Source organism: Mytilus edulis, chromosome 2 (assembly GCF_963676685.1).
Source record: "Mytilus edulis chromosome 2, xbMytEdul2.2, whole genome shotgun sequence".
Lineage (NCBI taxonomy): Eukaryota > Metazoa > Mollusca > Bivalvia > Mytilida > Mytilidae > Mytilus > Mytilus edulis.
In genome coordinates this window covers 44,041,241-44,106,024 of record NC_092345.1, presented here as the reverse complement: position 1 = coordinate 44,106,024, position 64,784 = coordinate 44,041,241, and the positions used below count along the sequence as shown (strand labels likewise).

At 30.7% G+C, this 64,784-nt stretch overlaps 1 protein-coding gene across 14 annotated transcripts; it reads right to left on the bottom strand.

Moving 5' to 3' along the window:
• Positions 1-4,965: 4,965 nt before the first annotated feature.
• LOC139512206 (formin-binding protein 1 homolog) lies at positions 4,966-50,148 on the bottom strand. Of its 14 annotated transcripts, none has more exons than XM_071299630.1 (17): positions 49,859-49,998; positions 34,779-34,894; positions 33,095-33,148; positions 29,730-29,877; positions 28,783-28,845; positions 28,458-28,562; positions 27,465-27,593; positions 26,555-26,701; positions 25,436-25,660; positions 22,549-22,563; positions 18,823-18,935; positions 17,829-17,961; positions 17,233-17,390; positions 16,496-16,543; positions 14,654-14,686; positions 10,876-10,988; positions 4,966-10,263 (listed from the first exon to the last, which is right to left on the bottom strand). In XM_071299630.1, exons 1-17 carry the CDS (start codon positions 49,880-49,882, stop codon positions 10,100-10,102), a joined length of 1,788 nt encoding a protein of 595 aa, XP_071155731.1. In that variant the 5' UTR covers positions 49,883-49,998; the 3' UTR covers positions 4,966-10,099. The 14 variants fall into 14 exon arrangements, 11 of the variants coding, with proteins under 11 accessions (XP_071155731.1, XP_071155730.1, XP_071155732.1 ...); XM_071299629.1 differs by lacking the exon at positions 14,654-14,686 and adding an exon at positions 13,352-13,384; XM_071299631.1 differs by lacking the exons at positions 14,654-14,686; positions 22,549-22,563 and adding exons at positions 13,352-13,384; positions 20,151-20,165.
• Between the last annotated feature and the right edge of the window lie 14,636 nt (positions 50,149-64,784).

Here is a 64,784-nt window from a genome sequence, read left to right as displayed (position 1 = left end):
AAGAATGTGGTGACTGATAATAAAATTATACTATATTGCTCATTTTCTGAAAAATTTAAGCATTGCATAACAGGATTGTTTTTCATTGATATTGAATACATTTCTATATTGTTAATTGCTACATGTATATTTATGTAAAAGAGATGGTAAAACAGAGCTTTTGTAACAATATTATATTTTTAACTCATGGCAGGTAAATGTTAGTCAATGTACAGGAACAACTTTGTGATGGGAATTAAGTCACTTTTGAAAGGGTAAGTTATATCTGAGGAAGAGGCCTTTTTAATTTTATTTTTTTTTATTTGGATTATATAAAAAGAAAAAATGGAAATAAAAAACAATTCAAACCATACCTGGTTTAAAATACAAATTACACATTTAAAGTTTAAGAAGGTTTGAAAGCTTGCTTGTTATTCATTTTACTGTAGCTGTCATAAACATGAAATCTGTAATTAGACAATTTTACATAAAAAAAAAGTACCTCTTTGGAGATTTTCTATACTCTTTGTGTTTTATTAAATTCCATGTGGTGAACCAACGCCTGTGTGAATCATTTCGTTAGAGTCCCTGAAGTGGATATGTGTTTTAGTTGAATACGTGTATGTATGTTTGTCTGTCTGTCTGTTAGTCTGTCTGTGAATGATTGTAGTATTGTCTTAAATAATGCTTGGTATTCATACAAGTGGATTTACTTTGTCTGGTTGACGATTACACCTGGAGAAATTTGCTTATAAACCTTAAATGTTTGCAAGTAAAGTAAAGTAACTTTGGAATTATACCAGATATATGCTTATAAAACCAAAGATATTTATGTATGTCATGTACTCTGCTGTCTTATATATTATATTGTGATTTAAATGTGATGATTTGTTACTGTTTGATTCAATCTCATTTTTTTTACCCATTATTATTAATAATCTGAAATAGTTTGTACTCATTGTAATGAAGGTCCTGTTTAAACTGCAGGATATTTCTGCTTGTATTATATGTCACTATTTTTTACAATTAAAAAAAATACAAATTCACTGTGTGTTTGAAGTTATTAATTTAAGTCATATCAAATTTTTGTTTTGTTTTTTTGTTTTATTAAATTTTACTCTTATGTGTGCGAGTTCCAGTTAAATATTTTTGTAATCATTTATCCTGTTAAAATATTTATTTGAAGATGTAAATATTTTCAAGCCCCACCTTTCCAAGGAAAATTCTTTCTTGTTTTTGCCTTATGCTACATAAGGATTACAAGTGGACAGGGTAAACTATTTGTATAAAACTTTTAATTTCAGAAAAAAGTAGAAAACCTGGATGCTTCATACCTTGGATGCAGATTCCCTGTTTGTTACAAAGTTCCTTCTATCATATATCCATTATCCTTGACCTCATTCTTGTCAAGCCTGTGACTGTTGTCGCAGAGAGGTCCACATAAGGATAGTGATCAGGTTGCCGTGTTAAATTACATCTTAAAGGATTAATATTTCAAACTTTAGAAGACCTGGATGCTTCATACTTTGTATATAGATGCCTTATGATATGCAGTTTCCATCTGTCATATGCACATTGTCCTTGACCTCATTTTCATGGTTCAAAGACTATTTGAAAAAAAAAGTTCAGATTTGTTGTAATATTAATTTTCTCTCTTATTATGTGTAATAGGATAACATTAGTTGGTATTTGTGTACCTATTAAGTCCTCATGCATGTGAACAGTTTTCACAGAACTCAACCTCATTTCATGGATCATTCAAGGTTAAGTTTTCTTGGTCAAGTCAATATCTTAGTACTTTGAGCAATAGGTCTACTCTATTTGATTGTAATGTCTAACTGGCAGATGTCATCTGACCTTGATCTCATTGTCAAGGTACAGTGGTTATAGTTATTATGTACATGTCAGTTTGGCAGGTTTTATTTAACCTGACCTCATTTTCTTGAAGTTTTTGTGTTTTGGTCTTTTTTATTAGATTTTAAGCAATATATCAACTATATTTGGTGTATAGAATGATTGTAAGGTGTATATGGTAGTTATCATCTGACCTTCACCTCATTTTCATGGTTCATAGGTCAATGTTCAGTTCTAGTTTACTTTGTTTCTAAGATGCTATAAGCAATAGGTCAACGTTATTTGATGCATGGAATGATTAATAAGTGTTCACATCTGTCTCGTCAGTGTTCATTTGACCTTGACCTCATTTTCATGGTCCATTGGTGTTAAGGTTATGTTGTTTGGTCTGTTTTCAAGGTACCTTAAGTAGTAGGACCTCTATTTGGTGTATGTCGGTCTGGCAAGTTCATCTGACCTTGACCACATAAATCAATGCTGATGTTAAGTTTATGTGATACTTGTAGTAAAATCTTAATGTTACAGACTTTCAACATCAATTAAATCACAATAATGCAGGCAACACACTTCAGCATTTGCGCTCTTGTTTAACCTATTGCTAAAAAGAAATTAGGGTATATAGTTTTTCTTTACCTTTCTATCTCTGTCCGCCAAACATCTCAGTCTCCTGATGCTTTATTTTCACTGTCTAAGATCAAGGTCATACTAAAAATAATTGTGCAGGGAAGGAGTTTCTTTATAATGACTAGAATTTTGCATTGGATTAGAACCAAACTTATTTATTCCTGCCAAGTTTGGTCTCATTTGCTTTAATAGTGGTCGTCCAGGGATGCAATTTTTAGAGTTTACAATTGATGAAATGATAAAACAGGACCAAGTTGCCTGATGATCTGGTAGACCAGGAGTACACATGATCATGGTTAATCTTAAATGTTGTTTATGTGATGTTTGCTAGTCAGGTTTGTGTGACTTATAAGTACTGGGTTTCAATTCACAAACACTGATATCATTGAAATGTTTACAAATTGGTAAAAAGATAAAAGCAGACCACCTAGGTGGATTGATTAAAAAAAAAATTGACAAACCAACAACAAAAACCAGTTGCTTCGCAGGGCGCAGCATTATACGACCGCAGAGGTTGAACCCTGAACGGTTGGGGCAAGTATGGACACAACATTCAAGCTGGATTCAGCTCTAAATTTGGATTGTGATTAAATAGTTGACACAGCATAGGTTTCTGACACAGAATGAATGTGGTCTAATGAACTTAAACAAAAAATTTTGCCTTTGAGCAATTCACTATGCTGTTGAATATTAATCCTCTCAAAAAAATGTTTGAAGAAATTTTCTTTTTATTTATGAAATCTGAAATGAAAAAAATTGACCCCCCAATTTTTTTTTCACATCCCCCTTTCCCTTATTTCAAAACTGATCTCAATTCAAATTTCTAATGAAGTTTGCAACAATAACTACTCATTTAAATACATCATAAAATATTAAAATGTAAAAAAAGTGCTTGTTATTACTGAATGGTAAAGATTGTTTTAATCTATCAGTTGGTAGTAAAAGTGAATATACATTGTATATTGTATAAAACAATGATTTAATTTGATTCAACTACTATTCTGGACAAAGAAAGATAACTCCAATTGAAATCAAATTGGAATTTCTTGCTATTGCACAATATTGTGCAATTAGATATTTCTTGCTATTGTGCAATACTGTGCAATTGAAAATATTTGCTATTGCACAATACTGTGCAATTGAAGATTTCTTGCTATTGCACAATACTGTGCAATTGAAGATTTCTTGCTATTGCTGAATACTGTGCAATTGAAAATTTCTTGCTATTGCACAATACTTAATATAATAATTTTGGATCCTGATTTGGACCAACTTGAAAACTGGGCCCATAATCAAAAATCTAAGTACATGTTTAGATTCAGCATATCAAAGAGGCCCAAGAATTCAATTTTTGTTTTAAAAATCAAACTTAGTTTAATTTTGGACCCTTTGGACTTTAATGTAGACCAATTTTAAAACCGGACCAACAGTTAAGAATCTACATACACAGTTAGATTTGGCATATCAAAGAACCCCAATTATTCAATTTTTGATGAAATCAAACAAAGTTTAATTTTGGACCCCGATTTAGACCAACTTGAAAACTGGGCCAATAATCAAAAATCTAAGTACATTTTTAGATTCAGCATATCAAAGAACCCCAAGGATTCAATTTTTGTTAAAATCAAACTAAGTTTAATTTTGGACCCTTTGGACCTTAATGTAGACCAATTTGAAAACGGGACCAAAAATTAAGAATCTATATACACAGTTAGATTCGGCATATCAAAGAACGCCAATTATTCAATTTTTGATGAAATCAAACAAAGTTTAATTTTGGACCCTTTGGGCCCTTTATTCCTAAACTGTTGGGACCAAAACTTCCAAAATCAATACCAACATTCCTTTTATGGTCATAAACCTTGTGTTTAAATTTCATACATTTCTATTTACTTATACTAAAGTTATGGTGCGAAAACCAAGAAAAATGCTTATTTGGGTCCCTTTTTGGCCCCTAATTCCTAAACTGTTGGGATCTCAACTCCCAAAATCAATACCAACCTTCCTTTTGTGGTCATAATCATTGTGTTTAAATTTCATTGATTTCTATTTACTTAAACTAAAGTTATTGTACGAAAACCAAGAATAATGCTTATTTGGGCCCTTTTTTGGCCCCTAATTCCTAAACTGTTGGAACCAAAACTCCCAAAATCAATCCCAACCTTTCTTTTGTGGTCATAAACTTTGTGTCAAAATTTCATAGATTTCTATTAACTTAAACTAAAGTTATAGTGCGAAAACCAAGAAAATGCTTATTTGGGCCCTTTTTGGCCCCTAATTCCTAAAATGTTGGGACCAAAACTCCCAAAATCAATCCCAACCTTCCTTTTGTGGTCATAAACCTTGTGTTAAAATTTCATAGATTTCTATTCAGTTTTACTAAAGTTAGAGTGCGAAAACTAAAAGTATTGGGACGACGACGACGACGCAGACGACGCCAACGTGATAGCAATATACGACGAAAAATTTTTCAAATTTTGCGGTCGTATAATAATTAAAAACAAATACACTTTTCATTCAGATTTATTTTTTGAGTTTTGAATTGCATTATCATTGTATAAACAAAACTGTTAAGTATATATATATAATAGAATAATAAAAATTTGGCACTACCCTTAGGGAGTCAATATGACAGCAGTCTAAGGATGTCCACATAAAATGCAGATTATATTTATATGTACAAATACAAACAATTAGAGAGAGCCATTGTAGATTACCATTGATTTGTCCGTTAAATATGTGGACCTTTAAAGATAAGGGAGCAACCATTTCACTTTAGGGCAAACAAAAAAGCTTGTGACCTCTGATTTTTTAGGCAAAAAAAATGTTTGCCCAAAATCTGTTTGTACTTCCTTTATTTTGTTTGTTTATGATTTTTATTTTTTCTACGTTTCTATAACCTTTATTCTTTTGAATATTTCCTCAGAATTTTGAACTCATTTGCAAATTTCCTTATCTCTCCAATAAATATCAAATGATTGCTTCCCATCTAGAATCAAAACAACTGTTTTGAGTCAAATTTAGACTCAATTAAACTCCACAAAATTATACTTTTACAAGATTTCACTAAAATATAGAAACATACAAGGATTCAATTATTACAAGTCAGATGATTATGTATGTGAAACTTTTATTCATTCAGACCCACAGAACATCTTGAATGACTGGAAGACATTTTTTCAGATCTTCATCAGTTTTATAAAATGATTCACTTCCCAGATACACTTTCATTGATACTTTCTTTTCTTTTTATAGTTGCCTCAGGATTAATAAAATATGCAAAATGTTACTTTAGCACTAGAATCAATCATTTTTAAATCCCATTCTATAAATAAAACAATACAAAAGTATATCAATCAAAACAATAAAGTAAGAAAAGTGATTCGAAAAAAATATTCTACTTTATTTAGTGTATATGTCTTCAGGATTACTTTAATATAATGTTTTACAATACAGGAATAAACCACATATTGTTAAGGAGTAACTCAATGTGGAACTTATTGTAATCTTTTCTGGGTAAAACCTTTAAAAAATACTTCCAGTCAGGGAACAAAACAAATGATAATCTTCAATGGAGACTGAAATTGTCTCAATTCTTGTGACTGATTTCAGTTAAAAACAGACTTTGGTTCAATGCCAATTGTTTTTTATGCTTTTAATGTGTGAAATTTCAAGTTTATTAAAAAATAAAAGGCCTAGAAAAGTGAAGGTCTGAATTAAAAATATTTGCAAACTGGGAACTAAAAATTCCATCAAAAATCAGCCACAAGAAAATAAATTCTGCGAAGCAATTAATTGTTCACAGACAAATCGATAGAAGTCGCAAGACAAGGTTTATGAGACTAAATATCATTATGTAATTCAAGAGACAGAAACTGATTGTTTAAGTTTAAGGGAAAATAAAGATAAAGTACAATAATGACTTCTATAAGAAGTATTTTCACCAAAAATGAATTCAGAAAGTTGCCATTTAAAGTTTTTTATTGCAGTCAAAAGTCGGATTTTCAAGCAAGATTTGTGAAATGAACTGTTACTGTAAATTAAGACAACTATAACATTGCATAAAATAACTCTATTATATTCTTATGTCCGATTTATGTATTGAGCACATAATTTTGAGCTACTGATACAAATTCTACTAGTTGTACTTAAAATGAAATAGCTTTTGAAATCATGTATCTATCGATTAATTGTGAAATCATTTACACTATAATGTCTTGCAATATTAACTTATATAAAAATTAACACTACAAAATGATAGAAAGTCTGAAATCAGTATAAACACATTACAAGTGTCAGAATACATTAATATAATTTCCATATTTTATGTGGTTTTAATCATGATATGAATGATTTAAGAATGACTTCATGAATCAAATGTATAGATCTCTGAATAGGGAAAAAAGGGGGAGGGGAATTACAAAACTCAACAGATCCAGCTCTGAGTATCCAACAAAGCAAAATAAATCACATCACAGAAGATAGCTCTAGTTAACAGATAAACAAAGATAAGCAAATACACTTATATATATCACTCAAGCTGAATATAACACAACTCCACAATTTATAGCATACCACACACATCCAAAATAACAGATAGCACATACTATATCATACAGCACACTACAAGTCTCTCATTAGCATACTTTATATATCTTATAGAACAGAGTTACAGTACATAATTTATATCTACAGAATAAGAACTATGAAGACTTGAATTTATTTTAATATCCCTTTGATTCATCTATTGGTTTTAGTGCAGAAATAAATTACGGGTAACATCAGTATTACATGATTACGCCCTACTGTAACCTAAGACTCCAAAAATAGACTTAAGAAATCAATATTAGTGTATTGGTTGATGTCCTCCTGTGAATAAAATAACCTTCCAATTCAAGAACTGTAGTGATCAACAGCCCCTGAAATAATCAATGAATGTATGAAGCCGATATGGATAATTTAAAAAAAAAATTGTAATTTCCAAAAAATTTCTTAAATTCAAGCAAATGAAAAGTTTGGTGCTTTTCCTTGTAGATTGTGGTGGTTTATTCCTTGAATGCCAACATCCTTTGATCTACGGACAATTTACCAGTAAAATTATGTTGGACATTTTATTTCTTCAAATATTAAGACCGGACAATAAGGAACAGCTCCATGCCATATCAAGTTTTTTTTTATACTACCATTCACTATTGAAGTTATAAAAGAAAAAGAAAAAAAATCAAATTAATGAGCTTTCAAACCATTAAAATGGGAAATACTGTCAGAAAATAGTATTATAATTATAATCGCGGACACAATAATAAAAATTCTGAATACTGAAATTTGAATCTTTTTGTCTGACATATATATCAAATATAGGTACCATATTTAGATACTGAATTTTAATGTCTGGTATAAATTACAACACAGATTCTAAAGAATTTGCTTGTGAAAGTCATGAAACTTTATTTATCTAGGGAAAAAATGTGTAAAAGCACCAAATACCATAAAAGAAACTTGCATATAAAAAGGTTGTATAATATTGAGTTGTTACGTTTATCTAATAATAAATTACACATAAAAACTGGGGGCAAACCATACATACAAAAAATGCTTCAGAACACATCAAAATACAGTTAACTTATATGTATATGTTGTATATATACATTGATAAAAGTACACAAAATCTACATATGTATTATGGAGATAGAAATGGTTTGATTCAACATATTACATTAATGGGTAAGATATGAAATAAATTAAAATACTTAGTACATGGTACATTTTACAATTCAAATAAAATAATCTGATGAATGAAAATATTACTATCTTTCGTAATCCCTAGAAAGTAATTTTTGTTTTTAAACATTTCATTCTTAAATAAAAATTAAGGAGGGATAAAAGTCTATTCTGTGCAAAATTCTCTTCTGAAGAAACTGTATAAATTGGAAGTTTATGATATTCAGAAATTTTTATTATTTCACAATAGAACTACCTCACTTAAAAATATGTTTCATTCTAATTCAAACTATGTTTCAAATATTCTTCTGTTTGTACATTTGTTTTTCTCAAAATTTGAAATAAAAATAAATGCTAAAAAAAATATTCATTATTTATTTAATTCATATTTCTATATTGAAAATACTAAAGTATTGTTTTCAAACATCTAAATATTTTTCAAATTGTCAATTTCTTGAAAATAATGCTGTAATACTGATTGCAAACAAATAGCTTGTTAAGCAGAAGCATGTATAGTCACATTGGGCACATCTTTGATATATTTCAATAATGTAACACAGAGGACAAACTCCATTTCAATGATTGTAGATTTTTTGTATGTGAAATTTTTCAAAGCAATTAAATATTAGCGGGTACAACTACAATCATGTCTATCTTTTATTTGACTTCAGTCTGAATATCATTGATTAAATCTATCGTGGTTTTGAATTAGAAAAAAAAATGAAGAAAAACCTTTCATAATGAAATAGGGTCCCCTCATTTTTTCTATGCATGTAAATTTTGTGAACAATTTTTGTAAAAGTTATTTATTTTGTATAAATGATCTAAACATTTGGTTTAACATTCCAAAAACAACTTTTCAATCAGTTACAATGTGTTCTCTCTAAGTACATAGAGAGTTGATTGTCTTTATTTATTTTCTATGAAATGATTTGATAAGGTGTATTATTTTTTACTTCTTGAATAAAGTAAGAAAATAGTCAAAGGATTTGGGGATATTTATAAAAGTGATTGCATATTCATAACTTTAATTAACAAAAAAGTTTACAGAGTTAGAGAAAGTAAAAAAAGAAATCTTGAATCTAGATAAAATATGCAGATTTACATTAAAATAAGCATCTCACTACAGTGATTCCACATTTCTAAGTATTACAATTACATAAAAACTTTACAGCACAGAGACCATAACTTAAGTTATCTCCCCTTTTTGAACAAGAGAACTATAATTCATTCATGGTATGTATATAAGCTAACAAATACGGTTGATCTATAGACACTGAGAATTAAAAAAAAAAATATTTACAAAATTGCACTGTTCGCCATGTACAATCATGACAATATTTATCATTGAGATTGTTACTAAAGGCAATAATGGTCATACTTTAGGGTAATATCACTTATATTGACTGGTCACATGATAATAAATTAACAAGTAGCATCACTCCTTACTTGTCAAGGCTAAGAAACATTGGAAGTTACATATCATTTGTTAGTTGGTTAAAGACGACAAATGCTAGTAAAAATTAAAGTAATTAAAAAACACTGAGTGATACTAAGAAATCTTTTATCTTATTCTTGTTCCATCACTTCATTTTGTGAAATGAACTAATACATAAAAATCTTAAACATAAAAGATAAAAATCCAAATCTAGCATTTGATGCAAAAAAATAATTAAAAAGTAAAATTATCTCATTAAAAATGTCGACAGATTTATCTCTCAACAGACACTTGTATATTTACACCTCAATACTTTCCATAAAATATAATTTCAATACATTATAGTCAGTCGTATGATATCATGATCTATTTATAGTCCATTTCAGAAAGTTATATAGTTCTTGAACATTTTGAGACTTTTCTCTCAAGTTTAATGATTATCTCCCCTTTGCATTAGCATTTTATGTCATGAAAGTGTTTTAATCAAACTTCATCTTGATCAAAGAAATGTATTTGTATGTATGATGTAGGTACAAATCCTTCTCCCTCATCTTTTTTTCTTACTCTTGTCCATCCATCACCTTGATCCTGTTCTAACACACTCATTTCTTCATTCTCTTCCATAGTAACAGAACCTTCATTTTCAGCTACAAAAACACAAATGTGAAATAAGTGAGTAAAATATTCTTAAATCTTGTTACCTATTTATTCTAGGCACAAGTCTAATTTTAAAATCATTTTCAAACCAATGAATTGGACATATGCTGGGCATACATCTGAAACCTGTTTTCCAGCTAACATGTTCTAAACAATCTCCAAACTCAAATTGCGTCTTATACATTATTTTCTTTGTGTTTTCATTTTAGAAACAGTTTACATTGTACTTCTAACAAGTTTAACCCTTTCCACATTTAGTATACATGTGCCTGTCCCAAGTCAGAAGCCTGTTATTCAGTTCCGGCCTTTTATAGTTTTTATTGTTGACCTTTAGTTGTTACTTATTGTGTCATTTGGTTTCTTGTAGAGAGTTGTCTCAATCATACTACAACTTCTTCAACTTTTATATTTTTACCAATTTTTGTTTTCATTCAAAATACAAATTATTGTATAAAAATTGCATAAAAATATCCTCATCCTTGGAAGTTTTACATTAACAACTGGTGACTTATTTTTATTAACAGATTTACTTTAATTATAGAAACAAAGCTTCACTTAAAGGAGTCAAAACATCATAATTCAACCCCGGAAATTCAACTTACCTGTAAAAGAATAAAGAGCTCTACATGTGCCTATTACAGGATATTGTTCTAGAACTTCTTCAGGATCTTCAAATTCATCAGGGCTATGAAGTTCATCATCATCTGGTATTGAACTGGAAAACAAATGTATAACATTAACCCTTTCAACGCTACACAAAAAAATAGAAAAATGGCTGCTGCTGCTGCATTTTTTTTTATTTCATTCATTAGAACAGTATTTTCCTTTTCAGACTGCTGTATCTTTTTTATTATATGAGATACAGAGAAATTTATTGCATGAAAAATGCTCAGGAGAGCATGAACTGTAATGTTAGGCAATTATTTTACTGAAATTTTTATCAGGTTACCTGCGTTTTCAGGTAATTAACAGGTAAAAGGTGTAATTTATTACATTTGTGTTGAATTTTGAATAAAAACTACTTTTAGTCTTCATTTATTTTGTTGTTTTATCTGCCATATTGTAAAGAAGACACCAGTTGCCCGATTCCGTAGCGTATTGTACCATACATAACGTTTTATGTAATCGTGGCACAAATAAATAGCTCCGTCCTAAAAAATTTCAGTCAACCTCCGTTTTCCCCCCTTTTTCTACGTCTCGTAATGATCGATCAAATCATATTTCCCACACGAATTTAATGTAATAAACACATTGAGATAACAAGAAACCTTTTAACTAATCCTCGTTGATAGTTTCGCCAAGGAAATGCTGAAATTTTTCCATATTTACAGCTTCGTTTCCGATTTTCGCCATTTGCATTTGTCAAAATATTTGTTTTTATTTTCCTTCTATTTTCCTTCTACTGCATGATTTTACTATAAAAATTGTCGGGATTTCAAGCGCAAATGAGATCTTGCATATCCTAGATTGAAACGATGAAAAATTAGAGAGAACCCGAATGAAAACCGAATGGTTTATGAGTCCTAATGAAAAATCCTTTTTCATCGCGGCATATGCCGCGAATAGCAGTGGCGAACGGCATACGTCATCGCGGCATATGCCGTGTATAGCGTTGAAAGGGTTAAAACATGCAGAACCTTTGATGTATCACTACTTGTTATCTTATATTTTGAACAGAAATTTCAGTTGAAATATTGTAAAATGGCTATCATCATGGACTTTTTAGGACCACATCTATATACATGATTCTATGTACATGTATTTTTTGCACCTGATTCTTACACATGAGGATGTGTAATTTTATCTGAATCAGGAATTTCGTAAAAAAAGAAACCCCTTATAATAACTGCCACAATAATTTACATCTGATTCGGATTAGTTACAAGTAATTTACCTCAGTCAACAAAAAAACGTAATGTCTTAAAAGTGACAAAGTTAATACATTCACAAAAAAAAGATAAATGTAAAGAGTCACAACTTATATTTTATAACATACAAACTTATTATTATTAAAGTATTATAGGGCAGACATTGGTTTGCTAAATCACAGAAGACATTTCACATGAAATAGCTAAGACAAAATAATTCAAGAAAGGCAGGATGTTTAATCAAGATTAATATTTTTTAAAAGATGAAGTTTCATTTGCAATGTTCATAGGAATAAAAAGTTTAGCTAGCTTTCATTTGATTTTGATAAAGCAAAAATAGGCATAAGAAAACCAAGCATCTCTTTGTCAACTTAAGCAAATCATGTAAGAAATTATGATAGAAAGATTAGCAACTTTGCAACAAGTATTTGAGTAAAGATTTCTGAAAATAACAATTTTTAAACTTCTCAAAAAAAAGTAATGACGTTACAACATGCACATCCTTGTACCCACTGTTTTTTTTTAATTAGTATGGGTGTATATATATATATATTAAATCTGTAGCTCAAAGTTGGATTTATTTAGACAATCCCAAACATTTGACTTCAGGCACTTTAAGTTTTTAAAGTACTTGATGAAGGTTTTTCCAGGAACATGTCTTTTCTCAGCTTTCAGTATTGTTGAATTGATTGATAACCAATGTCTATTTTTGTTCACATTTAAAATTGGAATACAAAAAAAGTTATCACTAAGTTTACTACCAAAATGGCATAAATGCGCAAAAGTGTCAACCATAAGGGTACCTGTACACTTTATTCTGTTGCAGTGCTTTGGTAATGGCATGATTTTAATGTAACAATTTGATTGTAAATTAACAATATATAAATAAATAAATATTTGAATAAAAGTTACAATTCTCAAAGAAAAATTTCACTCGAGACAGTGGTGGCTAGTCTGTTTAGATTCTTACCTAATACAGAGCCACAATACTTCATTCAAACATGTGTCAAATAAAAATATCGAAAATCAAGTCAGAGCCGTTTTTCCAACAGCTATCGCAATATTGGACAATTTGGTGATTATATTTTTGTATTAGTATAAGCATTAGATATAGCTATAGATAAAATAATCTCAAATAAAAGCCTTTTAGTGATTATTATTATCTACATGCAAGACCCTTATAAGGAATTTATAGACAATAATGGCCTACCTTTTTTTCTTAGGGCTGTTAGGGATGTCAGGGCTGTTGTAAAATGATTTTTCGTCAGTTATATTATTCAAATGAAATATTTACTATCAAATAAATGTTTATGATATACCCATTAAGAATTTTGCAAATCATGACTTTCATTCATTCCCTGGATGAGTTATATGTTTCTGTGTTCAATTGCTCGTTCTTTTCTGAATTGATTTACCTTCAACCTGGGTAATCTGTGCTAGCATTATTTTTATCTTGAATTTCTCAGAATGAAATAATGTTTTGAAATGAAGGAAACCTTTTAGAATTAAGGAGACATAATAAAAGTAAATAAATTGAGATGACTCGTAAATATTTCATTTCAGTAACTAATTATCAAGTTGCACAATAAAACTTGCTAAGAATATGCACCGCCACATGAACACAGAGGGTGCTACAAATAGTGCAAATAAATGAGACAAACTTATTAAATCAATGAACTAAATGTTCAATCTTTTCCAGGTGAACTAAATAAATGTACCGATATTGAAATAAGTCAGTTTTAACTAATATCTGACAACTTTGATAATGAAGTACATGTAATTAGAATATGTCCTAGTAAACAGAATCATTAAGACATAGCTTCTATTTACAAATTCTAATTCCTTTTCTCAGAAGTGATTAGTTTTGGTATTATAGAAATTTTATTTCTATTAGATATAGCCAAATATGTGGCAAATTATTCTTTGTCTGTAATTTACAACTACACATTTCTATCATTATTAGCTCAAATCATCAAAGAACATCATTCATCCCTTTAAACCATTAATTCTAATAGTCAACCACTCTCAACAGTTAAAATGAGTTTAGTGGTATTACCAATAAATTACTTCTGCTGATTTTGACCTAGAATAAGAAATAAAGGTCATTTTCATTTGATGCAATAACACCCTTAATTTTGTATTCAACCCCTGTAAAAAAGAAACGACTAGTTATATCCTATAATTTCGACATTTTTCAGTTTTAAAATGTTCAACAAGTCTTGGATTTTGATAACTTTGCTTTCTTGGGTATATACATATGCTAGACTTAAAAGTCTGTATGCAGAAAATTTGAAAATGGATTTGTGATAATGTTATGAGTGCAATTGTGTAAAGCACTTGTGTTTCTGTTTGCAAGCAAATGGAAAGAAGATGTGATAGACAAATGGACAGATATCCTATCATCTATTATATGTTCTAGCAAACTTCACTTCAACGTTGGATTGGTCAATTTCTAGCAATGAAACCGAGCTCAAAGGTGTGAAAGACACAGAAATGGTTTAGGTGGTATTACCAATAAATTACTTCATCTGATCTCGTCCTAGAACTAGAAATAATAATGACAAAAATTCAGTTCCCTTTGTGTAATAAAATCCCCTTACTTTGTTATAGAAATGACATTTTATTTCAAGAAAAAAATTGGTTATAATTTATACTGATATAAAAATTACTAATAGTAATATATATAAATGTTGTGCTGCAATAATAAAGGTGTCAGTTGCCATCAGAAAAGTTTTTAACAGTCATAAAATAATCTATTTTGATCAGATCAATTTCAGAACTAATGTAATCTACTTCTAAGATTATACAACAAAATAGCATATAAAAATTTCCATGGTGTGACCTAAAATCCTTTATATAGGGTAATTTTGGGGCCCTTTATAGCTTTTTGTTCTGTGTTAGCCAAGGCTCTGTGTTGAAGCCCTACATTGACCTATAATGTTTTACTTTTATAAATTGTTATTTGGATGGAGAGTTGTCTCATTGGCATTCATACCACATCTTCCTATATCTAAAACATAATCATGAAATTAATATTGTACAATTTCATATCTATTTGGTAATTTTTTCCTTATCTTTACTTCAATTTTGATTTAATAATCACTATTCAAACTATTAAACGGTTTATTCCACTGTTCAAATCAAACTTGGCATATACAATTAAATCTCTGTGACATTGTGTGTTTAAATCTTGAATCTAAATTCCAAAAGGTGTCAGTTGTGATAATTATTAACTATCATCAAGAATTACAAAAAAAAATCCAAATTTGGTCAAGCTGTAATTCATTAATGAACTGGAAACCTTAAGTTTGGCAGATAAATGGACATTGTTCTAAGCATTTTTGTATCTTGTTGTACAGTAATGTCCCTTGACTTTTCTAAACATAGAATAACAAAACATACACACATAAAATACATATACATTAATAATGAATAATCTCCATTACTGCTTTGTAATATTATAATTGATCATTTTAAATTCTTTCTATTGCAGTATTATTATTATCAAACTTAGTTCAAGGGGTCAATTTTATCTTTTGATTTTTAATTTTCTTTGATTAAATGGTTTCTGCAATCTGCATGTAACCCTATCATATATCAGTTTTTACTACCGGGCTAGGTTTCACTCTTTGCATAACAAAATCATTTGACATATAATCATATATTTCTTAATTCAAATGGTTTGGATTTTTTTAAATTTGTGATTTAATAATTTGCTCATGTTTTGAGTCTTCTCTCACATATGTAAGCATGTAAAATCTATTAGTTGCGAATCTGTATATTTAGCATTTTAATATCTTGTGCAGGAAACAGAGACAAAGAAAATGGTGAGTTTGGATTATACATGTATTAAACTTTTTTTAAGTACATAAAGCCACACAATAATAAGACATGGTAAGGAAAACCCAGCAATTTATGTCAACTTAGATGAAATAAATAAATAATAAAAGTATAAAAACAAAAAAGTATAAAAAAATAAAAGAAGGAAAAACCCTACATCATCATTTTTTAAAGATTATTCTGATAAGCTTTTCAAATAGCGTAAACTAATATTTTTTAAATAGCGTAAAAAAAAGAAATAAATATTCTCTACATTAACAAATATTTGTCTTTCTTATTGCAACTTTTTTTCTTTCAATAACACATGTAAAAAAATATATTTCAATCCTGCAATTTAATCTCCCACTTTCCCTTATTGTTCTTTAAACAAAATTAACATGTTCTTATTCATAAAACTTTTTCTAAATGCCAAGTAATTAAAACGACCCATTGCTGAATTTTTTAAAACATAATTCTTGATTCTACAAGATGCTACCGACAGAAAACTACACTTCTACTTTTACAAAGGTCAAACCTGCTATATGGTGGAGGCCAATTATTTGAACTGTTTGTACTATAACCCCTGAAATATTTCATTACAGAAAACACAAACTAAAACCCACAGCTAATAATGAACGTAATAAGACTCACACAACATAAAATCAGTGATTTGATGAAAATGATAAAAGAAAAGTTATTAAACAAAAAATGAAACAGAAAATAAAATAAGCTGATTTAAATTGAGAAACTGGGATTTCATGATTTTCTTTTTTTAAAGTCTTCTTATTTTTGCATTTTAATTCCAATTGAAAGCATCTTATTTTTGAATTTCAAATTCAGTTCGAAATCAAATATGTTTGAATCTACATGTGAAAGTCATCTACCATTACCCATTTTAATAAATTTATTCAACAGTTGCATGAAAATTCTCACTATATATCTCAGTTTCCATAAAATACAATTATTATCCACAAAAAAAGAAAAAGACATGATTTGATGAATTGACATGATTTCTACATCACATTAAATATATATTCTTAGTAACATTAATTATCTATTCTTAGTAACTAACCATGCTCATGCATCATGTACCAAGTTTGTTGGAAATATTTCTGAAATGTTGCTAAAATTATTTCAACATTTAATAATAATTGGTAAAGCACACAACGGCTAGTACTTTTCATAAAAAATCGCAAGCATATGAGAAATTTATATTCAGTAGAAGAATACATAGTTTTCATATAATAAATATATTTTGTGATAGATACATACGTATAGACATCATTATTAGGCTGTTGTATACTAGGAGGTGGAGGAATTATGTTAGGATCTCGATTAACGCTACCATCAGATGTACTTCGGGACAGAGAATCATCTGACACAGCTAAACTTGTTGTACTCTTCTTCCCTTCAGCATCATCTAAATAATTCTGCAATAAATACATAGGCAAAATTATTTTGGACATCAAGATCAGACTTTTATGCATTTATCAAAATAATATGTCTTTCAAAAACTGTTCCTAATTACAATTTTTTTATTACCAATCTCATAGGAGATTTCAATGAATGGAAACCTTAATACAAATTTGAAGCAATTATGTTAAAAAATTAAGGCACTTTTTTTCAACATTAAAATCTTAATCAATATCTTTAAGTCAACACTTCAAAAAAAGATCCCCAATTATGAAACACATCTGTGAAAACCTTCATTCAAATTTAAAGAGGATCCCAAAAATATAAAGGTGCTAGCATAGAGGCAACAAAATTATTAAAGAATGGAACAAAAACAGTTTACTCTTTACGACTTCATTGCATGGGGTGTAAAGCTAAAACTGCAGGGAAAATTTCCATTATATTGTTATTCATACCACAAATTTCGATAATTCTTTTCGACAACTATCTAATTTTTCACCATTTTCCTCAATTTTTTTATCTAAACTATTTGGATCTCCTAATGCTGGATTCTGTACATAAACATCTTTCATCTTTAACATGCCTTCCCTGAAAGTTTAAAAAGTATATATATTCATCTGAGATATCGCATTTACTTGTGTTGCTATCAAAATAGTTTCTTCTATATGATTTCAAAAACACAGCTAAATAAGAAAATATATCGCCTAAAGTCAACTCACTCAATCATCATTTTTACTTGGGTTCTACAATTTTTAAAATAGACACTTTTTTAATTTTCAATGAAGCTCCTTGGTTCTCTTTCCAAAAGTGTTTGCTTGCACCACCAATTACTGCCCAAGTGCTACAGTAAAGTTAAGACACCAAAAATCAATTTATTACTTTAAAAAATAGGTGCGTACAATGACTTACAGTAATGTCATTAATCTAAAATCTTGTGAAACTCATCAATATTTCTTTAGTTTAAGCGTTTTTCATTCATTATGTGGAAATATGAAGCAGTTCTCAAGGAACTTAATAACTTTAATTTCGGTTTTTTTGCTTGCTCTCTCACTGACATATACCTTACTTTTTTCCTTCAGTCATATACATGGTAAGAAAAGATACAAAAGCTTGCTATGTTGCTGTGTTACATATTTGTTTTTCATCATCATTTTGTACATAAATTAGGTCATTAGTTTACTCGTTTGAATTGTTTTACATCTGTCATTTCAGGGCCTTTTAAAGCTGACTATGCGGTATGAACTTTGCTCATTGTTGAAGGCTGTATGGTGACCTATAGTTGTTAATTTCTGTGTCATTTGGTCCCAGTCTTGTGAAGAGTTGTCTTATTGGTAATCATACCACATGTACTTTTTATATGCATTTTTTTTTTTATTATTTCAGCACTTGGAAAATCCAGCACATCATATACTGCAGGTATACACTGTTAAATAGAATTTGCTGCTATACCTCTCTGCGGTTTCCCTAGTTATTTCTTTTTTTATTGAATCTATCTTTTTCAGTAACTGTTTCTTCCTCTGACTGGGAGGTAAATCACTAAAATCTTCTTTAGGATCATCACTCTGTCAAAAGAGAAAACAACACACATATCAATGGACCTTCTCATTTTTATATTGTTTGGATAGGTATTATGTTACTCCCTCTATAAAAGGCTGTTACATTAAAACAAACTTTGAAAATGAAGTTACCTATTACAGAAGCAATTTTGCAATGTTGAAGTGCGTACCCTGGGTCCCATGCAAGTGTTCAGCCCTTAAGTTAAACAGATGAACAACCAAATGTGTACAAGAATGTTTTGCAAAGAGTTTATTTTCAAATTTGGTAAGGTTTGGTGTTGTCAAAAGAAAAGGAATTACATTTTCACTTCACAATGAAGTGAATTACAAATTAATGTAAAAAGAAACATCAAATGAATATCACCTTTTCAAAAAAAACACATCAGTTTTTTAATGTATGGGAAACTACATATTTTGGTAAAAACAATAAAACTGTTTTCCTACATTTGTATTAATTCACAACAGGATCTGCTTACCCTTCCGGAGCACCTGAGATCACCCCTAGTTTTTGGTGGGGTTCGTGTTGTTTATTCTTTAGTTTTCTATGTTGTGTCATGTGTACTATTGTTTTTCTGTTTGTCTTTTTCATTTTTAGCCATGGCGTTGTCAGTTTGTTTTAGATTTATGAGTTTGACTGTCCCTTTGGTATCTTTCGTCCCTCTTTTTGTATTAATTCACAACTAGGTACACATCAAGGTTAAAAGGTGTTTCCTCTTCTCTTCATAATAATGACACGCTGCATTTGATGCAAATATAATATATGTCATGCAATGATATAGATATATAATAAACCTATCTCTACAAACATAACATACAAATATGCAAAACATGCAAGTTTACCGGTGTTATTTAAATGAATTCACCTGATTTTTTTCTCTTTTACTTACACTGTTAGACATTAATTTTTTCTTTTAATAACACTTCAATACACTTATTTGTTTTCTTTGAGAAGTGCTCAAAGACACAATAAAGCGAGGTCCTATAAGCAGGGATTGAGTAAAAAAGCCAAACCTTGGAGGCAAACTTAATACAAATTGGATAAAAAAAGAATTGTATTGTTGAATGCTTCTTTTTTTTTAGGTAAAAGCAATACCTATTTGGTGGTTGAAAATTTATGAACAAAAAACTTAAACAAGGGATAAATACACTACATAAATCAAGTGCCATAACTCAGACAGGGGAAAGAATTCAGACCATGCTACAGGTCATGCCAATACATACCAGCAATCCAATAATCTGAGATATGCATGGAAACAAATCAACAGATAGCTTATATATACAGTTATACAATGATATGATAAAAGATGCATAGTGATTCTAATGAAATGATGATTCAAGCTTTTTTAATTATGAAAAATATGAAAATGGAATTATACTTTCAGATTAGAATAAAATGTTCTTGAATTCTTTTAAGTAGAAGAAATCTAGTAAGATTGTTTGTTAAATTTTAAGGCATTTGACATCTCTTTATCATACTTTAAAAGTAAGAAAACTATTAACAACAACGAGTCATTCAAAATGAAAAACAGATATACAAGAAAATTACAAAAGAAATACCTAAACAAATCAAAATTCAAGACAGGTAGGATGTTTGCAAATAAAATATACAGAAAAGAAGAAAAACATTCACATCCCACAGTTCTAACACATTTTCCTTTTTATTCCCCATTTCTAAGTGTATCATAAACCATTACCAATTAAAATTGTGTTAACCCTCTACAAATATATACTACTCTAAGACTCTTAACCAAACCAAAAACTTACAAATGAAAGTGTTCCAACATTTTGCTCTGACAAACAAAAATACAAAAGTACAAATGTACTACATGTACTTATTTTTCAAAATTATAAATTATAAAATATTCTGCTAATTATTTTGCTTTGATTATTGTCTTTTTTATGCTTACAAAATTTTTGAACTTAAAAATATATTCATGACATTTTTCAAGCCACAAAACAAACAAGAGGCTCTCAAGAGCCTGAATCGCTCACCTGAATTTTTTTGGTTTAATCTCTCATCAATGATTATTTTGGCTTTTCAATTTATTTAAATGTTCTTTGAATCGTCCTATTTTCTTCAAAAGCAAAAAAAAATCATTTTCTCCTATGTTCTATTTTAGCCATAGGAGCTATGTTTCTTGACATACAAGGAAATGAAATATAAAATTTATACTAGATACTCTGAAACTCTGAAACTCATTTAGCCTAAGTTTGGCTGAAATTGATACAGCAGTTTCATAAGAGAAGATTTTTTAAAGTAAGTCAACATGATGAACAAATTGTGAAAAAAGTCTTTAAAGGGCAATAATTCCTAAAGAGGTCAATTGTCAATTTTGGTCAAATTGACTTATTTGTAGATCTTACATTGCTGATCATATTTGCTGTTTACAGTTTATCTTTATCTATAATAATATTCAAGATAATGACCAAAAACTGCAAAATTTCCTTAAAATTACCAATTAAGTGGCAGCAACCCAACAATTGGATGTTTGATTCATCTGAAAATTTCAGGGCTGATAGATATTGACCTAATGAACATTTTTACTCCATGTCAGATTTGCTCTTAATGCTTTCGTTTTTGAGATATAAGCCAAAAACTGCATTTGACCCCTATGTTCTATTTTAAGTAACGGCGGCCATGTGTTTTGACGGATCAAAAATCAAAGCACACACTTTGTGCAGGATAATCTAAGGAACAACCATGCTAAGTTTTAACCAAATCCATTCAGTAGTTTCAGAGGAGAAGATTTTTTAAAGTTAGCAAATATGATGAACAAATTGTGAAAAATTGTCATTAAAGGACAATAACCCCTTAAGGGGTCAATTGACAATTTTGGTCATATTAACTTATTTGTAGATCTTACTTTGCTGATCTTTTTTGCTGTTTACAGTTTATCTTTATCTATAATAATATTCAAGATAATGACCAAAAACTGCAAAATTTCCTTAAAATTACCAATTAAGTGGCAGCAACCCAACAATGGTTTGTTTGATTCATCTGAAAATTTCAGGGCTGATAGATCTTGACCTAATGAACATTTTTACCCCATGTCAGATTTGCTCTAAATGCTTTCGTTTTTGAGATATAAGCCAAAAACTGCATTTGACCCCTATGTTCTATTTTAAGTAACGGCGGCCATGTTTTTTGACGGATCAAAAATCGAAGCGCACATTTTGTGCAGGATATACTAAGGAACAATCATGTTAAGTTTCATTCAAATCCATTCAGTAGTTTCAGAGGAGAAGATGTTTGAAAAATTGTTAACGACGACAGACGACGACGACGTTGACGACGACGTTGACGACGACGACGGACGCCAAGTGATGAGAAAAGCTCACATGGCCTTTTAGGCCAGGTGAGCTAAAAAGCAATTATTTCTTGACAAAATTAGTACAGAACAGGTAACGACAAATGTTTCCAAGTTTAAGTTGTATTAATAATTCTTATTTTTCTATTATCAAAATTTCGAAAAAAGAAAAATGATGACAGAATAATTTCATCAAATTATTGCAGAGCAAAATGTTGTGGAGTGTTAAGAATGAAGCTTATGATAGTTAGTTTGACAATTAAGATGAAAGGGTACCAAGACATATACCCCACCATTGTAATATCACTTACTCGTGTTACATTCGTCTGAAATACACCAGAATACATAATGCTACTAATAAAGCACTTGATTAATATCTAAATACCTGAAACCAAGGCATCAAAAAGGTTATAAATTAGTTTTAACTTAAGCTTAAGCGTCCAAAAAGTTAACAAAAATAGTTATTTCTATTAAAACTTTTAGAAGATATTATTGAATTTCATGGCAAGCAACTCTCAAAGAATCGCTTATTTTGATCAAGAGGGTCATTCAAATTGCAACTGACATAGCAAATTCTTTTGTGATGTCAAGCACAATTCCACATGTTGTTGGTTTTTTTTTAATTAGAACACAGCTTTGCTTTCAAAGTGAAGAAAGAGAGTCACATTAGAATTGATATCAAAATGCAGCTGACCAGTAGCAACAAAATACATGTATGTAGAAAAGTCAAGATCTTCTGTAAAAGTACCATGCAAATGTCAAATCTCATTAATAACCTGGTCAATTAATAACCTGATTATTTTTTTGTGTTTTTAAAGCACTTAAAGTAATGTGACTTCAGATACAAAATAAAACTTAAACACAGAAGAGGGGTAGAATCAGGTGCTGAAAAAAAATCGAATAAAAATAAAATCTTAGTGAGAACAATACTCAGGGGGAAGGGGCAATGGGAAGAGGAGAGAAAGAAAGAATGATAAATGAAATTATTTTTTTCATAGGGGTCCTGGGAGCAATTTTCTCTGTCAGCCTTGCTTATAGGTAAAAAGTCAGTAATCAGAGAACTATAATTTCTCTGCTGAAGCTTATAATTCATTTGATTTTTTTCATTTTTAGTCTTTTTGTTGATTATGTTTTAGTATAAAATACATCATCTGTGTTACTATTTTATCATCAAAAGGTTCCACTTATCTTATTTATTAGTATAATGTGTTAAATGCACAGCAAGAATAGCTGCATGTCTATATTGTATAAATAATACACAAGACATAATTTAATACTAAACCATTTTTGAAACCACAGATCTTCATTATTGATGCAATATATTGTCATACCAGTTAAATAACCTTTACCCTTATTATTAACATCTTAGTTAGTTATTATTTAAAGAAAATAACATATCTGTCAGTGTTAAGAGTCCTGTTCCCATAGAATATTTGAAAATTAATGAGCACCATTTGATTTTGAAATGTTTTGGATGATTAATTTTGCAGTAGTACATTTGTAAGTACAAGTAATTAATACAAATTAAAATGATAAAAAAAGTTTTTTTTTAAAGTTAAATTTAAATGACATATATATGAGTTACCTGATATATTTTATATGATTTATGCTAAAATAAATGGTATATTAAAAAGTAAAGTATTATTAATTATAACCTGCTGACCATGCTGACCAACATTATAAAATCTGAATGGGAAATCCCTGACCCATGATATAACATGTAGCATAAATATCTAGCATAATTTAAAAAAAAACACAGACCAAAAATACTAAAATATCAATCCTAAAAATTGTCTTGGACTGCTTTTGATTTAGGTTTAATGTAAGAGTACATAATTGTGTTGTCTTATTTTAACCTGGATGTTACATGTATATTCAAATCATAAATTTCAAAATAATCAATTAAAAATAAAAGTTTGCATACAAGCCATAGCAAAGCAAAGAGTTCAATGCAGGTTATCTGCAATTTAGTATGAAATTTAATTATAAGATAAGTGCCTTAAAATCAACAGAAACTATAAGATGATGACATGATGTAATGGTAAAGAGAAACATGATATAGAAGATATGATACCCTACAGGCTCAGCAAGAAATAACTCAAGTTCCAGCAAGCAATATACAAGTACATGACATACACAAAAGTGCAATACAGATCTGATGGAATTTACACTTTCCCCAGGCACTAAATGATATCTTCTTCACTCTGTTTTCAACTGGTGCTTATATATGAAATAATGATGACTGCATTTTTAATCATTGATTATTGAAAGGGGATGGCTCTTTGATTTTCAAATTTAGTTAAATTTAAAAGAATGCCAAACAATTATACACATACATGCAAATTTTAATATTTATTTTAAAAGATTTAAATTAAATGTCACTTTTCGAGATCAGGTTTATTTTAGGGGGGGGGGGGGGGGGGGGGGGGTGTAATCAGGTCCTGAAAACAAATTGTTCTGGATAGATTCACTAATGCAGGATCATTGTGGCTTAATGGGAAGTGTAATATCCATACGACTTGCTGGCACTAAATATACACCAAAATCTATTACATAGTATTTATGCAACATATATGGAACCCACAGATAATCAAACTTTAAGTATTAAGTCAATAGGAAAAATCAACTATAAATCATTTTAATAACTTATCCAGTATAAAAAAAATAAAAATAAATTATCTAAGAAAGAGTACCTACAGCCAAATTGTTTGAGTGTGTATAATATACTGGATTAAGGTTGTCTATTTGTTAAGTAAACCATTACTTCTTCATTATCCTTGCTTAAGTATTTGGTCACTCTAGGTTTTTTTTAAACAATATTTGATTTGATTTAATAGCAGTTAGAGACAATTTCGTTCCCACTAATTAACAAAAAGTAAAAAAAACAAAGATACCAAACCCTGAAACAAAATTGATTGCAGATTCAATTTTTCCATGTCCACTTAAACTTTTTATTCTGGACACACTCATGGAATTCAACAATAATAGAAATCTTGAATTCAGTAATTTTATCCAAGTTTTTATTGCGTTTACAAAAAATTGTCAAGACATTGTATATTAACCACACAATGTTAAGATGAAAGTGAGAGGAAATATTTCTCCAAGAAATTCTGATTGATAGTTAATTTGTCCAATAGTTATGAAAATGAGGCTGAGCATTAAAAAAAAATCATATAATTCAAATTTTCTGAATCTCACCTTTGAAGAGCTAAATAATCCTAATATACCAGTTCTTTTCTTTGATTTTCCTCCACTTACAGTTTGGCGCACACTACCTTTTTCAAGATTTAAATTTTTCGGTGTTGTTGTTAATGTATTTCCATTACGTCCATCAGGAACTTGTGAATTACTTAAGTCATCAAACGCAATGTCCGAAGGAATTGGATAACCAGATTTATATTTATTAACAACAGATCTCGAATCCTAAAAACAATAATCATATTTTTATCTAAAACTGATCTTGAATCCTAAAAACAATAATCAATGTGAAATTTCAATGTGTGTGATATTTATACTAATGTGTCCTTAATCTAAATTAGTCATCATATAATATAAACTCTACAATACTTCAGTGTTTATTTGAAGCAATATGTTACTCTTCATATCCCATATATATGAAAAGTAAATTTAAGGTGTAGTATATTCTATGTAAATACAGGAAAGACAATGTATAACAAATGCCTTTTTCCGCATTATTTAATTAATGAATTATAACAATGCTTTTTTTTTTACTATATAGGTTTGCATTGCTCAGTCTTAAGTTAAATATGCTGCATTTTGTATGCTGTTGTTTTTTGTATTTCTGGTTGTTTTATATCCACTGATTTTTGTTTAGTATGTGTATAATGGTGACCATGAAATACACTCATTACATATTTTGTTGAGTATGTTTGTTTTTTGGGGCACTTTAATAATATTTTTACATGGGAATTGTCCATCTATACCAACTAAATCCATGAAAATTAGTATCCCACAAATGATAATGAATCCACATTAGAACAAAAAGTGTTGACATACCTCCATAGCGTTTATAGAATTTCACATAATAACAGATAGTGTTGACATACCTCCATAGCGTTTATAGAATTGAACATTATAAGAGATAGTGTTGACCTACCTCCATAGCGTTTATAGAATTTCACATAATAACAGATAGTGTTGACATACCTCCATAGCGTTTATAGAATTTCATATAATAACAGATAGTGTTGACATACCTCCATAGCGTTTATAGAATTCAACATTATAAGAGATAGTGTTGACCTACCTCCATAGCGTTTATAGATTTGTACATTATAAGAAATAGTGTTGACATACCTCCACAGCGTTTATAGAATCTGATGCTTTCACCATTCCATCTATACATGTATTTATTATAGGAATGATATTCCTTTCAATGTCAGCACTTTGTTTTATATAACTTTTCATTTTATCTATTCTGTTTTCATCTATATTCTGCAATCTCTATTGGAGAAAAAAGAAGAAAATAAATAAACTTTTTTCATACATCTGAAATATTTCTTTTATAATACAATTTAGATTTTTAAAATGTGTATCTCCTAGTCTGTATGCGATGCAAGCAGTTCAAGCCAGATGAAATCAATGAACAATTCAGTATGCTTCCAGTGAAGTCACTTGCCCCCATAAACAATATGGCTAAAACAACTGACATCTCTCTTTCATTGGATACATGTCCTGTGGCTTGTAAGCTGTATTTCCTTCGGCATATCACAATTAATATCAAGATAATATTTAATTTTGCTACGTTGATTATCATAACTTCAAAGCTTTGGATAGTCTAATTGAAAATGTAGGTCTTGACTTATGCAGGTGTCTTGTAAGGGTTCCAAAATCTGGAGGGGGGGGGGGGGTATTTTTTTAGAGAAATTTTTCTAATCAAAACATCTTCTTGTCTTTAAGGTATTTTACACATAAACGATTTAACTGCTTATATACTTGAAAATGCTTGAGAGTGGCCGTCTTGTGTTCAACTTTTTCTAAAACATTTTTTACATGTTTAAGTTACTGTGAAATTAGAAATTAATAGATCTTTTTTTTTTTACGTAAAAAATTGGACAATATGAATCATCAGCAGTAGACGTGACACTTACAAATACCTGGCTTTACTTGAAGCACAAGGTATTCATAGACAGACTTCAGTTTATTACCAGAAACACATTAAAATATTTTGAATTACCTGAAGCACTTTGGACACATTTTGTATTACCTGAAACACTTGTGGCATGTGTGTATGATAGTGTTCATGTTGATGTTGATTGGTTTGCTGTAGTTGAGAAGCGTATTCATTTTTACAATCGTCACTTTGTTGACTTTTCAACATCATGTTATTCCGATGCTACAAACAGACAGAAAGAATTTCACTAAAAACATACAACAAAGAAACTTGCTGAGCTTATGAATCAATTAATTTTTCTTCAGCTTCTGTAGGATGTGTGTATAAAAACCTGTTATTTAACATTTAATTGTCAGCCCATGAAGTAACAATAACATTTGTATGACTCAGAGATGACCAGTCTTTGCTCTTTATCCTCAATGTTGCTTGCATAGTAGAGAAGTAGCAATTATAATTTTAAGTCTCTTACCCTTCCGGAGCACCTGAGATCACCCCTAGTTTTTGGTGGGGTTCGTGTTGTTTATTCTTTAGTTTTCTATGTTGTGTCGTGTGTACTATTGTTTTTTTGTTTGTCCTTTTCATTTTTAGCCATGGCGTTGTCAGTTTGTTTTAGATTTATGAGTTTGACTGTCCCTTTGGTATCTTTCATCCCTCTTTTAATTAAGGCAATGACTTCACACCTTGATGCTCACATAGGCAGTTTTGTATGGTCAGTGTCCCATAAATTGAAATAAGGATTATTTTCTATTATAAAAAATATATGGGGAATTAGTCAATGGGACACAGATGGATGCCCCTGCATGCATTTAACATTAAAAAGGGACATTACTCATGAACAGTAAAAGTGACGCTACCCAAATACCTACTTGATCTGAGTTTTGTGGTAATAAGCATTGTGTATAAGTTTCATAAGGGAAACGAAAAATTCAGCAAATTTCCATTTGTAAAGAGGCATTATAATATAAATATCCTGGTTATCACAAAAATTTTGGTTTTTCAGGTTTTTTTTAATTCTTTTCAGCTATCAATTGTTATTACCAATGACGTTAAATATTTTCTTTTTTTTTCATTGTTATTTTTTTCTACCTTTTCCACCTCTGCTCTAGAGAGGTTAATATCAGCATCTGCCCTTCTATAGGCATCTGTAGCTTTTTCAGCTTCCCTAAATGCTTTTTCATATTGCTTTTCTCTCTGTAAATAAATATCATATGATTTTTATGTTTGTTTTAATTTTGCAATACAAACAGAACAAGTAAAAGAATAATTTAAAGCTTTTTAATACTGACAGGAAATCAAATAATTCAAAATACTCTGCTTCATGTATTGTTCTCAAAAAAATAATTTACCAAATGTAGACATTTTATCCTAATATTGAGTTTTATCTTAAAGGACATAGTTTTAATAATCATACCTTTTCTAGTTGAGCAAGTGATGCTTTTAACTGTTCCTGTATTTTAGCACCTTCTTGAAGTTCCTGTAAAACAGACACATTAGAGATTAATTTTTGAGTTATCTTTGAAGACAAATTAGAGAGTAATCTTCATAAACAAATAAGAGAGTTATCTTCATAAACAAATTAGAGAGTTATCTTCATAAACAAATTAGAGAGTTATCTTCATAAACAAATTAGAGAGTTATCTTCATAGTTATCTCCATAGACAAATTAAAGAGTTATCTTCATAGACAAATTAGAGATATGATTTATATCTTGGTTTGTTCTATGGTTCATCTTCATAAATATTCAGTCTCACCAGTATATTTGTTATATAAGCACAGCCATATTCTACACAGCTGATGTCTGCTTTAGATCCTAATATTTTCTTTCGTTATAACCACTTTATTTTGTATCTACTGTACTGTCTACTACAAAAATGTGTATGTCCAAATATTTTTTCAATATTTGCCCCTATGAAATTTGCTAGAAATTGCCCCATTGAAATTAACTAGAAATTCTACGAGTTTAGTGTTATCAATACACTATATTTCTCCTTTTATTAGCAATTGATGAGATGGTGTATCCTATGAATGACCATTGTACTCACTGACTCTAAATAATTGAGATTACTTTGTTAAGATTTTTCCATGAAAGGCCAGATGTACTAAATGATAACATTCTGAATCTGTGGTGGATGTTAAGAAAAAGTCAGGAAAAAGTCAATAATGTGACTGAATAATTGACTGATTCTAATCTTGAATATAATGATGTTAAATTCTTAAACTTCTTCAGGTAATCTAACTAGAGGAAAGATCAAAATTAGGGTTTTTTAAGAGTGAAATTCGCAATTTAATGGGCATGATTCGTCTATTAATTCCATACAGCCTAAAAATGTTGTAGGGAATAAATATTTTCAAAGTTACCTTTTTCCTATCTTGTTTATAGTCTTGTATAAGATTACTTAAATCTTTCATAACATTTCCTTGTGTGTTTTCTGCTATAACTTCGTGTTGACCAGCCAAATCATGTAGTTCTTTCAATAAATCCCAGAATGCTTTAGCCCAGGAAAATCTAAAAAGAAAACAGTTATTTAGTTCAAAAACAACTTGAATTTAAAGATACCAATCTGGTCACTAAATCCATTGAAGATATATTGTTCTGGTTAAACATGGTAAAGATATAAACATTTTAACTGTACAGACAGGTAAGAGTTATCTTTCCTTGATTAAATGTGAGTTCAACATAAACAATTCCTAGCCCACAAATTGAGAGCCACCTATTCAATGCTATTATATGAATGACTTTTCATAGTATTTATTATTTTATTAAGTTCTGGATGAGTCAAGGTCAAGACACAACATTGGTTTACATAGAATAATAATTATAGATTATCGTTGATCATCTCAACGAGATTGATTTTCTCGCTTGAGCCAGGATGGCGAAAGCGAGAAAGGCAATCGAGTTGAGATGATTAATGATAATCTATTTATCGCTATTTTACCTATGACGACGTCGTCAATTTCATGTCAATTTCGTTAGCAACGCCACGTGCCTGCTTAGTTTCTTGCGATAATTTTCCATCTCAAGCAAGTAGAATGATATGAAAAATTATCACAAAAAAAGATCAAAGAAAAAAGGAAAAAAATAGCGATAACATGAATTATATGATGAAACTAGCCATATCAAATTATATACTTCATGTACTTGTTCATCAGAATTTTGCTGATAAAAATAGGGGATAATACATCATGTATTTCACACTTTTTTCCATGAATATACATTTAATTATATGCATAGGAAATAAAATACTGAAGAATCATCAATTTTAACAGTATACTATTTTGTTGATTTCATTAGAAAATTAAGAGGTGTTAAATCTAATTAAATTTTGATTGAAAAACTTTAGAGAACTCTAACAGGCTAGAGATGTAGTTGAAACACAATTCAAAGCATTCAATTGGAATTCTTGAAGATGACCCATTTAACTATTTTATTTAGATCTGACCCATTTAACTATTTTATTTAGATCTGACCCATTTAACTATTTTATTTAGATCTGACCATTTAACTATTTTATTTAGATCCAACCCATTTAACTATTTTAATTAGATCCGACCCATTTAACTATTTTATTTAGATCCAACCCATTTAACTATTTTATTTAGATATGACCCATTTAATTATTTTATTTAGATCTGACCCATTTAACTATTTTATTTAGATCCAACCCATTTAACTATTTTATTTAGATCTGACCCATTTAACTATTTTATTTAGATCTGACCCATTTAACTATTTTATTTCGATCCAACCCATTTTAACTATTTTATTTAGATCTGACCCATTTAACTATTTTATTTAGATCCAACCCATTTAACTATTTTATTTAGATCCGACCCATTTAACTAATTTTTTTTAGATCCGACCCATTTAACTATATTATTTAGATCCGACCCATTTAACTATTTTATTTAGATCTGACCCATTTAACTATTTTTTTTAGATCTGACCCATTTAACTATTTTATTTAGATCTGACCCATTTAACTATTCTATTTAGATCTGACCCATTTAACTATTTTATTTAGATCTGACCCATTTAACTTTTTTATTACGATGACTGTGATGGTTGACTGATTTGTATAGTAAATAACTACACATAAAGGAGAAACAAGTTTAAAGTTAAACGTTACACACATATGTATATGGTCAAGAGCAAATTCAAAACATCTGACCCCTAAGACTTTAATGCAAGATCCTAAAACATATTTGCCTCTTTTAAGAAAATGTGTATTTGCAATTATGATTTTTTTCCAAGTGTACTTGCATAACAAGTATAGAATTGAACAACCCTTGACACACATATAAAATGACAGTAATTATGACATGTCACACAACTTTGAAATGTTACTGAATGCAGATTACAAATAATTGCTTCATGTGTATCAAAGATTGATTCCTTGTTTTTAAGAGTAGCACAAAGTATAGTATATTACGATTCTTTTTTAATGGAGATTGGATTTGTACTGTTGTCTATGGACAGGGAGTTGTTGAAATTTAAAAAAAACCAGCGGACTCAAAATGTTATCCAATATTACAACCTAACATGGAATTATAAATCATATTACAATTTCCTGTAATAGTTCAGGGAAATATTATACTGCCTTGTTATAAGTGTCTTCTCAAAATTCATACTACAAAGAGAAACCAAAAATAGAAAATCTTTTCCTTTCACTTAATTACTTCCTTCTTAAATTCTTTTAAGAAAAAACAAATAACTAAAATCAATCTTATATGCACACACCCCCAATTTCCTCATCATATGCAGAACAATACAAAAATCAAAGGCCAAAATCAATAATACATATAAATTTTTGAATTCAGTCAGCATATCTTATTATCTCATATCCCATTATATCTCTTGATCAACAATATTTGAACAGAAAGTTACATTCACAATTTCCTAAGGAAATACATTATCCCTTTAATTTTAGGTTGAAGAAGGTCAAATTCAGAACAACTTGAGTTCAATTACAAACATCCTTCCGTGAATTAATAGGTTAGACCACAATGTTTTATAGGATTAACTACAATTAGTTTCTATTTTGAAGGCATTTATCCTAGTTGTGCACATTTAGACTATGATAATCATATAAATAATATAGATTACACATTTACTCTCTTTTTATAGCGCTCTGTTAATCCTTTCCTTCATATCCGTTGATTACAATATCATAACAACCAAAACTACACATATGATAACAAACTTATACTGGTTTTTGAAAAGTTCAATCTAAATTTACTCTGTAGCTAAATAAGAATTGTAAAAATATGGAGAAAATTTAGCTTAGCCAAACAGCCTGCTCAATTTTCGATTTATCTGAGTTCCGTTGAAGTAATTTTGGTTGGCGTTATAACGTAAAGGTTTGAGTTATATCGTCAAGGTTTGCGTTATAACGCAAAGGTTTGCGCTATAACGCAAACATAGGAAGAAAAAAAAATGTGTGGCGCTAATACGCTTCCGTAGAAAAGAGGTTGCAACACCAAACATTTTCATAACACTCCTGATACACTCATTTAAAATAAACTGACTAAGGTCTGTTTACTTATAAACAGTTTGGGATAAAAAAAAAATAAATCTTTATAGCCTTTAATAAACTAGTTAAAATGTAAATGAATTGCTAAATTTTAGGATCAAGATCTTGTAATAACACTAATCTAGAGTTCATATGATTTTAAATAAGTGACCAGTCTTCCCACAATTTCTTGCAAAAACTTATCCTACGTACTGTCCATATTCCTCTTCATCTTTCTTTTTTGGTTGGTAATTCTTTACAAGTCTTCTGCAATTAAAAATCTTTCTTTTAGTATTTTTTACTAGCATGCATTAACAAATTTGCCTACTCATTTGAGAGACTTTGGAATGATGACTGATCTTTGACAGTCTATTTTTACTTTAAAAAAAATATGCCAATTGAAATCTTGATCTTTTTATACATATATATAAATATGATATACACCTTTCTATTGTAAAAGCATTATATTCTGAGTTAAAAAAAAAAAAAAAGAGTTAAGAAATACTTTAAATGAAAAATTCCAAATTTGCGAAAATTAAGGTGGTACCCAACACTTTCACTAAAATTAATTTGGCTCGTTTAATTTTCATGAAATTTTGTCAAAGTATTAACTTTGACCCTTTAACAAAAATATATAAATTTCAAAAATTTTGAACCAACCGTTTTGTCAGAAAAATTACACTGGTTATATATAGCAATATGACAAACACCAATTTCGATCATTGAGAAGCTGAATATTCTTTTTACAGCATAACGTAATTAAAACATTTATCTGACTTTACAGAGTTATCTCCCTGTAGTGTTAGGTACCACCTTAAATTAATACTCAATTAAAAATTGAAACTCATGTTAATTTCTTGATACAATTACATGTCTATTGCTTATACAGTTTTCTTTTGGAAATAATAAATGAAGAATATTTGTTGTTAAAATTTGTTTTACTCAGTATTTTTATATTGGATGACGGATGGATTTTTTTGTGTCATTGGTTTACTTTCTTATCAACATCTCCTTATATTTCATACATTACTATAATCCTCCTGTTAAGGTGGTACCCAACACTTTCACTAAAATTAATTTGGCTCGTTTAATTTTCATTAAATTTTGTCAAAGTATTTACTTTGACACTTTAACAAAAATATAAAAAATTTGAAAAATTTGAACCAACCGTTTTGTCAGAAAAATTACACTGGTTATATAGCAGTTTGACAAACACCAATTTTGATCATTGAAAAGCTTAATATTCCTTTTACAACACAACGTAATTAAAATGTTTAGCTGATTTTACAGAGTTATCTCCCTGTAGTGTTAGGTACCACCTTAAGTTGCAAATAACTATATAACTTTGTGTAGATCCTTCAAATTCTCAATCGTTAAAAAAAAGCTTATTTCAAAGGACCACTTTGTTTTTTTCATGACAAACCAACATCTGACAACTCAAGTACCCTAGTGTCTGGTTTCAAAAAAAGCATTTGAAATATTTATATGCACTTACATATAAATTTTAATGAGTTCTTTGTGAGTCAGGAACTTTGTTAATAGTTGTTGCATGTCATATCTTGATGTTTTGACTTATCTGGAGAATTGGGTGTTAACAGCTTATCTTTTGATTGTTCCTATTAATTTTTTTCATAATTTTGATAGATTTTTCACTTTAAAGCTACACATAATAAATATATACTATTGTATAGACAACTGTCTGTACCATAGTATATTACCCTTAAGATATCTGTTGGTTATTTATATTATTTGGGGAACTGGGGTGTTACAATACATGTACATAGATATAAGAAAATGTGATATCAGTGCAAATGAGACAATTCTACATCCAAGTCACAATGTATTTTTATGGTTTAATCTTTCTTTTGTATTTCCTTCAAACTAACTCCAAACTTACTTTAAATTTTTGGCATATTCAAATTCAATATGGCTACGTTCTTTTAGAAAATTAGTAAATCTTTCACAAAAATCCACTCCTTTCTGTGTGTGAACAGCTACTGTATCATACTGATCCTGAAATCATACATTAAATTATACATTAAGCATGTAACAATAAAGGAGTCAAGAATTAAGAAAGGGACAGCATAGTTGTTGGTTATATTTTTCATTTAGTTGGTAGAGTAATTACATGTATCTTCATTTCAATATATTCCCCATAAGAAAATATGTACATAAAAAAATTCATATCTGGCTAATGATTTGAATATACAATGTGTTTTATGTGAGATCAACCAATATGCTTGATCTTTGATCCAAGACACCAAAAGGGTTTGATCTTGTTTTTCATCAACGCTGTGTGGAAAAGTGGGACTACAAAAAGTGTTTTGTATGAAAATAAACCATCATGTTTTTATACACTATCACACAAGTCATTGTAAATAAACATTTCGTCTTGATCTAATAATATTTACATAGACAATGAAATGAATTTCTAACATTTTTTTCATTTCATCTTTGTACATGTAGTATGTAAAGATTTCCTTCAAATGGTTAATCGCATGAATGAAATCAAGTTCTTTCAGTTGAAATATCATCTCTGAATGTATTAATAAATTTGACATTCATTTGAAGATAACTTTTTTTGCCTGAGGTCATATGTCAGTGTGATGTGTTTATGAAGCTATTAAATCCTAACACTCAAACTTGTAATTCTATGATATGTTTATCAAACAATCAAATTATCAAATTCTATTTCCTATCCAAATCAAAAATAAACAAAGTTGAACATGTACAATGATGTACATTTACTAACATGAACACAAATTTGTCATACAAGTATTAAATGAGCATGCAGGTTGAAATAGATTCTTGAGACACAGTACAAAGCCGAGGAGATATCTGCCTAACAATTCATAATGGTTACAAAATACCAGTGTTCTTGAAGACTCAATTTTTTTTAGGTAAAAATGACTTACAAAAAAGTAATTCTTAAAAGGATTTGCATACAAATTGGAAAGTTTTTAGTAAAGTTTTTATACCCCTTTCACAGATGCATTATTAAAAAAAAAGTTAGATGCATATAAAATGTACAAATAATACTGCACTAAATGTTTCTTCCCCAAAGAACAGTAAAAACTTATATGATATAATAAATTTATTTCAAGGAATGTATGTTTTTAAGCCACCACACATGGAATTGATGACTTATGGGTAGAACTCTCAATAACAGTACAGATCTTAATCATCTTTACGACAATCTGATATAACAGTTGGTATACACATAATCACATCATTAAACTACATCTAAAGTGTAAGGTTTATACATCTTTACACATGATTTGTGTTGTATTACATGTACAAGAGTAAGTATGTCAATTTCTAATGACAGTTTTATGAATGAAAGGTCAAATTTCTTGACCCATAAATCATACCTACAGGTATATTATACCTATATCTTTAAAACATTTTAAAGTAAAGTAAACACTTAGTATGACAAATAATATATTTAAGACAAGATAAATTTTGACCTTTTATCAAAGTTTAAACTGAAAAGAAGGGAGCAAGCAACTAATGGGGAACATAACAAAAAGATATATGATTACAAGTGAGAAGAGAAGAGACAAAATACAGTACAATGTACATGGTTTTTTTCCAAGGGCAAATCAAATTTCACCTTGTTTCGACTGGGTCATTTTTTCTGTCATATTTGTGGATCAAGATCATCAAGAACATATGAGGTCACAAAATCCTTTGAAACCACAATGTTTTTTTAAACCCTGTGTTCTAATATATATAACTTCAAATAAATGCAGGCATCCTGGTTATATAGCATCAGATTGAACAATAAATTGAAAACCTTTTGATCTATATCATTTGTATATTGACAAAATTCATACCAGTGTGGATAAATTAAAAAAATAATAACCAGGATGAAAAATATGAACTTCAATGTGCTGTGTAAAAATTAACTATCTTTCAGATGTAAAACCATATATATGAGGAAAAAATACCAGGATAATTTAATTTTTTGACACATTTATGTTCAATTATGCATATGTACATTTTGTACATGTATTAGATTATTGACCCAGTCTAATCAATGTCACTACCAATACAGACAAAACTGAAAATACTACAATATAAGGTGTACATCTATACATTTTTATTAGTGGAGGAAACCAGAGTGCCCTGAGAGAACCACTACATTCGGTAGGGAAACTAACAATCCTAGTCAACTAAGGTTGGAGTACACACCTGTCAAATGCTGGACTTAACTACAAACCTTACTGTTAGGCTAGCGATACAGTAGTCTACTCAATCCTGGTATCTATGATGAGTTTATCTACTTCGACATTTTAGAACACTTTACCACTAAGGCCCCAAAATGTATATGAAGATTTTTCTAAAATAACTTTTTGAAACAGAAATATTTCTTGACTAGCTATATGTCATTGTATGTCGTGTATGCACATGTAATTTTTTATCTTAAAGTAAAATTTAATTATCAATATATTCACATGAATATGGACCATAATTTGGTATTCGGCCTTTGGTTTCTTTTTGTATCCTTTTTTATAAGTTCTAAAACTTTAACTTTTATTCTGTGGGTTGTGTTGATGTTAGAATAGTATTAATGGAACAATTGAGTTTTTCGAGAAAAAATTAATACATTTTGATTCACCGTTTACGTGACAGGAAACAAAACAGGAAACCAATCTTTATTTTCTTTATTTTGCACAATATATTTCAAAAGACATAAATGAACACCATTACTAGTGTTACTTGCTTCATGTTAATATTTAAAATCTATTTTCAATGTTAAATTAAAGGGTTTTTTTAAACGCGACAGGAAACCATAAGAAACAGAAAGCATTTTTTTAGTTTTATTTTATTGCAAAATCTGCTTAAAATGATCTGAACAGTATACTTTTTCTTAAAATCCATCTTAAATGTAACAGTATTATAAAACTCCTAAATATGTGCTTGTTTTGAAAACAATTAGTACAATTTATTCAGGAATTTCCGTATTTTCTTCATTGATACAGGATACCATAATCGTTGTATCTTGATGTTTTAGCCCAAAAAATGTATTTATATTTGGTTTTGAAATTCCAGTTATATACAATTTATTCCAAATCATTGGTAATGTAAAATTCTTTAAATCCAGTAAAGAAAACAACTTTTAACTTGGAATTAGCATCTTTAAAATAGGCACCATGTGATATTTGTGACCTGTACACCATCTACATGGTTTCCACATTTTAACCTTCTTTAGTGGGCTAAAATCAATAAAGTACTTCCTTTCAAGTCATGCATGGTAAAAGTTTACTTTTCCTTTGACAAGTTTATTGCGTTTCTGATAAGTGTTTGCAGAACATGAATAAAAAAAATTAATTAAAAATTGTGACAAAGATACCAACTTTGTACATTCCAAGTGTAACGGTACATTAACATGTATTTTTTATTAAATTATCTTTATTCACCTAAATATCCAGTAATATTTACTGTTGAAGCTAAATCAATCCAACGAACATCGGCACCATGATAGGAGACGTAATTTCGATTGAATTTTCCAAGGACCCTTTACATCGTTATTGGGAAACGAAGTGTGTTAAAACGTCGGTCAAATCTGAAATCGATTTTGTCAAGTCATTGGGCATTTATTTTCACACAAGATCGTATGTAACATTATGCACATAGGAAAAATAATAGACCCCCGGCGCAATCTCTTTGAAAATTGTATTTTCCTTTTTTAAACAAGACGAAACAAGCGTACAGATTATGTTTGCTTACATCCCGTTGGAAACAAATACAATGTTTAGACCTAGTATTTCGTATATCCGGCTGTAAGGGCGTGATCACATGTTAGTCACATGTTTCACGTATGACCGGAAATGATTAGAACTTAACGACAAAAACAATTTTAATAAATAAATGGACTTCTGTTTCGTGTGAAATGTAACGCATAACGATAACGTCATTTTCTAACTTAATTATTACGAAGAACAAAACAAGAATGTAAATCATCTCTGATTTACCTGTTTGAACATCTCGCGAGAGTTCGTATTTGCATATTGTTGCAAAGAATTCTTTTAAAACAAAGCAGATTAAACCATCTAAAATGTGCGTTACGAAATGGGAAACCAAAATAACGACAGTGTTCTTACAACTGCTACAGAAATACTTATAGTTCTCGGCATTTTCTTCTCACTATTCTTATTGGTAGATGTTCTTTGTTATTTTAAAGCAAAAATTACGAATTTGTCGGTGACGATTATCTATAAATTAGTCAGCGTTATGCACTTCGGACGCGAAAAGTAACGCGAGAAACGACACACAAATACGGTCGTATAATCTTTGAAATTTGTTAATTTCAATTTTTTTTCTAGGGAAGAGTAGCATACACTTGTATGTTGATAAAAATAATGGCATCTTTAGATGTAGTTACAACTTTTCTTACAGTAATTCACATTTTATCACTTTTTTATAGTTATAGGAAACGGAGCCCAATAGCAAATTATGGTCCATATGTATATTATGAAATTTTTAGTCAATAAGCAATGATCCTGACTGAGAGTTACATGTAATTATATAAAGGGCCAAATAATCTCAGTGAAAATGATATCCAACTACATCAAATACTATTGACTGGGCCTAAATGTATATCAGCTCCATGGAAATGAGATTGAGATGAGTCAAAGTTTATAAAACTGCATACCAAATATTATTGATGTAATTACTGTTCCCTCAAACTAAGTACCAGATCATGAAAATATATATAAAACTTGATTACTCTCCAAAAATTGATTAGGGTAGGAACTGAAAATAGGAAAGATAGAGTGTCCTAAACAAATTATTTTATTTTGTGTGCCTTACTATTATTGCCCCTGAATCATTGCTCTGTACAGTAATCATTTTAAATACAGGTGTGGTAACAAATTTATTCCACATTTTCGTTCTTAATCTGCAGAAAAAGACAGCATGAATTACAAAAACTCTGTTTTACACTTCATAGTATTGGTTACATAATTTGTCTAGCAGAAACCAAGGAATTTGTGAATCATGTTGTTTACACAACAATTTGTGCATAACATTTTGACAATTGAACAAATTTTGTAACTGTACAAAATTAGCTACAGTTACACTTGATTAAATCATTTAGATATATTTTTACCTAATTAGCAACTGAACCACATAAAAAATAACATGTATGCTAGTTTCAACTCTTTAGAGTGAACCTTAACTGTCATACATTGTACATGTAGGTGTCTAAAGGAGGGAGCAGGGTTTCAATTTGTCACCCTCCTTGGCTTTGAATAAAAAAATGTCAAAAGTTTCCACTTTTTATTTGAAATTTAAACTGTCAAACTTAGCTTTCATGAAAAACTTTATAGACAGAATCCAACTTCAAGCAGCAGAACTTTACTAAATCATCATTTTCTATCCAGGTGTAATATTGCACTAAAGGTCATACCAAAAGACCTGGCATATGGAACACCACAGGTCAGTATCAACATATTCCTCATTCTCTAAACACTTGTTAAACAGACAGTGATCTGACACATAATCTATAAACAATACACTTGTATGTATCTATAGAGGTGATGCTAATGTGTCTTCAGGAAGCAATTACTATGATAATAAAATCATGATTGTTAGCCAGCTCCACAATGTACATGTATTATGATGCAGCTGGTGCACCAGTGCAACACATTTTAAAGTGTTTTTTTGGCAATCCTGTTGAAGAAGGAACAAATCTGATTAAGAATGAGTCAAATATATGGACAAATAACATCTGATTAAATCTTAACATGTCAAATCAATGTCTAGACAAATTGCAATGTTTATTTGAGAAATCTGTGATATATTCTTGTGATATCCTTGACAAAGTAAAATTTTGTAAAAAGATTTTTTCTCTCTCTTATAAAAATGTATATATTTTTAAACATATATATGATATCTATTTAGGAAAAGAAACATTCAAAATGGCTTATATTAGTATTTACACGTAACAGACATTTTTGAATTCTCCTCACTAATTATATAACATGACTTTGTTATTGACTAACATGCATGACATGTATTGACTACATAGTAAGTACATGTATTTGCCAGTTTTCATCATTTAAGGGCAATAACTCCTATATGATGATTTAGACATATAATTTCTATGTCATGTACATGTAGGTAGACCTTGTTTTGTAGATTATTTTGGCACTTAAATTTATCTCCTTCTACATTAATTAAATTAGGTAATGATTGTATGCAGCAGGTTCTGCATACAATCATTTCTACATGTACAAACTTTCATGATTTAGAAGTGACTACATGATTTTGACCCCTTGTCACGATTGCACGATCATTAAAAATGCTTTAAATCACAATATTGTGAAATACATACATCATACATTTAATACTAAAAATAAATGATTGTTCCTAATTTTGAACTTTTCAAGTTAGACAATCATGATCAGATATTCATTTAGTCTGTTTCTCATGATCCTATTGATAAGCCAATCAAAATTGTATAAATTTGTTGTTTCGTGTGATTTTTGGGCTTTCCAAAATTCAAACTTGCAACAGTTGTTTACAACATTTTAAGTTGTACTCCCCTGCATGCATGTCAAAATTGTGAAAAATCATCATCCTTGTAGATGAATTCTCATCTGCAAAAAGGTTCTTATGCAGTAAAGAAAAGTATGTGGATGGCTGATTGGCAAAATTCAAAGATGCCTGCATCTTACGTTATAAAGGGACATTACTCAAGAACCGAAGAAGTGACGCTACCCAAATTTGATTAAAGTTTTGTAGTTATAGCGTTGTGTTTCAGTTTCATAACAATTTGTTTCAGCCAACATAGCCAAAGGAATTAACCTTAGTGTAGTCAAATAAACTGTTGGACCTGCAAATGCTTCAGAGATACATTGTACATTCAAGTTGTCCACGGAGTCATTATATTACTAGCCCATAATTGGTGATAACTTGTACTTACAAACATGTACATGTAGCTGGTAACAAAAGCAAAGAAAGGAAAACTGAAACACAAAATTAATTTAAGGGAAAAAAAATATACCCTCTCTATCATGTTGGCAGATTTGTCTTTTTATTAGCATTCTTGCCTGAACTATTAAGGCAGCAACCATTTGATTTTCTGGGGGGGCTATGGTTTTTTTTGGAAAAAAAAGTTTGTTTCCAGTTTTTGGAGAAAAAAATAATTTGTTTTTGATTCTGAGATAAAAAAAATTGTTTGTTTCACCCTCAGCTGCCACTATATTTAATGCTAAAATTGTTTTCGACTTGTTGCGAAAAATAATAGATTGTACAGAAAAAAAACCATAGCCCCCCCCCCCCCCCCCCCGAAAATCAAATGGTTGCTGCCTAATCAAGCACAATTTTAAAGGTAAAAAAAAACCAAAATAAAATGCTTCGCTGGGCACAGCCTGATAGGTCCACAGAGGTCGAACCCTGAACAGTTGGGCAAATTTGGACACAATATTCAAACTTGATAGTGTTTGAATTTGGATTGTGATCAAATTTTTAAAATAATATTGGTTTCTGACACAATATAAAATATAAATGTAGTCAAAGATCTTATAAATATAATGTGCAATACTGTGAAATTAAAGATTTCTTCATAAACTTTTCAAAATTAAAACCAGATGCTCCGCAGGGCGTAGCTTTATACGACCGCAGAGGTTGAACCCTGAACGGTTAGGGCAAGTATGGACACAACATTCAAGCTGGATTCAGCTCTAAATTTGGATTGTGATTAACCCTAGTACTGCAGGACCTCGCTATATCGACGTCCTAGATAAGTTTTGTTTACTGCCGGTCGTCGATATATTGACTACTTCCGGTATTTCATTCATTGCCGGTCGTCGATATATAGACTTTCTATATATGGTCAGGATTTTCGGTTATAGCCAATCAAATCACGCAGCTATTCTTATTTTTAGTCAATATTACGTCAGAAGAAGGATTTCCCCGTAGAAAGATGTTTTCATTGGTTGCTTCCAGCATTCCATTCTAAAATTATTTTGATGACAAAATTGACCCCGTAGTTTGTTTACAATCGAGTTTGAAACAATGAAAGTCGTCAGAGAAGTAGCAGACGGAGTCTAGATGCTTTTTCATAGCAAGTAGACCCTGAAAATCGTGATTGTGTTGAAGAAATAATTCTTAATGATGATATGTAACAAAGGATTTTTATGTTTTGATGAGGATGATCTAGAAAATGATGTAAAAATAGCGACGTTTAACAAGTGGAAACCTGGATACACGTGGTCTTGCTTTTAATGCTGAAAAGAAGTTAAAACTCTGCCGTTGGACAAAATCCAGTGATCCGATGATATATTTCTTTAGTTTAATTATTGATTAAAATTTCATAAATAAATTAGTTAAAGAAACAAACCGATACACTATAACTTTTTTTCATCGGAAAAGACAATAACATGGAAACCACACTTGTGGTTCATATTCAAATTACCAGGGTTGACATGAAGTCGTGTTTCACGAAATAATGAAAATATAATATTAAAACAGCTATTTGACATTTAAGTGCTAATTAAATAACATAAACAAATATGTTTAATGATCAAATAAATAAAAACATGATTTTCTACTTTTATTTGATTTAACTAAATAATTGCATAATCCACTGTCACTTATTTTACACTATGAAATTCTGCATTCAATTCTGCAAAACAAATACATTCAATGTTATTTTCTAAAATGTTCAGAAATTAAAGAAAATTAACAAAACAATAACATGGTGTAAAAGTGATAAATTTCTGGAAAACAACTCGGCACAGTGAGATGCAGAGGCTAATTAGCATCATGGCACTGCAGTGAACTGATAATCTATTTATAGCTGGCAGTACTAGGGTTAAATAGTTGACACAGCATAGGTTTCTGACACAGAATGAATGTGTTCTAATGAACTTAAAATTTTTGTTTCTCTTAGAGCAATTCACTATGCTGTTGAATATTAATCCTCTCAAAAAAATGTTTGAAGAAATTTTCTTTTTTATTTATGAAATTTCAAATGAGAAAAATTGAACCCAATTTTTTTAATCACATCCCCCTTTCCCTTATTCCAAAACTAATCTCAATTAAAATTTCTAATGGAGTTTGCAACAATAACTACTCATTTAAATACATCATAAAATATTAAGATGTAAAAAAACTGCTTGTTATCACTGAATGGTAAAGATTATTTTAATTTATAAGTTGGTAGTAAAAAGTGAATATACATTGTATATTGTATATAACAAAGATTTAAGTTGATTCTGGACAAAGAAAGATAACTCCAATTAAAAAAAAATCTTGCTATTGCACAATATTTTGCAATTAGATATTTCTTGCTTACTATTCTGGACAAAGAAAGATAACTCTAATTAAATTTTTTTTTGATATTTCACAATATTGTGCAATTAGATATTTTTTGCCATTGCGCAATACTGTGCAATTGAAAAGACTTGCTATTGCACAATACTTAATATAATAATTTTAGATCCTGATTTGGACCAACTTGAAAACTGGGCCCATAATAAAAAATCTAAGTACATTTTTGGATTCAGCATATCAAAGAACTTCAAGATTTCAATTTTTGTTAAAATCAGACTAAGTTTAATTTTGGACCCTTTGGACTTTAGTGTAGACCAATTTGAAAACAGGACCAAAAATGAAGAATCTACATACACAGTTAGATTTGGTATATCAAAGAACCCCATTTATTCAATTTTTGATGAAATCAAACAAAGTTTAATTTTGGACCCCGATTTGGACCAACTTGAAAACTGGGCCAATAATCAAGAATCTAAGTACATTTTTAGATTCAGCATATCAAAGAACCTAGCTGATTCATTTTTTGTCAAAATCAAACTAAGTTTAATTTTGGACCCTTTGGACCTTAATGTAGACCAATTTGAAAACGGGACCAAAAGTTAAGAATCTACATACACAGTCATGACAGTAAGATTCAGCATATCAAAGAACCCCAATTATTCAATTTTGATGAAATCAAACAAAAGTTTAATTTTGGACCCTTTGGGCCCCTTATTATGTTGGGACCAAAACTCCCAAAATCAAACCCAACCTTTCTTTTATGGTCATAAACCTTGTGTTTAAATTTCATAGATTTCTATTTACTTATACTAACGTTATGGTGCGAAAACCAAGAAAAATGCTTATTTGGGTCCCTTTTTGGCCCCTAATTCCTAAACTGTTGGGACCTAAACTCCCAAAATCAATACCAACCTTCCTTTTGTAGTCATTAACATTGTGTTTAAATTTCATTGATTTCTATTTACTTAAACTAATGTTATTGTGCGAAAACCAAGAATAATGCTTATTTGGGCCCCTTTTTGGCCCCTAATTCCTAAACTGTTGAGACCAAAACTCCCAAAATCAATCCCAATCGTTCTTTTGTGGTCATAAACCTTGTGTCAAAATTTCATAGATTTCTATTAACTTAAACTAAAGTTATAGTGCGAAAACCAAGAAAATGCTTATTTGGGCCCTTTTTGGCCCCTAATTCCTAAAATGTTGGGACCAAAACTCCCAAAATCAATACCAACCTTCCTTTTGTGGTCATAAACCTTGTGTTAAAATTTCATAGATTTCCATTCACTTTTACTAAAGTTAGAGTGCGAAAACTAAAAGTATTCGGACGCCGGACGACGACGACGACGACGACGCAGACGCCAACGTGATAGCAATATACGACGAAAATTTTTTCAAAATTTGCGGTCGTATAAAAAATTAAGAAAAAATATGAATCCCTTAAAAAAATTGTACACAAAAAATCCCCGTCCCAACTTATTAAAACCTCCCTTGGAGCTATAACCCCAAAACTCAATCCCAGACTTCCCTTTGTTATATGCAACATTGTGGTACAATTTCAGAGAGATCCATACACTTACACACAAGTTTAACTATTATTATCTGGAAACTGCTTGTTTTTGGCCTTTAATTCCTAAACAGTTGGACCCATAAAAAAATGAATCCCAACCTTCAACTGGTGGTATTAAACCTTCTGAAAGAATTTCATGAAGATCTATAAAATTTTTTGCGGTTGTAAGAAAACAAGTAGTGCGCTTATCCTTCATTTGTCAGTTTAGTTTTTTCTGTTGTTGGGATGTACAAGTACCCAGCCACATCGACTCTGTTTTTGTTTAACTTATTTCTATTTGTATGCAGTGTTCTAGCTAATTTTCAAAGTTTGAACAGCGCGCAGCGCCTACCCTTTTATATTGACCCCTATTCCCTTCATGGTGACGCCTGCACCTTTTTCTCTGTCGTTTCGCAGGGGATTTATAGATCTCCTGCGATTTTAAAGTCCAGCAGAAAAGATTGTAACTTTAAGTCTTGAATATTATCACTCCATTTTAACTGAAACTTGATTTTACCATATAGCCCAAGTTATGTGGAGTATTTTGTTTGTAATATTATGTACATATATGCATTTTATGACATATGCTTATAAATTATGAGGCTTAGATATTTGCCTTTTTTTCAAAGACATTTATGCATAAAATTGCCATTTTTCACACTATAGTAAGCACCCTGTCAAATGCATTTTCTTAAAAAAAAATATTCTCAATCTATTGGTCTTTGAGAAAATGTAGTTTGTGCTGTATTTGGACCCTTCTTCAATGAAATTTGTTACATGCATACATATGAAAATTGCGGTTTTAATCCAACGCTGTCATAGGATTGAACGTTGTTTTCAATTTAGACTTGTTTATATTTATTTGGTTTGGGCTTGTATTATATTTTAAATTAATATAGAGATCCATTTTTTTTAGGTACAAAATGTATCAGGTCCGTTCGCACCCAATATACTTTCGCACCTCACATGTACGCCCCCTAATATTAGAATATCAGTTGAATTATTAGAATTTTGTTTTTAACAAATAATTTTATTTTCTTTTATTAAATTTGAGGAAGTATCATATAATTTTTTTTAATTTTAATTTGATGATTAATTATTAAATGTTAATTATGTATGATTACTGCTAATTGGTATACACAGCCTAATTTTGTGTTATTTTTTAGTGTTTTAAAAAAATCATGATTGTTGTTTTAAGTCTTTTAACTTGCTTTGATGTAAATAACTGCATAAATTTAGCTTGGTATGCCTAAAACTTTGAAGATCTTAAATAAAAAATATAATTGTTTTTAACAGCTTATGTGATCTCATGTGTGTTTGGACAATGGCTAAATATTTATAGCAATACACTCTCCAAAACTCGTAAATAATAAATAAGGCCGAGAAAAAAAAGATCGATGTTTCCGGTAAGGCCTAAATTAAAATATTGTTTGTTTGCCCTTTTCCGACCCTATGTTTTGAAACAGGGTAGGTAGGTAGGTAAAATATTTTATTTTTTCCCCCAAAAAAATAACTTGGCTCGGTATATTATTTGTCATGGGTAGGCAGGTAGGTATAATATTTTATTTTATATATACAAACTTTGCATAATGTAATTTGTGTCCGTTTGGTTTTTGCAAATAAGTTTTCTGGGACTATTAGTTTTAAAAAAAAATATCACGTAGAATGTGAAGCTAATTCATATGCACTACTATTTTGTTTTCAAATATCAAAATATAGAGCTGTGCCGCATATCTTCAACGTTTATATGCCTGGAACTTGGAAGAGTTTGAACTTGCACTTATATTCTGTACTATGTACCTTGTATGCTTACCTTAAGATTTTCTGTAAAAGATAACTTCGTATTGATAAGATATGTCCGGGCAGACATACATTACTAGTAGAAAAAGTCCCTAGAGTGTTAAAAATATCGTGTGTGCCTTTTGTTTCCAATAAAAATGCTACAAGACTTAAAACTCTGACAATTGTCACGACTCACGTATTTTACATCGCATTTATAAATGACCTGTATGGAAAACTTGGCGATTTTACTGCCAGATATTCCTCACTTTACAGGGTTTTGTCACTTTTGGTTCATGTCAGATATAAATAATATAGCGACATCGTTAACATAATCATCCTGATCTGCGGATCACAAAAGGCCATCCCTACAAAGAATACAACGTCCGTTTACAAATGAGTTTGTACACACGTTGATAATTTTGTATTAAACGAACTTTTTTGTAAATGAACCCTGCTCTTTAAATTAAGTATAAAGGTACAGAGTAGCGTACGTCATATCATGGAAGCGTTCACATGCTGAACATCGATTTCAAACAAATGCTTTGAAACTTCAATTGCAAGTGTTCATGTCAAACGCTCAGGTGATACTAAACGGACTTGACCTTATAACTTAAAGATAAAACCCGAGAAATCCGGGTAAAATAGTTTTGAGCGGGAAATACAAATACAATGTATAAGATTTTTGGTAGGAACGAAAAAATAAAATAAAATAAAATCTTGCTGGTAAATACAAATAAAAGATTTTCAGGCGCAACGAATTTATAGGGTCGGTCGGTAAAGGGCAAACAATCAATATTTTAATTTAAGCCTAACCCGACCGACCCTAACTTTTTTATTGGATCTTCAAAAAAAAATTTTAAAAAATTGTATCAACCGACCCCGTTTTTGACACAGGCTTCTGCATTTCTGATAGATGACATAATATTTTTTCTCTCTTGCTTCTACTTGCATAGAAAGCCAGTAAAACATTTTATTAATGTCAAAAGGTATTCCAAATAGGTTTAAATCCAAGAAATTTGCAGAGCAGGTGCTTCAAAAACATTGCAAATGGCACACTTCGGGTTTTTGAAACTAATTACGGATCCGGACTTGGAAAAACCATGATAATTTTCCGGATTTCATTTACGATGTCGGAAAAAAAAAAAAAGAAAAAAAAAAGAATTCTGACTTACCGACCCTATTTTTCAAAATGATGTTACCGGAAACACATATCTTTTTTTTTAAGGCCTAAATCAAATTTTGACTCGAGCATTATTATCTTTTTTACAAAAAAAAGATATGAAGATACAATGTTTGATTTGTATTTCATAGTATATGATAGTTTAAATAAAATAAAATTTGGGCGCGAATGTGTAGGGTGCGAACGGACCCGTTTTTTTTTTTTTACACCTTGTGATCAATTTATTTGGCAATCATCAATGGCAGTCAGCAGGGTTTAAGAATATCAGTTGTTCGACCTGCTAGTCAAATGCGTTTTGTTAAAATATTTTTTTCTTCATTCTTATGGTCTTTTGGAAAATGTTGATTGTGCTGTATTCAGATCCCTCTACAACGAAATTTCTTACATGCACACAAATAAAAATTGTGTTTTGTATCCAAATCAATCATAGGTTTGAACGTTGTTTACAATTTCAACTAGTTAATATGGCTAGTATATATAATAAACATCCTCCATCCCTTGCTATTATCCAAAATAAGGTTGATTTTCATCTCACGCAAAAGTGACTACAATGTATTTAAAGCCCTCAAATTCCTAAACCCTGCAATGTAATACTTTGTTAGAGTTATTATTGTTGACGGTCCAAGGAAACTTTATTGACAGTCAAATTTGACTTTATAGAAGGACCAATTTTACTTTTTAGTCCGTTTACTATGACTCAGTCTTATCCCACATTCATCATGTTCAATTAAAATGTTTATTATTTATTAAAAACCGATAATAAAAAACATATCATTGTCAAACAAAATAAAGATGTATTTATTTGGGGCAAAATAACTCAGCACAAATGGAAAGGGACAGAATTGAATTTGATGAACATAGAAATGATCAATCAGAGGGGGGCCAGAATTCTGACAGTTCACTCTAGAGACTATATTTTGCCTTTCATTTGTACATACATGTACATGACTTATTTCATTGTGTTCAAACTAATATGCAGTATCAAAAGCATGTCTATAACAAAGAATGTGGTGCTATAGTTTATCACACTATAGAGCCTTGTAAGCCAAGCTGACAACGATTTGAGTATCACACTAAATATTTTCCTTGAAACGACAACGGCTTCCTGTTATTTTGGTAAATTGTGGACGGTTTATGTAAATATATTGCAACTTTTGGCCGTTGCAACAATCTGGAAACTTACCCAAAGCTCAGTTCCCCAGCTCATGTCTGCATTAAGGAGCCCTTAGGGCAGTCAACATGTATAAAACGTTAAATATTTGACAATAACATTAGCCCAGCCTCTTATTACTTATCCAATATGGCGGATCTGACTCAATGAATAGGGATTATTATTTACATTAAGTTTCGTATACGGAATATTGTTATTGTTTTTTGGATTTTTTAGTGTTAAAAAATAGAAGAAATGATAAAATTGGGTTTAAATTAGGCTATCCCCGTTTTACAAACAGATTATTTACAGGATATTTGACAGACACAAAAAAATCAAGGGAGACAACTCCATTTATTTTTGTTTTATCTACATTTTTTTAATATGTAAATTAATAGTGTAGGAGTTTAATTAAGTTTTAGATTAACTTTATTATTTAGATTAGAAGTATTTATTTTTTTCGCATACTTCAAGTAAAGGTTTCAAACTTCATTGTTATAATCAGAGACATATAATAGATCATAATAGTGTACAAATACAAATATTTTATTAGCACAATCTGGGAACACAATAAACAATAAATTTAAGACTCATGGTAGTCTATATTAATTACATAGTTGATCATACATAATAAGTATTGCAAATAATGACTATATTAATTTGTAATAAATTTAAACAATGATTATATTCACAATTTTATAGAGTTTGTTCTGCTTTACGCAGGTTCAGACTGTCTGAAATGAAAGAGAAAGTCAATTTTAGGACTTTGTGTATGAATTATTATTTAATAAAAAGATAACAGAGCAGTAACGTTATCTCATTTCTGGGAATATTTAGATGTCTCCCTCTTTCACTCATCAGTATATGAGCGCTTATACGAATCTTACATATTGCAGCTCTGTCACTTCTGTTTTTCAATATACCAACGTAGGGTGGTCTCCTGCCTATTATGATTATATTATGTATAGACACTCTTGAAAAGGCCAGTCTAATTTTTTTATTCAAATATAAATAAATTTGGTGTATTTACTGTCTTCTGATTGGCTAAAAAAATTGGCTTTATTTTCAATGTTATCAATTTTTATGGAGACACGCCCACTCTAACGTTGTGTATTCATACGCAAACATCTGTGTACGTTGTTATTGGTATTAATATATATCTTTGAGCATTATTTTTGATAGAAATTTATTTATAATGAATGGCAGTAATTTATTTTGAATTTATTGAACCATAAAATTAATTTTTGACTGTTCACATTTAACATAATCCGCTTCGCGGATTATTCAATGTGAAGAGTCAAAAATTAATTTTATGGTTCAATAAATTCAAAATAAATAAAAGCCATTCATTAAATAGTTGCATTTTGAACTTGCAAACATTGGTCATTAATTTTTTGTTTAATGGAATTTAAATTACCTTTAACATAATTAAAGTTATTGATGATATAAGACATTCCAAGTCCATTCAAAGTGTATGTCCGAGTCTGCTGTATAAACCTTACCAGAATTGTTAAAATTATTAAAGTTAAAGTTTATACATATCATTTTGCAGAGGCATAAATGATAAATACATGTACATACGGAAATTTACGGAAAGAAAAATGGAGCGTGATATCTTTTTAAAAAAATAAGATTATAACTTTCTAAAAGGAAACTCTTTAGGACTTCTAAATGGTGTATTTCAACTGTGCTAAACTTATTTCAACATTAATGTTATTTGTCCCAGTTAATTGTGCGGATGTCAGATTTATGTAACATTTTTCACTATCTTCATAAGGAAAAATACGGATATTACATTCAAATTCTATTACAAGAAACTCTCAAGACATGCAACTTCTCAATTGTTCAATCCCTCTGATCTTCATTAATATCGATATACTGACCCTCTGCTGTTGTTTTTTATTTGGTCGGGTTGTTTTTTCTTTGACACATTCCCCATTTCCATTCTCAATTTTATTGTAATACATGTACATCCTGAATAAATCAATTGTTATTTTATTTTATCAAATTTAGAAAATTAACCATTCTAAAACGTTTTCCGTAAGAGCCTTATCTTTCATTCCTCTCTATCTGTATAGATGCACCATTGTCTCTATATCTTATCCCTTATGACCATGACATTTTTCTCAAATGTGTCGTTACTTTCTATTGGTTCCTTTTTTCAGTTAATAAATTTTCTCAGAATTTTCAGATAATCCCGGTTTATCTCAGATAAATTAGGATTAACTCAGCTTAATTGAAATTCGAGAAAATTCTAGCTTATCTGAGAAAATATAGAAAGTTCATTATCTGGAAAAAATCCCGGTTTATCTGAAAATTCTGAGATAAACCGGCATTATCTGAAAAAAATCGAGATAATCCCAGTTTATCTGAGCTTAATGTAAAAAAAGTGAGATAATCCTAGTTTATCTGAGAAAATCCTGGTTTATCTGAGATAATCTATGATTATCTATAAAAGTGGTTCAGGCGTGCCATATGTACACATATCATGTTTCTGATGTTTGTGTACTTTTCTATACAGTATGTGGACAAAAGTAAATCTTTCTTCTTACTGAACTGTATGTATTTTTAATAGTACTAAGAAACACATTTTCCAAAATTATTTTGCCGAAGCACTCGAGATCAGATTTTCATAAAATGTTCCCGGTTTATACATAAAAGAGGGACGAAAGATACCAAAGGGACAGTCAAACTCATAAATCGAAAATAAACTGACAACGCCATGGCTAAAAATGAAAAGGACAAACAGACAAACAATAGTACACATGACAAAACATAGAAAACAAAAGAATAAACAACATGAACCCCACCGAAAACTAGGGGTGATCTCAGGTGCTCCGGAAGGATAAGCAGATCCTGCTCCACATGTGGCACCCGTCGTGTTGCTAATGTGATAAACAAATCCGGTAAACAGTCCAATTTGGTAGGTCACACTCATGAAAGGGAAGGGGATTGTAGTTACGACGAAAGGAAATTAAAAAAGAGGGACGAAAGATACCAGAGGGACAGTCAAACTCATAAATCGAAAATAAACTGACAACGCCATGGCTAAAAATGAAAAGGACATAACATTTCATAGGAAGCTTCCATTTGATATTTATAAGGGGATAACAAGATGGACGAAAGATACCAGAGGGACAGTCAAACTCATAAATCGAAAATAAACTGACAACGCCATGGCTAAAAATGAAAAGGACATAACATTTCATAGGAAGCTTCCATTTGATTTTTATAAGGGGATAACAAATTTTGTCCAGTCTTTTTTTTTCAGTTGTAATCCATGTCCTGCCTATTTATTTTTCATTCTAGTCGGGCCTGCCTTAAAATTTTTTTGACTTTTTTTGTCATAAATTGTCATCCTGCTTTTTTATTTGCAAACAGTGTCTCATCCTGCATTTTTTTTACTCAAAACTCAGTAAAATGGTAGCTATAGCCTTCAATAGTATTTCAAAAAACAAAATCGTCGCAAATCATTTACAACCTTCTTTATAACTTATACATTGTATATGATACTAAACCCCTAACGGGAAGGATTGTGCCTGATGTTCATATGATGAAATCATAACCTTTCAGTCAGTTTAATTGAAGTCTGGAGCTGGCATGTCAGTTAAATGCTAGTAGTCTGTTGTTATTTATGTATTATTGTCATTTTGTTTATTTTCTTTGGTTGCATCTTCTGACATCAGACTCGGACTTCTCTTGAACTGAATTTTAATGTGCGTATTGTTATGCGTTTACTTTTCTACATTGGCTAGAGGTATAGGGGGAGGATTGAGATCTCGCAAACATGTTTAACCCCGCCGCATTTTTGCGCCTGTCCCAAGTCAGGAGCCTCTGGCCTTTGTTAGTCTTGTATTATTTTAATTTTAGTTTCTTGTGTACAATTTGGAAATTAGTATGGCGTTCATTATCACTGAACTAGTATATATTTGTTTAGGGGCCAGTTGAAGGACGCCTCCGGGTGCGGGAATTTCTCGCTACATTGAAGACCTGTTGGTGACCCTCTGCTGTTGTTTTTTATTTGGTCGGGTTGTTGTCTCTTTGACACATTCCCCATTTCCATTCTCAATTTTATCATAAATCGAAAATAAACTGACAACGCCATGGCTAAAAATGAAAAGGACATAACATTTCATAGGAAGCTTCCATTTGATTTTTATAAGGGGATAACAAATTTTGTCCTGTCTTTTTTTTCAGTTGTAATCCATGTCCTGCCTTTTTATTTTTCATTCTAGTCGGGCCTGCCTTAAAAATTTTGACTTTTTTTGTCATAAATTATCATCCTGCATTTTTTTTTGCAAACAGTGTCTCATCCTGCATTTTTTTAACTCAAAACTCAGTCCTGACTTGCCTTTTTTTTTTAAATTTCATTCTACCCCCTCTCCCCTAAATTTCAAATGGTAGCTATAGCCTGATAGTATTTCAAAAAACAAAATCGTCGCAAATCATTTACAACCTTCTTTATAACTTATACATTGTATATAATTGTTTTTACGACCGTACGAAGGCCGTCGTTATAAACTCCCATCATTATTGGTTTTATTGGTTTTGAATTCATGATCATGTTGAATGGTCTGGGAACTGAGGTACATGTTTAGTCCAAACTAGTTTTAAACATATTTATTTATAGTGGATTGGGAAACAAGTTTTGCAACTTATATTAATTCCTTTCCACTTTGCGGGTGCGAGTGCTGCCTTGTAGCGGCATTAGCCTACTCTTTTTCGAAATCTACAAGGGTGTCTTTAAAGTGCAAGAGATATGGCTCTCTCTTAACACGGGTCAGCCATTTATCGTCTCCTTCCGACGGACTATCATCGTTTCCTCAAGACCATACTCGCAGATGGTGTCAAGGGAGAGCCGAAAATTGAGTTCCTGAAATTTTCATCCCAAACGGGAATCGAACCCGGAACCTTTGTGTTAGTAGTCCGATGCACTAACCACTACACCACGGCTCTCCAAATTAGAAAAGCAATCACCCTTTAAGGTAAGTGTTTTTGCCAAATTCCTTATAAACACTGGTAATATCGAAGTCCTTGAATGCTCCATTTCTCAGTTAACATTTGGATTTCAAGATAAAGATGTACTTAATGAAGAAATTATGATATATTGTTTTCAGGCTGTTTTTGGTTCCATTTACTTAGTTATTTAGATAGCGCTTTTACATTTGACATTCATCGTCTCCGTTAAAAAAAAAACTAGATCAAGCTGTGGTCTGCATCCCCAAATCTCCAGGAGAATTGCTACTGCTACACAATGATATAAATTTTAAAAATGATTTTTAAGACAACTTAGATTCAAAATAATAGTGTGTAGAATGAAGCAAAGAAAAGGAAGGATATTGTTCGATTGATAGATTCTTTTTTGTTTACGTTCAGTGGCAAATAGTTCATGCTTATTTAGGACACGACAATGATATTAAATAAAATAGGTAAGCTCTGCAATGGATTGGTCGGATAAACGATAAGAACTTTCACTTCCGCTTAATTTTAGTCACAATTTGTAAAAGTAAACTATTGCTAATTATTGAAGGCCGTACGGTGACCTATAGTTGTTAATGTCTGTGTTATTTTGGTCTCTTGTGGACAGTTCTCTCATTGGCAATCATACCACATCTTCTTTTTTATATATTATAGGTCAAAGCACGGTCTTTAAAACGAAGCGGCTTGGCTCACACCAAACAATTAACAAGCTATAAAGGGTCATAAAAATTACTAGTGTGAAACAATTCAAACAGGAAAACCAACAGTATAATCTATATAAAAAACGAGAAACGACACACTCTCGTGATCACATCAACGAACAACAGCAACTGAACATCAGGTTTCTGACTTTGGACAGGCACAAATAAATGCAGCGAATTTTTTAATAGGTGCCAACATCCACCCTACCGCTGAAACAATAGTGTAACAACCCAAAATAAAAAAAACACTATAAAATATTAATTGAAATGACTTACTAGTAACTCCATCAAATAAACATACTAACAAAAACAAGTGAACATACACTGAACGAATAAATTTGTTCGATGGCACAATGTTAATACAAAATTATTTAACAAAAATTGGGGTTAGATGTAAAACAATATAAAAAAAAACAATCATAAGCTTTCAAAAGATGCCGCCAAATAAAATAATGTACCCTTTAAACGTGGTCTTTACAAAAAATGGTTTACTAATGTTAGAATTTAAAAAAAATCAATGAAGAAGAGATAAATCAAGATATACATTTCAAAGTACAGAATCAGAACTGAATAAAACTATTGGATATACGTGTACTATAGGTATGTTGGTAAAAGGCCTTTTTAAAATTCTGAACTACCCAGGTACTTCATAAATAGAGCGACAAACGATCATAGAACGTCTACATGTCATAATTTACCATGTTTACAATGCTATATGAAAAACATAAAACACCCATAAACCACTGAAACAAATACTATATAAGGGTATTTTAAACGCGTAAATTTGCCCTTTTAATAACTTAACTGTAGTAAAAAAGAAATATTTCTACCTTAAACCTATTTGCTCGTATACTTAATTTTATTAATGCATATATTCAACTTCATCTCAAGATTTTAATGCTCCTTAAAGAAAAACATTTACTGGTATATATCTAACCGTAATGGTGAAGTTAATTGTACCGCCACAGTGGTCGCTTGGTAGGGTGTTCGACATGACTGTGAAAGGTCATGCGTATGGTCAGACTCTCCAGACTTTATAACTGGAATTTGCTGCTCCTCGTGCAGAAAGCGGTATTTATGAATATAAAGAAAGACGTCAACTTGAAGTCATGATATACCAGAGCAGGGTGACGGAATGTTACACTTCGAGCCAGCTCATATTAAGTTAAACATGTCGGTTTAGCACAATTCAAAACAAGGCATTTTCATATCGCATTAAAATCTTATCTTTAATCTATTGAAGAAATAATTTTCAGAATACAGGTATATTATATTAAACAATTTATCAATATCAATTAATAGTAATTGGATGGAACGAATTAAGGACACATCAAGACATCTATATCTTTAACGGGAAGCTTAATACCAAAATTTATGATAAAAGAGACGATTTTTCATTTCCTATTGTTAATTATCGTTTTTAGATGGTGACGTTCTCTTGTCACCTTTTTATGGTGTTTATTTTTCTCATCTTGTTCGATTCGCTCGTGTTTGTAACAACGTATTTGATTTGAATCAAAGAAATCTCTGCATCACTGAAAAACTGTTACACCTGAGTTTTCGATATCACAAATTAGTCAAAACGTTTATTTAATTTTATAATCGGTACAAGGAAATTATTCGTAAATATAAATCAGCATGCAGACAAACTTATACGTTCGGGTATTTCACATTCAATGTTTTATGGTAATATTCTTTACAAAGCACAAAAATGTCGACATTCACCTAAAAGCTAACCAAAACTTTGAAGACCAATTCGGAAATGATATAGTTACGATACTGTTGTCATGTCATTTAAAAAGGGGCGAAAGATACCAGAGGAACCTCATAGATCGAAAATAATCTGACAACGCCATAGCTAAAAATGAAATAGACAAACAAAGAAAGAATAGTACACATGACACAACATAGAAAACTAAAGACTAAGCAACACGTACCCAACTAAAAACTGGAGGTCATCACAGATGCTCCAGAAGGGTAAGCAGATCCTGCTCCACATATGGCACCCGTCGTTATTTAATTGGGGCACCCGCCCATGTTATTACAAAGCCGGAAAATAATCTTATTCGGTAAGGGGGTTGTAGTTACGACGTAAGGAACATATCCGATATCATCTGTGAAACGGTTATTCCATAACGGTCAACCAACTCGTGATGGCGTCGTAAAATTTATGAAGGGATGACTTCAACTTCACCATTTGAAACTCTTGGTTTAATAGCTTCATTGTGAGCAACTCCCTATCAAGGAAATCATGATAGGAAATAAAAACACGGGAATATCTTATCAATTGGGGGATATATATTCCGTAGCAGGCGCTGCTATAATGTTGCTACTTAGAAATGAAAAGTTCACAATTTGAAAGCTGAAATCAGATCTCTTTTCGTAAAGTTTTGCCGACAGTCTGTTGAAAGACACGTCATCCAAACGTAACAAATATGTTGTCAATCAAGAAATCAAGCATCTTGATAATGTCAGTTTCAGAGAATTGTTTGTTTGAATCAGCCGAGTGATCCTTTACAAAGTAGGATTTATTCTTAGACAATATACATTAAGGACACTAAGGCAAGATACATTAAGAATTGCATATTTTGGTATTAATATTGATTCACCCATAGGGTCTTTGCATTGGAAATAAACACATTTACTAAAACGAGTTGTTGGCATGATACTGGTTATGTTCTTCCATTTTGAGGATGGTATGATACTAAACCTCTAACGGAAGGGATTGTATACGAATTTCATATGATGAAGAAATTATGATTTTTACATGATGAAGACATCATGATCTTTATATGATGAAGACATAATGATTTTCATATGATGAAGACATAATCTTTCAATCAGTTTAATTGAGGTCTGGAGCTGGCATGTCAGTAATTGCTAGTAGTCCTTTGCTAATTTATGTGTATCATTCTCATTCATTCTGACATCGGACTTCTTTAAAACTGTGCGTATTGCTAAGTGTAAGAGGTATAGGGGGAAGGTTGAGATCTCACCGAACAAGTTTAACCCCACCGCCCTTTTTGCGCATGTATCAATCCAGGAGCCTCTGGCCTTTGTTAGTCTTGTATGTTTTTTTTTAATTTTAGTTCATTTATATGTTTTGGAGTTTAAAGTGACGTCCATTTACACTGAACTAGTACACAATTTTATTTAGGGGCAAGCTGAGGATCACCTCCGAGTGCGGGATTTTCTCGCTGCGTTGAAGACCCATTGGTGGCCTTCGACAGTTGTCTGCTCTTTAATCGGGTTGTTACCTCTTTGACATATTCTACATTTCCATTCTCAATTTTATTTACAATTACTTAAAAAATAAACTTGAGAGTTTTCCTCTCTTGTATTGTCCCGATAAATGAGAGTGAAATAATACTGGAACACCGAAGTTTGCTTACTCGGACTAATAATCAATTACTAATACACGAAACACCTCTTCGCTCAATAAGTATGCATGTTATAATTTCGATTGAACATAAGTAGCAATCGTGTAGATCAACCTATAACACGGTGGGTATGGTTGTCCTGCGAGAGAACGTTCTGTGCTGGTGATTTGGTCCTGTCAGGTGCTGGTGGGTCCTGATTCTGTGCTGGTGGGTTTGTTTACATTGTATCAGAACGGCAATAAAACGACTGTTTTGTTGCTTAATTTTTCTCTGATGCGTCATTAGTACCATGCAAAGTATATTACAACAATATTACATTGCAAAAGTCGTGCAAGTTCGTTAAACGGAATTGTCCTGACGCGGTGCTGGTGATAAGAAAAACGGTCCTGGTTCTGTGCTCCTATGTCCTGGTTCTGTGCCTTTATATTTTAGTTAAAAGTGGCATATATTCAAGATCATTGATGCTGTACTGTTATTGACTAATTAACTGTTGTCTGCTTACTTGAAATTGACATTGTTGTGAATCTGTTTACTGTTATTATGCTCATTGTTGAAGGCCGTACGGTGACCTATAGTTGTTAATGTCTGTGTCATTATGGTCTTTTGTGGATAGTTGTCTCATTTACAATCATACCGCATCTTCTTTTTTATAAAACAATACAAATCTACACACACAAAAAACTGGCTTAATTTCAACTGGTTATCAACCCAAATCGCTATAAGATCATATATAAGCTCACATGTGTCGAGGGGTTGTGTGAGGTTCATGTATTGTCTTGGCGTCCTCAATTACAAAAAGATCTTTTCTGAAATTACTTGACCAAATGTTACCAAATGATTTTTCAAGAGTGAATCTAGGAAAAACATTATTCATCAACAAACATGACCACTGTCTGTTAAAATGTATTCGAGTTTTTAGTTACAGCCGATTCCATTGAGTATGTAGGCAAAGGTAATATCTTTGGTTAGCTTGCTTGTTAGCTAAACCGTGACTTTTCTGTTCAGCAAGCAAGATAATCAAAGATATTCCCTTTGTCTACACACTCATTGAAATCGGCTTTAATATTGCAATAGTTCAAGCAATTAGGGCAAAACTTACCGAGTAAAAAAAATCAAGAGGCTAATGTCTATCTACCTTGCACATTTCAGAAAATTCAGATCAGATAACGAAACTGGGTCCAGCAACATTTATAAGCAATTTAAGATTTTGACCCCACAGTTTCCATTCACCACAAATATTCTCGTTACAACGAATCATTTTAAATCCAAAAATACCAGTAGCAGCCTTTTGTTTATCTATTAATATATGTAAACGGATAAAGTTATGAAAGACAGCAGGGTCACCAGGGTGAGAACATGGTTTATCTATTAGTTGAAAATGCGGCTTTGAACTAGCTTTCAGTACCTGCGAGCATTCGTTGTTCAATAATTTGTGTCTTTGTGTTATTATTTTATGTGATAAATTGTTGTGTTGGTACACCACTGTAACAATGAAGGAGCAAATGAGGAGGGTTGGTTGGGTGGAAATGGGGAGGGGTATGCGGAGCGCTTACAAACATGTCTATGCGACATGGGCTTTGGTCATTGTTGAGGCATCAATGTAAGGGGTATTTAATATCTTAATAACACTATTCTTATTTTAGATACAATATATTGTTATCTTATATTGACGAAAGATGTTGCCCTTTTATGTAATTATGTAATACAAGTTACGATCATTTGAAAACACATATTAAACAGCCAAATGGATGCACAAGAGCTAAAATAGGAGTCATAGATCCTATTGACAACAATTATCTGCCCAATTTTATTGATTTTGTTACATTTGTTTCAAATATGACCAACTTCTTATCCAAAATCACCAGCACCGTATCAGGACCCACCAGCACAATGACAGAACCCACCAGCACAGTATCAGGACATGAATAAATTGAGAAAATGCTAAATTTTAATAAATTGCAATGTTTTTTCACAAAATAGTTTTGTCGTGTGGATTGCGGTATAGAAAGCGGACTCTATGAGCATTTTTGTTTTATTTTTTCAGTTCTAGATTTTCTGAAAATGAGCATTTTTGTGTTACGCTTACTGAAACAGTGTAGATGGTCAACTTTTTAATGGTTTATATATGAACCCATAAGAAACAAAATTGAAAAATCTCAACTGTTTTCTCACATTTTTTATGAGTGAAAATGTAAAAAATCATCATTTTCGTCTTTGTTTACATTTTTTCATTGATCACCAGCACAGAACGTTCTCTCGCAGGACAACCATACCCACCGTGTATAAACATAAACAATCGTTTATCTTTGAGAAAACAAAGACGCAAAGCTGTATTTAAAACAAAGGATGCAACCTGATAATGATAGATAATAAGGTTGCTTATGGGGAAATTGTCTGGTAAATATTCCAAATTCACCAGACCAAATGCCCTGTTACCATGGTAACTTTTTTGTATTTTGTAATATAACATTGAAATTGCAAAAAAGTAAAAAACAAAAAAACAAACAGACACTTTTGGTTAATGTTGGGAGGCAATGACAATAAATGATTTCAAATAATCAGAAAAAAATTTCGATTTAAAAAAAAGAATGTTTAGGTGTTTTAACTAGGACTTCCTTAATTTTGCAGGTCACCAAAGTTTAGAAGAAACTGGTACCATTATTGATCATGATCATGCTACAGAATTAGAAAACATTGTTGATGTTGATGTCAACCATATTGAAAAGAACCTTCCTAGTAGCTCACCAATGCAGACAGACGTAGCAGCAGACAAAGATGCAAGACCTTCAAAGAAAATGAAAGGTATGACAATAAAAACAAAGCATATAAAGTACTTGCCACTAGCGACAGGGCAACCATCTATTTCAGGCACTGGTAGTTGAGACTTTTAAAGATTTCACTTTCCAGTGATATAGACAGATTATAAGGTTGCTTATAAGGACATTGTCTGGTAAATATTCTAGGTTCAACAGACCAAATGCCCTGTTACCATGGTAACCTTTTTGTATTTTGTAATATAACATTGAAATTTCAAAAAAGTAAAAAAGAAAAAAAAAACAGACACTTTTGGTTAATTTTGGGAGGCAATGACAATAAATGATTTCAAATAATCAGAAAAAAATATTTTGATTTAAGAAAAAAGAATGTTTAGGTGTTTTAACTAGGACTTCCTTAATTTTGCAGGTCCCCAAAATTTAAAAGAAACTGGTACCATTAATGATCATGATCATGCTACAGAATTAGAAAACATTGTTGATGTTGATATCAGCCATATTGAAGAAAACCTTCCTAGCAGTTCACCAATGCAGACAAATGTAGCAGCAGACAAAGATGCAAGACCTTCAAAGAAAATCCGAAAGAAAGGTATGACAATAAAAACAAAGCATAGAAAGTACTTGCCACTAGCGACAGGGCAACCATCTATTTCAGGCACTGGTAGTTGAGACTTTTAAAGATTTCACATTCCAGTGATAATGACAGATTATAAGGTTGCTTATAAGGACATTGTCTGGTAAATATTCCAAGTTCACCAGACCAAATGCCCTGTTACTTTGGTAACTTTTTTGTATGTTGTAATATAACATTGAAAATGCAAAAAAGTAAAAAAGAAGAAAAAAAACCAACCAGAAACTGTTGGTTAATTTTGGGAGGCAATGACAATAAATGATTTCAAATAATCAGAAAAAATATTTTTAATTTAAAAAAAAAAGAATGTTTAGGTGTTTTAACTAGGACTTCCTTAATTTTGCAGGTCACCAAAGTTTAGAAGAAACTGGTACCATTATTGATCATGATCATACTACAGAATTAAAAAACATTGTTGATGTTGATGTCAACCATATTGAAGAAAACTTTCCTAGTAGCTCACCAATGCAGACAGACGTAGCAGCAGACAAAGATGCAAGACCTTCAAAGAAAATCCGAATGAAAAGTATGACAATAAAACAAAGTATAGAAAGTAATTGCCACTTGCGACAAGGCAACTATCTATTTCAGGCACTGGTAGTTGAGACTTTTAAAGATTTCACATTCCAGTGATAATGACAGATTATAAGGTTGCTTATAAGGACATTGTCTGGTAAATATTCCAAGTTCACCAGACCAAATGCCCTGTTACTTTGGTAACTTTTTTGTATGTTGTAATATAACATTGAAAATGCAAAAAAGTAAAAAAGAAGAAAAAAAAACCAGACACTTTTGGTTAATTTTGGGCAATGACAATAAATGATTTCAAATAATCAGAAAAAAATATTTTGATTTAAAAAAAAAAAGAATGTTTAGGTGTTTTAACAAGGACTTCCTTAATTTTGCAGGTCCCCAAAATTTAAAAGAAACTGATACCATTAATGATCATGATTATGCTACAGAATTAGAAAACATTGTTGATGTTGATATCAGCCATATTGAAGAAAACCTTCCTAGCAGCTCACCAATGCAGACAAATGTAGCAGCAGACAAAGATGCAAGACCTTCAAAGAAAATCAGAAAGAAAGGTATGACAATAAAAACAAAGCATAGAAAGTACTTGCCACTAGCGACAGGGCAACCATCTAGTTCAGGCACTGGTAGTTGAGACTTTTAAAGATTTCACATTCCAGTGATAATGACAGATTATAAGGTTGCTTATAAGGACATTGTCTGGTAAATATTCCAAGTTCACCAGACCAAATGCCCTGTTACTTTGGTAACTTTTTTGTATGTTGTAATATAACATTGAAAATGCAAAAATGTAAAAAAGAAGAAAAAAAAAAAAAAACCAGACACTTTTGGTGAATTTTGGGAGGCAATGACAATAAATGATTTCAAATAATCAGAAAAAATATTTTTAATTTAAAAAAAAAGAATGTTTAGGTGTTTTAACTAGGACTTCCTTAATTTTGCAGGTCTTCAAAGTTTAGAAGAAACTGGTACCATTATTGATCATGATCATACTACAGAATTAAAAAACATTGTTGATGTTGATGTCAACCATATTGAAGAGAACCTTCCTAGTAGCTCACCAATGCAGACAGACGTAGCAGCAGACAAAGATGCAAGACCTTCAAAGAAAATCCGAATGAAAAGTATGACAATAAAACAAAGTATAGAAAGTAATTGCCACTTGCGACAAGGCAACTATCTATTTCAGGCACTGGTAGTTGAGACTTTTAAAGATTTCACTTTCCAGTGATAATGACATATAATAAGGTTGCTTATGGGGAAATTGTCTGGTAAATATTCCAAGTTCAACAGACCAAATGCCCTGTTACCATGGTAACTTTTTTGTATTTTGTAATATAACATTGAAATTGCAAAAAAGTAAAAAAGAAAAAAAAAAACAGACACTTTTGGTTAATTTTGGGAGGCAATGACAATAAATGATTTCAAATAATCAGAAAAAAATATTTTGATTTAAAAAAAAAGAATGTTTAAGTGTTTTAACTAGGACTTCCTTAATTTTGCAGGTCCCCAAAATTTAAAAGAAACTGGTACCATAAATGATCATGATTATGCTACAGAATTAGAAAACATTGTTGATGTTGATATCAGCCATATTGAAGAAAACCTTCCTAGCAGCTCACCAATGCAGACAAATGTAGCAGCAGACAAAGATGCAAGACCTTCAAAGAAAATCAGAAAGAAAGGTATGACAATAAAAACAAAGCATAGAAAGTACTTGCCACTAGCGACAGGGCAACCATCTATTTCAGGCACTGGTAGTTGAGACTTTTAAAGATTTCACATTCCAGTGATAATGACAGATTATAAGGTTGCTTATAAGGACATTGTCTGGTAAATATTCCAAGTTCACCAGACCAAATGCCCTGTTACTTTGGTAACTTTTTTGTATGTTGTAATATAACATTGAAAATGCAAAAAAGTAAAAAAGAAGAAAAAAAAACCAGACACTTTTGGTGA

Bases quoted from the DNA above. Each gene is read 5' to 3' on its own strand.
- LOC139512206 (XM_071299630.1), bottom strand. From the start codon at position 49,882: ATGAGCTGGGGAACTGAGCTTTGG. The intron at 33,149-34,778 runs GTAAGTTTGGAG...TTTTAATTGCAG, and splicing joins GAATATGCCAAAAATTTAAA to AAGACTTGTAAAGAATTACC. The intron at 16,544-17,232 runs GTATGTATCTAT...GAAATATTTCAG, and splicing joins CCTAATAATGATGTCTATAC to GGGTTATAGTACAAACAGTT.